The sequence below is a fragment of the Aegilops tauschii genome, chromosome 2 (assembly GCF_002575655.3).
Source record: "Aegilops tauschii subsp. strangulata cultivar AL8/78 chromosome 2, Aet v6.0, whole genome shotgun sequence".
Lineage (NCBI taxonomy): Eukaryota > Viridiplantae > Streptophyta > Magnoliopsida > Poales > Poaceae > Aegilops > Aegilops tauschii.
In genome coordinates, this window is record NC_053036.3 from 87,313,617 (window position 1) to 87,385,705 (window position 72,089).

The 72,089-nt window shown below is 46.4% G+C and overlaps 2 protein-coding genes and 1 long non-coding RNA gene across 5 annotated transcripts; 2 read left to right on the top strand and 1 right to left on the bottom strand.

Moving 5' to 3' along the window:
* Positions 1 to 4,839: 4,839 nt before the first annotated feature.
* Positions 4,840 to 6,366, bottom strand: LOC141040774 (uncharacterized). Its single transcript, XM_073506892.1, has one exon. It carries the CDS (start codon positions 6,364 to 6,366, stop codon positions 4,840 to 4,842), a length of 1,527 nt encoding a protein of 508 aa, XP_073362993.1.
* Positions 6,367 to 25,388: 19,022 nt separating this feature from the next.
* LOC120974975 (uncharacterized) lies at positions 25,389 to 29,913 on the top strand. Its single transcript, XR_006669492.2, has 5 exons — positions 25,389 to 25,805; positions 26,316 to 26,390; positions 27,614 to 27,760; positions 27,875 to 27,989; positions 29,006 to 29,913. It is a non-coding gene; the product is annotated as an uncharacterized lncRNA (long non-coding RNA).
* A 1,086-nt stretch (positions 29,914 to 30,999) lies between these two features.
* On the top strand, positions 31,000 to 35,587 carry LOC109748703 (uncharacterized). 3 transcript variants are annotated; one of them, XM_040401696.2, is made up of 5 exons: positions 31,000 to 31,275; positions 31,378 to 32,162; positions 33,548 to 33,641; positions 34,944 to 34,969; positions 35,112 to 35,587. In XM_040401696.2, the coding sequence occupies exons 1-5, from the start codon at positions 31,103 to 31,105 to the stop codon at positions 35,252 to 35,254; spliced, it is 1,221 nt and encodes a 406-aa protein (XP_040257630.1). In that variant the 5' UTR covers positions 31,000 to 31,102; the 3' UTR covers positions 35,255 to 35,587. The 3 variants fall into 3 exon arrangements, with proteins under 3 accessions (XP_040257630.1, XP_020163311.1, XP_040257631.1); XM_020307722.3 differs by having other exon boundaries at positions 31,000 to 32,162; XM_040401697.2 differs by lacking the exon at positions 34,944 to 34,969 and having other exon boundaries at positions 31,000 to 32,162.
* Positions 35,588 to 72,089: the final 36,502 nt, after the last annotated feature.

The window sequence follows — 72,089 nt, forward strand, 5'->3', positions numbered from 1 at the left end:
TTACTATACGATGTTCTTCAACAGGGACTCCCGATGACAGTTGTGCCTCAGTGGATCGAGACTAAAGGTCGCATGTTAATGATTAGCTTACGGCCAAGACATCCTACATTGCACATGAGTGCATTCAGAATTTCTAAAACCGAGGAATGCTTAATAGTAAAATACTGGAGCAGAATTTTGAATGGTCGCAGAGAAGTACTAGGGGGCAGCAATCAGAATTGTGAATGATTAAATAGCTAGTGTTGGTGGTAATGACTATGATGATTATTATTAGCTAGTGTTGGTGGTGATTAGATAGCTACACTATGACTATGATGATTAAATAGTGGTAATGACTATGATGATTATTAGCTAGTGTTGTTGATATGATGCAAGAGTTTTAATATTAATATGATGATGATGATGATCATGATTATCATGATGATTTGTTATTATGATCATGATTAGTTATTATATCATTGGTGGAAGGAACACGGATTAGATTCATGTGGATGGATCAAAAGTGACCAAAAGTTGAATTAGTAGGATTGTCGTCCTAATTCAACTTTTGATTCATCCAAATGAATCTAATCCATGTTTCTTCCTCACAATGATATATTAATTCATCATGGACATAATGATATAACAACCTCTTAATTGGTACTGTATCAAAATTTGTATAATGGCGTATAAATACACTAAAAATAAAAAAGAAACAAAACACCAGTAGCGCTGGACAGCAAACACGCTATTACTAGTTATATTAGCATTAGCGCTGGAAACAACACACGCTACGGATATATGTATTAGCAGTAGCATTTTTCACACGCGCTACTGCTAAGGAATAGCTGTAGCGCCTTACTAGTAGCGAGGTGCCCCGCGCTACTAGTAAGCATTAAACCTGCACTACTATTAGGGTTTTCCCTAGTAGTGTATCACCGGCCTCCCCGTCCCATTCGCGCGTCATGGCCGGCAGCCGCGAGGTAGGAGGGGGGAGCTGCCACGACGAGCGGTTGGGCGGGAGGGGGGCACAGCGGGTCGGGCGAGGGGGCGGAGAGGGAGCTGGGCGAGGGGGGTGGCGGCGAGGAGGGAAACATGGGCGCGGGGGAGACCATGCGGGAGCCAAATACTGGGCACGGGGGTGGTGGGCCTAGGGCACGGGCGAGGCCCAGCAGCCCGAGGCCAAACCATCTCAGATGGGCTGGGCCCATCCAGCGCCACAGCGAGCCCAGCCGGGCAGCGACCCAATAGGCCACGGTCAAGGACGGGGTGGTACAGGGTGCGGGGTGGGAGCCGACTCATAGGGTTTCCCCACGACGGGCGGTCGCCGTCGCCGCTGGCGTTGGGCTGCCGGAGAGAGCAAGCCAAGGGCGCCAGAGGGATTGGAGCGCCTGGAACCGCAGGGAGGAGGACCCGAAGGCGGTGATGAACGGGCGAAATGGGGACGCATGGGCGACGGAAGCCGAGGAGACGGCCGATCAGTTAGCCGGCGGCGGGAGTGGGGATGGCACGGAGCCGGGGCCGGCCGTCGGGCGGCGCCACGATGCCTGTGCCCGTCCCAGGTCAGAGCGACCAACACCCCCCAGGTACGCTTGAGTCGCCGGCATCCGTCCCTCTACGCAAGGTGGTACCTTGCAACCCGGCGGGCCGAGACGAACTCAGCCGCGGTGGCGTCGGCGGCGGCCGCCGCGAGCTGGTGGCAAAACCCCGCGCTAGGGGGGCTGAGCCACCAGCCACGACGGGCGGCGCATCACAACGGGGGACCGGGGAGGGAAGGGAAGGGGACGAAGCGGGGGAGGGCGTGGGCTCCTCGTCGGCGAGGTCAGCCCAGCGGAGCCGAGCAGGGGCGACAGGGGCGAGCAAGGCCGGCTCCGGCGCGGACGGCGCCAGCGGCGGCAAGGCGGCGGACACTCTGGCATGGCGCAGGGGAGGGAGGGGGGGGGCGGCGGGGGCGGCGGGGGAGGCGCACGCTGCGAGCGTGCGCGCGTCGCCAGGGCCGTCGCCAGAGCACTCCTCCATCCCTCGTAACTCCCTCAGTTTAGCGAAATCTCTCCGTCTATACTGTATTAAAAGATCCTTCTTCCACTAAATAAACATCGTAAGAAAGAAAGGTTGAAATAAGTCTTATCTATGCTAATATAAAGCAATCCGAAAGGGATAGATTTAATTAATTTCAGGTAACAGAGTCAGCTTCCGAAAGTCCTCTTTTGCGAGTTCAGTTCATGTAAATAGTAAAATCGGGAAAACTAAAAAGAGGATTTAAAATTCTAAAAAAAAATCTGTTACAAAGTTTCATGATTTCATTGAATGTCATTCCATGGTCAAACGTCTGAAGCACTCAAAACACTTGTCACCGTTTGGAACAAAAATAATTCAGATTCTTTTCTTAATTTTTTTTTGGATTTTACTGTTTACACAAACTCATTTGATCTTGAGCTAAGAAACATCGCCTTCGCCGCTATATCTTGTTGTGAGGTTATTTATAAGTATATGCATCTAACATTGTCGAGAGGCATGTGAAGGTGTGTCTCCGACGGATCTCATGAAATTCAGTCGGCGTTTCTTTTCGATGGATCTAGTGGGAGCCGGTCTTCATACGTCTACGTTCATGTGTCTAATGGTTGGATCATTTCAATCTATGCTTCTATTTATCGATGTTTGCTGTTCTGATACGCTGGTCTAATGTGGTCTTAGCACAAAATGTTTACTATAATAAGGTTTGCCCGAATTCATCGAGGAGGGGTCATGATGGAGGAGGGTCTATTGATCTGAATGTATCGACAATTCATGAGTAGATTTTTTTAAAAAATGCACTATGTACTGTGTTAAAATATTAATAAATAAGTGCACTAGTTAGCTATAAACATGTTCTTTTTTGGGGGGATAAGACGCCCTTTTTGGTGTATTTTCTTAAGGAAAAAAAAAACAAATACGTAAGCTGCGACCGGGATGAGCAGGCAAAGGCGCCCCGATTCTGCCTCCGCGTCATGGGGGAGATCAGCTCGGCGCGGATCTCCAACATCCCAGCTCCGCAGGTGCTGTTTACCTTCCCCTCTTCCCCCTTCCCCCTGGGCACCGTCGGCGTTCCGGCCTCCGGCACCCGTGGTCGCCCTCGAGATATTAGGGCCATTTCATCGCCATACCTTTAGGGTTCACATAGGCAGCCGGCACCTTGTGTACTCAAATTGGCAGCGGGGATTGATCCCAGAAGCAAAAATCAGTGGTTTCTGGGGGATCGCTGCTGACTGCGGTAGTGTTTAATGGCCAATCGTGGCAGAAAATTCAGCTTTCGCGGTGTTGGAATAAACCTAGATTTCATAATGTCGCTGTGCGGATTCTGTTGTTAGTCCGTCTCATAATGTAAGACATTTTTTCACACTACACATTATGGGACGGAGGGAGTACAATCGTTTTAGGTTTACCATCCGTGACTAAGCTTAGATAATATCATCATTAGGCGGCCAATTAGCAGCACAAACTTGCAGAGTCTTCAGTATCTGCACTGAATTCGGTAGCGAGTCTCGACTGCTCAGTGGCATACTGAACAATGGAGACCATCATCCCATCAGACTTGGACATTTTTAGTCTCGTATTGCAACATTGGAACCATGGACCACAAAACAGATTGAAAAGTATTCATAAGCATTCTTTCGTGCTATGCCAGGGACTACCGGACATCGCCTCCTGGGGGCACGGTCATAGATTTGGCCTTCTTGCCTCATTTATGTCACTGTCCACATGAAGCAGACTTATTAATAGCAAGAATTGTTTCATTATCTGTGCAGTAACATCACACTATCTCCCTCTCTTCAACTGTGTTGTCCTAACCTAGATGCATAATCCTATATTTTCTTGTAAACATTGGACAACACAACCCCTCACTGCATCGGCACCAACTTTATGAAAATTTCCCTGTAACAGTATATGCCAAAACAGTGATAGGAATTAACTGGTTACAGATAGAACCATTTGATTATGCATCTCCCACTGCAAACGAAAGTATTTTTCATTGTAAAATAAAGCACATACATCCACTATTTTTTTATCTGAGGTTCAAATTACAAATATGAAATCTCTACAACTATATCAGCACCTTGTGTCTCTAAAGCCAAGATTGTTCTTTTTCTCCTCACACCTGCATTCTTGCTACGAAATCTAAATCCACGCGTCCCTTATTGTACTGTAATGTACAGTTCACTACAATTGTAAATGAATAATCTCCTACAACTCGCTTATGAAATGAGGAATCAAATGTGTTCAGAAGTTCTGCTACCATCTGCGGTTGAAGCTAGTCAGTTACAACACATAAGCTCTTTTGCTCTTACCACAAGAGCGGAGATAGGTGTGTTGTACTCCATGAAACCTGCATCACCCAAGAAGAACTTGTAGTTCTCAGCGTGTGACAGTGTTTGTTCGACGACTGAGAGGGCTTCTGTCATCCTGAATTCGTTGAAACAGTCCGCATAGCGATAATTGGACTCCATCATGTTAATGACTTGCTCAAGTATAACCCTTCTGATCCCAGGACAATTAGCGCCAGGTTCCGTATTTGCATTCAACACATTGACGAGCCTTTTCACAAATCTTCGCTTAATCTGGCCGCCTTCTAGTTCTTGGGTAAAGTCTTCAGGAATGGTTTTACAAATTAGTGAACTAAGGCCAATGATGATCTCTAGTTCTGCCCCTTCCACGTCAATTATTTTCTCCAACACCTGTGATGATATGTATCATAATTAGTGACAATTCAATTTGCAGCTATACAACATAATCAGTGATAATAAACGTGCAGAAGTACAAAATTGCAGGGATCTACCAACAACTCACGCACAAAACAAATACAAATACAAATGATAAATTTCGTTAGCCACCTCTAATACTGCACTTGTTGCTTGAATTAGCAGGGCTCACCTCTCGCAAGATATGAGATAGCTCCTTCAGGTCCGACTCTCTGAGCTCATGTCGAAAGTGCAGGCACAGATTACGTAACAGACTTGCTGCCACATATATGTACTTGCTATCATGGATCAAGATCATATGTTTCAATTTCTTAATGAACTCTGGTTCCTGCAACACAATCAAGCAATTTTGGACACTTTCTGTTGTCAACATTGCCAGTGCTTGCCCGACCTTCCGTGACAAGTGATCAGCATTGGTAATCATGGGATTTTCTTCATTGAGAAATGTCTGCTTCAGCCTGGTGATGATCAGTTGAATGCGACCAATGTCCTGCCTTGTGTTCCCATCAATGGCAATGTTCCTGAGGATTCCGGCCACCAACTTTCTCGATTCCTGGCTGCTTCTGTCGTCTTTCAAGATTTCTGCAAGGTTTCTCAATAGGAAGGGATGTTTTGATATCTTGTACCGCAGTGTTATGCCGATTTCCCCGCCAATGCCTGTGAGCCTTTGCAGTACCTTCAGTGATGACTTCAACATGACCTTTTGTTCTGCCTCGGTATCCTTAGTGCTCATGGCACGTATGAATCTCGTGAATCCTATGATTTTCGGGATGAGGTTAGCTGCTTTGCTTATTTCCACGCAGTTTTCCTGATCACCAGCAAGACTTTCAATAAGTGACATGGCCAGTGCAGGGAGAAGATCATGGTCTGTTGATGGCTGTTCCTTGGGAAGTGAACGTAATTCTTTAATCCGCTGCCAGCATCTGATTATGTAAGATTTCTTTTTGTCGGCCAAAGGTTGTTGGGTCGAGCGTACTTGTGTTTCCTCGAGCAGGTAATTGGTGTCTTGAAGTGGGTCTTGTCTTTGCGATTGGTTAACAGCTACGTCCCTTACTGTATGATGTTCTTGCTCTTGGCTATCTTCTGTCTTCAGAAATTGATCTTGCCTTTCTTCTTGTTCATCATCTGTGTCCAGAAGTGGATTTCCTCTCTTTGGGCTGCTATGAGCGTCAAGAAGTGCAGATACAATCTGCATCGTGCCGGGGAAGGCGACAACACGGAGGTCCTTCGCAAGTTCAGCGGTGACCTTTGCGGCATATAATCTGATAGTTGTATCCTTTGGACTTGTCCAATCCAACATCCTGATTATTCTGGCCACAGTATTGGTGGAAGTGGTGAGTTTTGACAGGAGTTGTGCCCTGGTTGGCTGCCATTGCAGAAAGCTGTGCATCAGACGAATACCGTGGAGCTGATTCTTGGATGAATCCGAGTTTAGAGAATCCATGGCAAAGTTGGTCAGGCTGATCTTCTTTGGAGCAAGCACACCCTCCTGCATACATTTCTCTAAGGCGTATGCATAGTACACATTGACAGATTCTACTCCACACTGACCTCTAAACCCACCACGGTGGACAAGGTATCTCCGAGGGATGAACGAAAAGAACTCGAGCATGCAAGCCACAGAATTGAAGATTCCTTGTCCAAGCACCATCCCATAGAACATTCTGAGAGGTGCTTTGAGGTTCTTATTGTCCTTTCCATACTTAGGCACATACAGAAGGCCCAAGATTGCTAGCACGATACGCAACACGGCTGCTGGAATCTGGAAGTTGCCAAATGACAACACCGCTAAGGCACACACTTGGATTAAGGCACACACTTGGATTATCATGCTCGTAGAAATGTTCACGAATACATCTCGGCGTAGCATGTACATCTGCATCCCTAGCACAGCAATCATGCACAAGTTTATAATAACCTGACGCCAAAATACTTTTTTGCTGCCAAGAGTTCTGTCCACTAGTTTGATGATTCTTGTAAACCGTAGCCTGCTTATTGTTACCAATAGCACTGGCACAAGTAGTGTTGTGAACACTACCCATCTGGTCAATGGATCTATTTGATTTTGACCCTCATCAGCACCATATATGTATTGACGACTGCGGTCTGATAGAGAGGGAGCCAATAACAAGATTGCAACTAAGGGGCTCCATAGTGATGTGGCACGGTGTAGCGGTTTGCATATGTGCAGTTTCAGCCCAGACAGGAACCGGCCAATTGCAAGTATTATTGTCATCAATAGAAGCCCCATAAGAGACATGTATCTATCTTTCTTCAAGAGGATCACGAAAACATCAAAAAAGCATACTACCGCAACCAGTCCATTCCAGACCATATAGGTCTAAAAGCTCCCCTGGTGTTAAAGAACAGTTGGTAATCCAGTCTGTTGTTGCGTGTGAACATCCTGCAGTATGTATATAAGGTGTCATTAAATGATAGAATATGCACATTATGTAGATCACAAACCTAAGATGGTGAGCATCCAGATCATACTCCAGTGTTTAAGAAAGATAGACATACGATCTCAGAAGATCGTAACAATGCTGGGTTCTTGTTAAACCGGAGCCTAACTGTGCTAAGCCTTGGTGGCATTGATGCAGTAAGGAGGTAAGTGTATATATTTTTTTGAGTCAATTATACCACTGGTGCTAGAACTTGGCATGAATGATCATTTTAGTGCTACAAGTTGTAGTGTATATTGAAGTGGTGCAAAAACTTGACTTCACGGTGCAAATACGGTGCAAAACTCGTTTGTATACGTCCACGACGGTGATGAGGCATGCCAACAAGGCTTGGGGCCCGCTGTCAATGACTGGATAGTGAGGACAGGTTGTGCGGCCTCCTTTTTTGCAAAAAAAAACCCTTCAGTTTTTATTTATTTTTGCACAAAAATAACGCTGGGAGACCCACCTGCACAAAACGCATTGAGAAAAAAATAGCACACACAGGGTTTCGAACCTACAACACCTGAAAAAAAAAACAACAGGTAACATGCGATGTGAGCGCACCTAACCACCGGCCAATGAGACATTCCGTGCCAGCGACCTGAAGATTTCTGGCATACACGATTAACTACCAGGGCCGCCAAAATTTGTTTGCTAAATAGGCTATTGTACTGAGACCACTTATATATATATTCTTTAGACAATATAATTTTTTACTTATAGGTATTGCACATGATTTTTCGTAAATCATAATTATTTTGTTTCTTAAAAGTTTATAAACACTTTTGAAAGCATGAAAACGTTTATATACTGCATGCATGTTTTATTAAAAACGTGAATATTAAAATTATACGAATTTATATATTTTAATAAATGTTTATATAATTTAGAAAACATTAATGTATGTAGTTTTAAATGGTTAAATATTTTATTAACAATGTCGCGGGTGACCTCTGGTATGATCTTCATATTTATTAGTATTTCTTGTTCCTGGGACAACTTACTGTTATTTATTTTTTTCAATATATTCAACGTTTCTAAAACTACATTAATTTTGTAAAATTTCTATGAACTTTTATAAATATTTTACATTGGTTAAATGTATTTAAATAAATATTTGTATAATTTTAAATTAACGTTTTTAATAAAATATTAATGCAATATATAGATTTTTCATGCTTTTGGAAAATGCTTATGTAATTTTAGGAAAAATATTTATGCTTCATGAAAAATCATGTGCACATTTATAAGGAAAATATTATATTTTCTAAAGAATAGAAATGTGGCTTCAATATAAAAGAACCATTAGCCTATGTATAAGAAACAATCTTTGTCCGGTGTTGGTTTGCACTATCGGGATAGGAGATTGCTGGTTTGACTGTTGGATTTTTTTTCATTCGAAGTTTAGAGTTTTAATTTATGTTGTTAGGCCAAACTGGTATAGAAAATATTTATTATCATAGAGAACTAAATGTCGTCAGGCCTGGTGGTTAATCGCCAATTTGTAAAATATGTAGGTCCTTGGTTCGAACCCCTAAGGTGCACCTTTTTCATTTGTGTTCAAAAAGAATTAATTTACACTGTCAGTACTGATCACAAATGAACAGGAAAATTGATCGGTTGATTTGGTAAGGCTTGCAGGTAGGTTTGAGGTTCGAAACCTAGTGGGTACAATTTTCTTATCAGTGCTATTTTTGACAGGTGGGCCACCCAGTGTTATTTTTATGCGGAAAAAAAACCCGAAGTTTTTTTTTTTGCAAAAAGAGCATGCCACACGCCCTGTCCCCATCGCCTGACAGCGGGCCTCATGCCAAGCTAAGACGCCTCGTCAGCGTCATGGATGTACAAAAACGATTTTTGCACTGTATTTGCACCGCAAAGCCAAGTTTTTGCACCACTTTAATGTACACCATAATTTGTAGCACTAAACTGAGCATTCATGCCAAGTTCTAGCACCAGTGATGTAATTGACTCTATTTTTTTTCTACTAACGACCTATAAACTAACTACAAGTTTCAATACATGTCATGCTAGTTTCAGGGTTGAACATGTGCTCATGTACTACTAGTCTACTGGCTTTCTCTCGGAGTCGATCTGAATATGGCCACTGCCCCTCTCCCCTCTGAGCCGTTCCCATCTCCCCTCTATGCCGGTTGCCACTCCGGCACCGGTAGCCATGTCCATCCAGCTCCACTTTTTGGAATCCGCCGACTTCGGCTCTTCCCTGCGCCCTACCTCCCCTTGCTTCCCGTCGCGTCCCACCTTCCCGCACCCGACCACCTTGGGCGCGTCGTGCACCTTCCCGTAGCTGCCTGGGCATGGCCACCGGTGCCGGAGTGGCAGCAGGCACGGATGGTTCTTCGTCGTCACGCGGTCAACCACACGTTGGGTGTGGTCGTGGGCTTCAGACACGGTAGTTGCCGTCCACCCGGCCGTCGGAGATATCACCGCCACCAGACAACAGTGGTGGAGTGCATGGTGGCCAGGCACAGGGGGGCCAAATTTGGTGTTTTGACCCTTTTGCGAAACTTTAGCCAGATTTGACCCTGGTTCGAAAAATTTCAGCTGGCCCTTTTTCCTACCGCCGTAGGCATTGGTGGTAGGGTTACACAACCTACCGCCAAGGTCAATGGTGGTAGGGACTTAACTGCGCCGTCACAGTCATTTAACATGCAAAATATCCTATCGCCAGAGTATTTGGCGGTAAACTGTGTAACCCTACGCCATGGTACTTGACGGTAGGCTGCTATTACGAGATGCATGTGAGGGCATGCGAGCACTGGTCTCTGACAAACTGCATAGTATGCAAGAACATCCACTCGCATCCATCTCTCCCTTTCTCTTTCCACCCACATGCATCAGTACGTAACTCCTAGCTTGGACATGCCACAAACTTAAATAATTGATGGGATGCATGGGTAGCTAGCTAGGTAGGCAGTAAGCAGGGTAGACACCCTGCACATTTGCAAAACGCCATCCAGCCTAGCCAGCATGCATGCACGAGCGACCTCATTTTCAAAGGAAAGGTAGTGCCAGACCCTACCATCAAAGACCCTGGAGGTGGTGGTAGGGTATTTTTTATGTTATGACAGGCTCAGATCTTGCTAAAGTTTCATAAAAGGGTCAAAACACCAAATTTGGTCACCAGGGGGCAAGATTCAAACCAGTCCGGTGGCTGCAGCCTTGCGTGTGTCAGATGATCAGGTGGATCGGTCAGAGCATCAGGTGGACCGACGACCTTCTTCGGCGGACTATGGGACTCGCCCAATCTCCGTTGGCCACATATCCTCCCCATTGGCTTGGCAGTTGCCCCCACCCGGGCAGCTTCGACTATGGGTCATGATGGTTTGGATGTTTTCACACCGCTGGCATCCTCCTGTGAATCGGTGTGCAACACAACTTTGGAGGGGGAGCTGGTCCAGCCACTGGTGGAGTATGACGCCTCTGTCACCTACCTTGGTCTGCCTCTCGATTTGGCGGCAACATGTAGCCCATTTGTTTTTGAGAAGTTCGAAGAGGATATTCTGGGATGGAGAACCAGCAGTTGGTGGCAGACGCAACTGAGGCTGTAGAGGTAGTCTAGTGGAACCCTGGTGCTGCATCAAAAGTGGGCTACATACATCCATGCTAAAAAAACACGTTTTTCTTTTTTTCCTCATGCGAGAGACACAGATTTGCTTCCGTGAGAGGCACGGCCGTGCCTCTCGAAAACGTCTTTCGGAAAGGGAAAAAAAATGTGCTCCCAGTTCGTTTTTCGTCTGTTTTTTTTGTGATTTTTTTTCGTTAAAACCTATCAACATGGGATCTACTTTTGAAGATTCGACACGAAGAATTCAGCAGCGCAAATGGTTCGAGATTTAGACGCACTGTTTAGGAGATAAAATGTTTTGAATAAACGGATGTACGAAAAAAAAGGAAAACTCTCAGTGTGCAACAAGTGCCGCACATCCAGTGCGCCACTTGTCGCAACCTGGGGAGGTGGGAGTGATCTTTGGAAAAAGTACTCCTCAATTAATGGTTTCACGGTAGTTGGCCCTGAATCATGGTTAACTAGTGTGTACGGCCTGCAACTAAATCACGAGAAAAATGAGTTCTTCGGGGATAAGGGATGTTAATTAGGGCTTCAACCCAATTACAATTATCACATGGCCTCTCACACGGGAGTGAAGCTGATTTTATAGCCATTATTACAAGCTAGAGTAGGTGCAAAGTACTCCTTCCGTAAACTAATATAAGAGCGTTTAGATCACTATTTTAGTATTCTAAACGCCCTTATATTAGTTTACAGGGGAGTAGAAAAGAAGACGGTAAAGAGAGCTGGAAAGCAACATCGATGCGGGAATCATAAATGAGTGTCGGATGCTGGATCTGCGGCCGACAATAATCTCCAGTTGGCAAACTGTTATCCTCGCGGGTAAGCCGCTGCATGGCAGATGGACGGCTAACACTCAATTAGGCACACAGAGACAGCAGATAAGTTGTTGTAATCTTCAAAGAACGCAGGTTAGAGCCTGGCATCCCTTTCACCCAAGTTGCCTTGACTTCCTTCCTCAATCCTTCTAGTGCCCATGAATTCCCGCAGCTTGGTCTCGGCGTAGATGTACCGCTGCCCCACCTCCCTGTTCATGAGCACACTAAAAGTGCTCGCACGTAATCACCCTGCATCTCCACCATCGGCAACAACCATCCCACCCGAGGTGTGACCAACCGTGCGACCCATCGCTGACGCACCCTGCCGCTCTATCATGACCCGTGCTGAACAGTGAAGTCCTACGGCATGGGCCAGAGCCTCCGCGTGTTGGTCGAGGGAGGGGCCGAGGATGACGTGTCGAGGGAGGGAGCCGCCGCCCACACCCCACAGCGGCCGCGAACTAACACGCTTGAAGAAGAACCCGGAGGAGGCCGATTTCCGTGTTTTGACACTTTGCACAAAGTTTAGCCGGATTTGACCCGTGTTTGAAATTATTTCATGATCTGACCCTTTTTCCTACCGCCAAGGAGGCTGGCAGTAGGATAGAACACGCTAACGGCAGAGGCCTCGGCGGTAGCCCACTCATCCACGCCAGCTTCTGGAAACAGCAATCATCTCCTGCCGTCCACCCTACCGCCAGAGGCCTCGGCGGTAGGCTATGCAACCCTACCGTCGAACCCCGGCGGTAGGTGCTCAACAGATATAAACCCGCTGGGGCCAGGGCGCGGGGCCCACCCGTGAACCCCAGCCCCCATCTTCTCCCCCGCGTCGCGCCGTGCCACAACAGCAGAGAGGAACTCCTCTCTCGTCCCCTCCACTTCCCCTCCGATCCTTTTCATTTCTCCACCATTTTTTTGGATCGAGATGGCTCCGAAATGAGAAAAATAAGCTCTCTCAATCCCTCCAATTCGTTTGAGTTAAAAAGATTTCGATTTGATGCATTATTTGGCACAAGATGAACCCTATTTCATATGTGTGTGTGTGTGTGTGTGTGTGTGTTTAGGTTTGTTTAGTTAGGATTAATATGATGTTTGATGTGGTTGAATATGATAGAACCCTATTTCATCTAGTAGATGAACCCTAGTTCGTGTTTCTATATACTATCAACATGAACCCTAGTTCATGTTGATATTTTTTTTTGAATTGTTCATTGATGTTTGATGTGGTTGAATATGATTGAATTTGATTGAACCCTATTTCATCTAGTAGATGAATCCTAGTTCATGTTCATAATATTTTTTAATTGTTCATTGATGTTTGATGTGGTTGAATATGATTGAATTTGATTGATGCGGTGATGTGGTTGAATATGATTGGTTTACGTGATATGATGGATAAAAACTATTGATTAGAGATATGATGGATATATATGATTGTTGATTCAATACGATATTTTAGTTTGATTAAATATGATTCATTCGCATTGACGTAGTAACTAGGTTTTTAGTTTGATTACACGATTCATTTGCATATTCAATTATTGATTATATATTTTATGATATATTTATTGATTGATGTAAGTTGAATATGCTAGAATTGGTTAATATGATATGATGCATGTTAGTTGAAAATGACATGATTCATTTGCAAGAAAAATAAGGAGGCCTCCCCTTTCGCCCACCATCGGCATTAGGTACACCATGCTTGACCATGCGTTCGACAACGGTCATCGCCAACGGTCGTCGCGCTCGTTTTATGGAGAATGGAGTGGTCATAATTATGATCAAGTTTTTGCATCAAAAAGTGGTTATTATGATAAATGAAGTTACTAAGTATTTTCGTTTACACTTTGACAGATACTACCGCCATTGCGGCTGAGGGGCCACACCAAGGTCATTCAGATGCAGTATGACGAACGCTACACATCGTACTTCAGGAGAGCACAACAGCTGGGTTTCGTGCTTCAGTTCAAGCGAAAGCCGCCGACGCTTGTCCAATCAACTCTCATAGCATTGGTCGACCGGTGGCGCCCCAAGACGCATAGTTTCCATCTCCCATGTGGTGAGATGATAGTGACACTCGAAGAGTTCGCCATGATCACGGCCCTACCGATCCAGGGCCATGCTCTCACTGGGCAAGTGGACAAGAACAACTGGCGGGAGAGGGTTATCAGCCTCATAGGCGACTGCCCCACCACCCGAGATAACCGAACATCCGGTGTACCACTCATGTGGATCCAAAAAAACCTGGCCATATGCCGGGAAGATGCCGATGCGCGTCACCCTGGGCATTTGGGTACCCGAACGCGAACCGAACCTTATTAACCGAATTGCTGGTTAATTCGGTTATCGGGTTAGGGTTGGGTTTTTATTTTCCACCAGTTCAGTCTTCGGGTTAGGGTTTGGTTTTCACTCCTAAAAACCTGAAATAACCAAATTGACCAATATTTACGAAACTCGCTGACATTTGGATGTGCTATACTCACCGATAAATCAGGCCCAACAAAAAAGAAGGCCCAAGTCGCATGCATGACAGGAGACAAAGGCTCACAGGCTCGCATAGCACAGCCGCACCCCAATCCCCATTCCTCAATTCGTCTCGCCCTAACCCTAGAGGCGGCCGGCGGCGGCAGCCAGTGCTGCTTGCACAACTGCATCTGCTTGTTCGCTCGCACGTCGTGACGCCGGATGCAGCGGAGGATGACGCCGTTGACGCGTGACCATCCGGGCAGCAACGCGGGATGCCACAGAGAAACGAGGAGCGTACCACCAAGAGGGGGAGGAACAAGTGATATGGTCATGTTGAACTCGCTTAGTTAAACTAGTTGTGTTGAGCTGTGAATGAAAATTGGCCCCTGGAGGAGGACGGGGGAGCGCGTGGTGGTGGTCGTCAGTTAGCTACCACATCGCTGGTACTCGACGCATCATTGAACATATAAACCCTCAAGAAGTGCTAGGAAGGAGAAAGCCATCCACGTCGCCCCCTAAATCGCTATGAACAGTGCAGCGAGCGAACAGTGCACAGCGAACGCACCGCGCGAGGGAAAAAGAAAAATAGAGCAGCGAGCAGCCTAAGGGAAAATATCTCCTCTCCCGTGCTCTCCACTCCCCCGATCCCCTCCTTCACTCCCGTCGCGCCGCCGGCTCCACGCGGCGGCCGAAGCGGCCTTCTCTCCCGTGCTCTCCCCTCCCTCGATCCCCTCCTTCCCTCCCGTTGCGCCGCCGCTATCCCCTGCCCCAACCCCCTCCTTCCCCTCCTGTCGCGCCGCCGGCTCCACGCGGCAGCTGACTCGGCCTTCTCTCCCCGGCGCTCGAGGTGCAGCAGCGGGTGCGGCAGTTCTCGGCCCAGCCGGGTCGAGCGCAGGTCGCCGGCATCACGCGCCGCCGTGATTCTGGATCCGGCGCAGATCTTTGCGCTGCCACCTCTCCTCCTCCTCCTCCTCGTCCTCTTCTCTCTCTCTCTCTCCCATGCCGCCATCGTTGCAAGAAGGAGGGGAGATAGGTGCCAAGGACAAGAAGCAACAGGTTGGTCGCGGTGGGCTTGAGCTGCTAGGGAGATGGAGGAGGCCATCGTGGTTCGTCGTGGAAGCGGCGCCGCCAGCAAGCTGGTTGAGGTACGTGTCAGATCCGTTGGTTGAGGTACGCGTTAATGTTTGGTTCTGCTGTTGAGCCAAAGAGAAGTGATGATGTTCTGTGCTGTTGGTTCTCCCATGCCGCTACTGAACTAATGTATAACCCGTAGGTACATTACTGAAGAGAAGGCTATGAGGCAAAGAGAAGTGATGATGAATATGCCATACGTTTAGTTGCTACATAATCTCTGTATGGTGTAAGTACCTGTTGTTCATTGCATTGGAGGGAAAGGACACCAAGAGTAAGAGAGACAGACCAATACATGACTAGGTGAGCTTCATTTTTGGTTTTCATTTATTAAGTGATGAAGGTTACTTCATATATATATATATATGATTAATAAAAAGTTGACAGTTACCTTTATGTTATTTACTCAAATTATTGTACTTAGAATTACCTTCAGACTTTGGTATTTTCCATCTCCGATTGGATTAATGGTTTGCAGCCCAAGAACAATGTTTTATGGTGTTCTTATTCCCGATTTAGTTGTATCTATTATTGCAAGAGTTGATGATATATGGTGAGCTGCCTCACACCATCGTTCAGTATTTGTAGCATTTGAGTCAAATAGTTGCTGTAATCACATAATGTACCTAATTCTTGACAAGTCATCTGTATATGTACTGGTAACTAATGGATTTGACAACACTTTTTATCAGCACTCCATTCTCATGTTTTGAGGGTAGCTCAGCTTTGAGAATGCACTAAATATTTATTTGGGGAATAGTTTTTGCTCCATTTTTGTAATCATTTTGAATTGATGGTCTGATGGATATCATGCCTGTGTCTGTTTCGATTCTTCAGGCCTTCAGTTACATTTTCCAAATGCTTATTCTCTTTTTAGGTTTGTGACCTTTAATTTTTTGTAGAGATAGTAGAATCAGATATAGTAAGAGAAGCCGATGGTATTGCCATGAGCTCTCGTAATGTGAGTCTATTACCTGAGGAAAGGGAGAAGGTTCGTCTTCTAAACAAATTAACAAACTGTTTTCACACACTTGTATTCTGACTTTTGAAGGGTGCAGATTTACCTCATGCTTGGCCTTTTTAGTTGGTGATGTGATCAAATCAACTTCTTTCCTTTCTCTTTCCACAGCCGTACGTGCCCTCCGCTCCCAGCTGCACCTCTGCTTTTCCCCTCCTTCCTCGCTTGGCAGTTGGCATTAAGAGGTGACACATCAGGTCAAGTAAGAGCACACCAACTCTTGCTCCCTGTAGAATTTTTATGGCATAGTTGTGTTTGGGATCGTAGCAGAATTTTAAAAATTTCCAACGCATCACCAAGATCCATCTATGGAGCATACTAGCAACGAGGGGAAAGGAGTGCATCTACATACCCTTGTAGATCGCGAGCGGAAGCGTTCTAATGAACGGGGTTGATGGAGTCGTACTCGCCGTGATCCAAATCACCGATGACCGAGTGCCAAACGGACGGCACCTCCGCGTCCAACACACGTACGGAGCAGCGACGTCTCCTCCTTCTTGATCCAGCAAGGGGGAAGGAGAGGTTGATGGAGATCCAGCAGCACGACGGCGTGGTGGTGGATGTAGCGGGATCTCGGCAGGGCTTCACCAAGCTTCTGCGAGAGGGAGAGGTGTTGCAGGGGGAGAGGGAGGCGCCAGGGGCTGTGGTGCTGCTGCCCTCCCTCCCCCCCCACTATATATAGGCCCCCTGGAGGGGGGGGGGGCGCCGGCCCTGGAACCCATCTACAAGGGGGGGCGGCGGCCAGGGGGGGAAACTCCCCCCCCCCCCCAAGTCAAGTGGGGCGCCCCCCACCCCCAGGGTTTCCAACCCTAGGCGCAGGGGGAGGCCCATGGGGGGCGCCCCAGCCCACTAAGGGCTGGTTCCCTTCCCACTTCAGCCCATGGGGCCCTCCGGGATAGGTGGCCCCACCCGGTGGACCCCCGGGACCCTTCCGGTGGTCCCGGTACAATACCGATAACCCCCGAAACTTTCCCGGTGGCCGAAACTGGACTTCCTATATATAATTCTTCACCTCCGGACCATTCCGGAACTCCTCGTGACATCCGGGATCTCATCCGGGACTCCGAACAACTTTCGGGTTTCCGCATACTAATATATCTACAACCCTAGCGTCACCGAACCTTAAGTGTGTAGACCCTATGGGTTCGGGAGACATGCAGACATGACCGAGACGCCTCTCCGGTCAATAACCAACAGCGGGATCTGGATACCCATGTTGGCTCCCACATGTTCCACGATGATCTCATCGGATGAACCACGATGTCGAGGATTCAATCAATCCCGTATACAATTCCCTTTGTCAATTGGTACGTTACTTGCCCGAGATTCGATCGTCGGTATCCCAATACCTTGTTCAATCTCGTTACCGGCAAGTCACTTTACTCGTACCGTAATGCATGATCCCGTGGCTAACTCCTTAGTCACATTGAGCTCATTATGATGATGCATTATCGAGTGGGCCCAGAGATACCTCTCCGTCATACGGAGTGACAAATTCCAGTCTCGATCCGTGTCAACCCAACAGACACTTTCAGAGATACCCGTAGTGTACCTTTATAGTCACCCAGTTACGTTGTGACGTTTGGCACACCCAAAGCACTCCTACGGTATCCGGGAGTTACACGATCTCATGGTCTAAGGAAAAGATACTTGACATTGGAAAAGCTCAGCAAACAAACTACACGATCTTTTATGCTATGCTTGGGATTGGGTCTTGTCCATCACATCATTCTCCTAATGATGTGATCCCGTTATCAATGACATCCAATGTCCATAGTCAGGAAACCATGACTATCTGTTGATCAACGAGCTAGTCAACTAGAGGCTTACTAGGGACACGTTGTGGTCTATATATTCACACATGTATTACGATTTCCGGATAACACAATTATAGCATGAACAATAGACAATTATCATGAACAAAGAAATATAATAATAACCATTTATTATTGCCTCTAGGGCATATTTCCAACAGTCTCCCACTTGCACTAGAGTCAATAATCTAGTTACATTGTGATGAATCGAACACCCATAGCGTTCTGGTGTTGATCATGTTTTGCTCTAGGGAGAGGTTTAGTCAACGGATCTGCTACATTCAGGTCCGTATGTACTTTACAAATATCTATGTCTCCATTTTGAACACTTTCACGAATGGAGTTGAAGAGACGCTTGATATGCCTGGTCTTCCTGTGAAACCTGGGCTCCTTGGCAAGGGCAATAGCTCCAGTGTTGTCACAGAAGAGAGTCATCAGGCCCGACGCATTGGGAATCACCCCTAGGTCGGTAATGAACTCCTTTATCCAGACTGCTTCCTGTGCTGCCTTTGAGGCCGCCATGTACTCCGCTTCACATGTAGATCCCGCCACGACGCTTTGCTTGCAACTGCACCAGCTTACTGCTCCTCCATTCAAAATATACACGTATCCGGTTTGTGACTTCGAGTCATCCAGATATGTGTCGAAGCTAGCGTTGATGTAACCCTTTACGACGAGCTCTTAGTCACCTCCATAAACGAGAAACATATCCTTAGTCCTCTTCAGGTACTTCAGGATATTCTTGACCGCTGTCCAGTGTTCCATGCCGGGATTACTTTGGTACCTTCCTACCAAACTTACAGCAAGGTTTACATCAGGTCTGGTAGACAGCATGGCATACATAATAGACCCTATGGTCGAGGCATAGTGGATGACACTCATCTTTTCTCTATCTTCTGCCGTGGTCGGGCATTGAGCCGTGCTCAATTGCACACCTTGCAATACAGGCAAGAACCCCTTCTTGGACTGATCCATATTGAACTTCTTCAATATCTTGTCAAGGTACGTACTCTGTGAAAGACCAATGAGGCGTCTTGATCTATCTCTATAGATCTTGATGCCTAATATATAAGCAGCTTCTCCAAGGTCCTTCATTGAAAAACACTTATTCAAATAGGCCTTTATACTTTCCAAGAATTCTATATCATTTCCCATCAATAGTATGTCATCCACATATAATAAGAGAAATGCTATAGAGCTCCCACTCACTTTCTTGTAAACACAGACTTCTCCATAAGTCTGTGTAAACCCAAACGCTTTGATCATCTCATCAAAACGAATGTTCCAACTCCGAGATGCTTGCACCAGTCCATAGATGGAGCGCTGGAGCTTCCATACCTTGTTAGCATTCTTAGGATCGACAAAACCTTCCGGCTGCATCATATACAATTCTTCCTTAAGGAAGCCGTTAAGGAATGCCGTTTTGACGTCCATCTGCCATATCTCATAATCATAGTATGCGGCAATTGCTAACATGATTCAGACGGACTTCAGCTTCGCTACGGGTGAGAAAGTCTCATCGTAGTCAACCCCTTGAACTTGCCGATAACCCTTAGCGACAAGTCGAGCCTTATAGATGGTCACGTTACCATCCGCGTCTGACTTTTTCTTAAAGATCCATTTGTTTTCTATGGCTCGCCGATCATCGGGCAAGTCAGTCAAAGTCCATACTTCGTTTGCATACATGGATCCTATCTCGGATTTCATGGCTTCTAGCCATTTGTCGGAATCCGGGCCCGCCATCGCTTCTTCATAGTTCGAAGGTTCACCGTTGTCTAACAACATGATTTCCAGGACAGGGTTGCCGTACCACTCTGGTGCGGAACGTGTCCTTGTGGACCTACGAAGTTCAGCAGTAACTTGATCTGAAGCTTCATGATCATCATCATTAACTTCCTCCCCAGTCGGTGTAGGCACCACAGGAACATCTTCCCGCGCCGCGCTACTTTCCGGTTCGGAAGGAGTGACTATCACCTCATCAAGTTCCACTTTTCTCCCACTCAATTCTTTCGAGAGAAACTCTTTCTCCAGAAAGGACCCGTTCTTGGCAACAAAGATCTTGCCCTCGGATCTGAGATAGAAGGTATACCCAATGGTTTCCTTAGGGTATCCTATGAAGATGCATTTTTCCGACTTGGGTTCGAGCTTTTCAGGTTGAAGTTTCTTGACATAAGCATCGCATCCCCAAACTTTTAGAAACGACAGCTTAGGTTTCTTCCCAAACCATAATTCATACGGTGTCGTCTCAACGGATTTCGACGGAGCCCTATTTAAAGTGAATGCGGCAGTCTCTAAAGCATAGCCCCAAAATGAGAGCGGTAGATCGGTAAGAGACATCATAGATCGCACCATATCCAATAGAGTGCGATTACGACGTTCGGACACACCGTTTCGCTGAGGTGTTCCAGGCGGCGTGAGTTGTGAAACGATTCCACATTTCCTTAAGTGCGTACCAAATTCGTGACTTAAATATTCTCCACCACGATCTGATCGTAAGAACTTTATTTTCCTGCCACGTTGATTCTCAACCTCACTCCGAAATTCCTTGAACTTTTCAAAGGTTTCAGACTTGTGTTTCATTAGGTAGACATACCCATATCTACTTAAGTCATCAGTGAGAGTGAGAACATAACGATATCCTCCGCGAGCCTCAACACTCATTGGACTGCACACATCGGTATGTATGATTTCCAATAAGTTGGTTGCTCGCTCCATTGTTCCGGAGAACGGAGACTTGGTCATCTTACCCATGAGGCATGGTTCGCACGTGTCAAATGATTCGTAATCAAGAGACTTCAAAAGTCCATCTGCATGGAGCTTCTTCATGCACTTGACACCAATGTGACCAAGGCGGCAGTGCCATAAGTATGTGGGACTATCGTTATCAACTTTACATCTTTTGGTATTCACACTATGAATATGTGTAACATCACGTTCGAGATTCATCAAGAATAAACCATTGACCAGCGGGGTATGACCATAAAACATATCTCTCATATAAATAGAACAACCATTATTCTCGGATTTAAATGAGTAGCCATCTCGAATTAAACGAGATCCAGATACAATGTTCATGCTCAAAGCTGGCACTAAATAACAATTATTGAGGTTTAAAACTAATCCCGTAGGTAAATGTAGAGGCAGCGTGCCGACGGCGATCACATCGACCTTGGAACCATTCCCGATGCGCATCGTCACCTCGTTCTTTGCCAGTCTCCGCTTATTCCGCAGTTCCTGTTTTGAGTTATAAATATGAGCAACCGCACCGGTATCAAATACCCAGGAGCTACTACGAGTACTGGTAAGGTACACATCAATTACATGTATATCACATATACCTTTGGTGTTGCCAGCCTTCTTGTCCGCTAAGTATTTGGGGCAGTTCCGCTTCCAGTGACCACTTCCCTTGCAATAAAAGCACTCAGTCTCAGGCTTGGGTCCATTCTTCGACTTCTTCCCGGCAACTAGCTTACCGGGCGCGGCAACTCCCTTGCTGTCCTTCTTGAAGTTCTTCTTACCCTTGCCTTTCTTGAACTTAGTGATTTTATTCACCATCAACACTTGATGTTCTTTTCTGATCTCCACCTCCGCTGATTTCAGCATTGAATATACCTCAGGAATGGTCTTTTCCATCCCCTGCATATTGAAGTTCATCACAAAGCTCTTGTAGCTCGGTGGAAGCGACTGAAGGATTCTGTCAATGACCGCGTCATCCGGGAGATTGACTCCCAGCTGAGACAAGCGGTTATGTAACCCAGACATTCTGAGTATGTGCTCACTAACAGAAGTATTTTCCTCCATTTTACAGCTGAAGAACTTGTCGGAGACTTCATATCTCTCGACCCGGGCATGAGCTTGGAAAACCATTTTCAGCTCTTCGAACATCTCATATGCTCCATGCTTCTCAAAACGCTTTTGGAGCCCCGGTTCTAAGCTGTAAAGCATGCCGCACTGAACGAGGGAGTAATCATCAGCACGTGATTGCCAAGCGTTCATAACGTCTTGGTTCTCTGGGATTGGTGCTTCACCTAGCGGTGCTTCTAGGACATAATCTTTCTTGGCAGCTACGAGGATGATCCTCAGGTTCCGGACCCAGTCCGTATAGTTGCTGCCATCATCTTTCAGCTTGGTTTTCTCTAGGAACGCGTTGAAGTTGAGGACAACGTGGGCCATTTGATCTACAAGACATATTGTAAAGATTTTAGACTAAGTTCATGATAATTAAGTTCATCTAATCAAATTACTCAATGAACTCCCACTCAGATAGACATCCCTCTAGTCATCTAAGTGAAACATGATCCGAGTTAACTAGGCCGTGTCCGATCATCACGTGAGACGGACTAGTCAAGATCGGTGAACATCTCCATGTTGATCGTATCTTCTATACGACTCATGCTTGACCTTTCGGTCCTCCGTGTTCCGAGGCCATGTCTGTACATGCTAGGCTCGTCAAGTCAACCTAAGTGTATTGCGTGTGTTCCGAGGCCATGTCTGTACATGCTAGGCTCGTCAACACCCGTTGTATGCGAATGTTAGAATCTATCACACCCGATCATCACGTGGTGCTTCGAAACAACGAACCTTCGCAACGGTGCACAGTTAGGGGGAACACTTTCTTGAAATTATTATAAGGGATCATCTTACTTACTACCGTCGTTCTAAGCAAATAAGATGCAAAACATGATAAACATCACATGCAATCAAATAGTGACATGATATGGCCAATATCATTTTGCTCCTTTGATCTCCATCTTCGGGGCTCCATGGTCATCTTCGTCACCGGCATGACACCATGATCTCCATCATTGTGTCTTCATGAAGTTGTCACGCCAACGATTACTTCTACTTCTATGGCTAACGCGTTTAGCAATAAAGTAAAGTAATTTACATGGCGTTATTCAATGACACGCAGGTCATACAAAAATAAAGACAACTCCTATGGCTCCTGCCGGTTGTCATACTCATCGACATGCAAGTCGTGATTCCTATTACAAGAATATGATCAATCTCATACATCACATATATCATTCATCACATCTTCTGGCCATATCACATCACATAGCACATGCTGCAAAAACAAGTTAGACGTCCTCTAATTGTTGTTGCAAGTTTTTACGTGGCTTGTATAGGTTTCTAGCAAGAACGTTTCTTACCTACGTAAAACCACAACGTGATATGCCAATTTCTATTTACCCTTCATAAGGACCCTTTTCATCGAATCCGTTCCGACTAAAGTGGGAGAGACAGACACCCGCTAGCCACCTTATGCAACTAGTGCATGTCAGTCGGTGGAACCTTTCTCACGTAAGCGTACGTGTAAGGTCGGTCCGGGCCGCTTCATCCCACAATACCGCCGATACAAGATAAGACTAGTAGTGGCAAGAAAAATTGACAACATCTACGCCCACAACTGCTTTGTGTTCTACTCGTGCATAGTAACTACGCATAGGCCTGGCTCATGATGCCAGTGTTTGGGATCGTAGCAGAATTTTAAAAATTTCCTACGCATCACCAAGATCCATCTATGGAGCATACTAGCAACGAGGGGAAAGGAGTGCATCTACATACCCTTGTAGATCGCGAGCGGAAGTGTTCTAATGAACGGGGTTGATGGAGTCGTACTCGCCGTGAACCAAATCACCGATGACCGAGTGCCGAACGGACGACACCTCCGCGTTCAACACACGTACGGAGCAGCGACGTCTCCTCCTTCTTGATCCAGCAAGGGGGAAGGAGAGGTTGATGGAGATCCAGCAGCACGACGGCGTGGTGGTGGATGTAGCGGGATCTCGGCAGGGCTTCGCCAAGCTTCTGCGAGAGGGAGAGGTGTTGCAGGGGGAGAGGGAGGCGCCAGGGGCTGTGGTGCTGCTGCCCTCCCTCCCCCCACTATATATAGGCCCCCTGGAGGGGGGGGGGACGCCGGCCCTGGAACCCATCTACAAGGGGGGGCGGCGGCCAGGGGGGGAAACTCCCCCCCCCAAGTCAAGTGGGGCGCCCCCCACCCCCAGGGTTTCCAACCCTAGGCGCAGGGGGAGGCCCATGGGGGGCGCCCCAGCCCACTAAGGGCTGGTTCCCTTCCCACTTCAGCCCATGGGGCCCTCCGGGATAGGTGGCCCCACCCGGTGGACCCCCGGGACCCTTCCGGTGGTCCCGGTACAATACCGATAACCCCCGAAACTTTCCCGGTGGCCGAAACTGGACTTCCTATATATAATTCTTCACCTCCGGACCATTCCGGAACTCCTCGTGACATCCGGGATCTCATCCGGGACTCCGAACAACTTTTGGGTTTCCGCATACTAATATCTCTACAACCCTAGCGTCACCGAACCTTAAGTGTGTAGACCCTACGGGTTCGGGAGACATGCAGACATGACCGAGACGCCTCTCCGGTCAATAACCAACAGCGGGATCTGGATACCCATGTTGGCTCCCACATGTTCCACGATGATCTCATCGGATGAACCACGATGTCGAGGATTCAATCAATCCCGTATACAATTCCCTTTGTCAATCGGTACGTTACTTGCCCGAGATTCGATCGTCGGTATCCCAATACCTTGTTCAATCTCGTTACCGGCAAGTCACTTTACTCGTACCGTAATGCATGATCCCGTGGCTAACTCCTTAGTCACATTGAGCTCATTATGATGATGCATTACCGAGTGGGCCCAGAGATACCTCTCCGTCATACGGAGTGACAAATTCCAGTCTCGATCCGTGTCAACCCAACAGACACTTTCAGAGATACCCGTAGTGTACCTTTATAGTGACCCAGTTACGTTGTGACGTTTGGCACACCCAAAGCACTCCTACGGTATCCGGGAGTTACACGATCTCATGGTCTAAGGAAAAGATACTTGACATTGGAAAAGCTCTAGCAAACGAACTACACGATCTTTTATGCTATGCTTAGGATTGGGTCTTGTCCATCACATCATTCTCCTAATGATGTGATCCCGTTATCAATGACATCCAATGTCCATAGTCAGGAAACCATGACTATCTGTTGATCAACGAGCTAGTCAACTAGAGGCTTACTAGGGACACGTTGTGGTCTATATATTCACACATGTATTACGATTTCCGGATAACACAATTATAGCATGAACAATAGACAATTATCATGAATAAAGAAATATAATAATAACCATTTATTATTGCCTCTAGAGCATATTTCCAACAAGTTGTTCATCTATATGGCTCTAGGGGAATCATTTGATAGATACTCCAATTATAAGAATTTTTTTGTTCCTCTAACTGAATCTCATGGAACAGTCCTGCATGAGAAGGTACAATAGCATTAGACATTATCTGAAGCTGCATATCTTAGTATCTGTGAAATGTTTAATATCTTATATCTTGCTTGTGCAGTCGAGGGTTATTTGGAGGGCACCAGAAGAGAGATCATATCATATTTTCTATCAGTTGTGCTCTGGATCTTCTCCTTTTCAGATAAGCAACCACACATTTCTATCAAGGAATTCATATATCCTACATTTCATTGCATATCCTTTGTCATTTTTTAATCTGTTATAGGCATGTGCTGTTGCAGAAAATTTGTTTCTGAGACACACCGGTTACTATAATTACGTGGTATGGCGGGATGTGGAGTATGGGGATGGCGTGGGTTAGAGGATGGCAGCGGGATAAGCCGGAAAGGCTGGGCCGAGGAGAAGGAGCACTCAGCTATGGTGTCTGGTGTAGGGATGGGAGTAGGATCTGCGTGAGGAGGAGGAGGCGCACATCATGGCTTCGAAGGTCACGCCTTGACGTCGTCTACCCCCGTCATCCACCCGCACTGGTATGCCATGCTCCTTTCCCTACACCGCCACGTACGTTATCCCACTACCATTGTCTCGCCAAGTTGCGCAGATTTGGGTTGAGGATGATTTGTGCCAACAAAGCTATGCTAGATATACTCCCTCTGTTCCTAAATATAAGCCTTTGTAGAGATTTCATTATGGACCACATACAGCATGTGACAATTGACTGACCTTGGTATGTTTGAGAATTAGGCAATTGATTGTGCCATTTCTCCGCGTATTGGTACTTATTTCTAGAACTGGTAGATTTTAAGATATATTTCTGATGCATTACAGAATGCCACCAAAACAGAATAACTCTCCTGCCTATTTCCATTTATTCTTAACATTGCTTGTTTTTCCTTAAGATGCTACACTAGACTGCAGTTTTTGTTGTCACTACAATGATGTATTTTTCGATTCCATTTGCTGTCGACGCAATGCAAAGAGGGTTCAACGACTGAATATTGTTATGCTAACACATGTTTTGTTGGTGTGTGCTTTGTCAGATAAAATGCATGTTTCTCAGGAGACACAAACTGTAGTTAATTCCGAAGGAGAATAGCAACTTTTGCTTCTGCTAGGTACGTACTTAAATTTATTGATATTCAACTATTTTTGCTGTTTCGATTTAGTTCCATCCAAGGCCACCAGTTAATTATAAGTACTTCCAAATAGTGATCACTCAATCTTCTGTAGCATGTATATACTGATGGTAGTTTCTTGTACTGAATATGTGAACCTGGAAAAGACTCTGCCCGCATGCATTTGAATGTTGCCTTGGCGACGATCCTTAAGTTTGTCAAAAGTTGTGGATCGATAGGCATTGACAAAAAAAGATCTAAGCTCTATGTTCTGAAATACAGGTAGAGCAGCAGTTATAGCACCCCTAGAGAGATTGCGTTGATTGATTCTCATCGTATATATAACTCAACTGTTTAAAGTATTCTATATACACTGAAATCATGCTCATAATTTTTTAAAGTATTCTATATGCACTGAAATCGAGCTCATAATTTTTTTATCATGTACCTTTTCTGCTAAAGATCATTACACTTCTCTTCAGTACATCAATGTTACTTCCAAAGCAGAGTCCCTCCTAGAGGACAGTTTCTTTTATCAGAAGGGTGAGTGTGTTGTATATTTTACTGTCCACTAAATCAACTACTTCTGGTTACATATTGTGACAAAATTAAGTAGGCATAGGCTTCTTCATTGATTCTTATACCGAAACTGAATTTGTATTGTGTTAATACATTATAGTCATCCTTGAAGGACTTGTGTTTTATTGCCATGCATGCTTAATAATTGCTTGCTGAAGCATTGGTCCTAATTTACCATGGGTTTCGCTGGCGTTGCGTTTTCTTTTTGTGTATGGTTGCTGCAGTGGCCATTGAATAGTGATTCTATCCATTAGTAGTAGCTTGTCATTATGAAAGTTTCTGTATTTTTTGTACATATGAATGTTTGTGTATTTTGTTCTCAGCGGCGTTGCTGCATATAAATTTGAGGCAAATGATGATACGGTTCAGACTCACACTTTTCTGATTTTTATCTTGTCATTATGAAGGTTTGTGTATTTGTTTTTGTGCTGCATATAAATTTGAGGAGAATGATTTTATGGTTCAAAGAGACAGTTTTATCATATTTGAGCTGCCAGCTTGCTTCAGCCATGTGATACCGGAGCCCGAGGTTGACAGTGGCCAAATGACTGAACTTGTTTTCGCAACATTAATAGTAGTACTCTTGATCAACATAGCATTCCTGACCTTTTTGTACCGTTCGCCTGTTTGCATGTTTATAACAGGGGAATTAGTCCAAGTGTTACTGGTTCACTTGCTACAGGTGCAATATATCTTTGGTGTTATTGAATCTTTAACCAAGATATGGCTGGAGGCTGGAGCAGACTAATCCTAATCGATTTGGTCATCTCACTTCATAGGTGGAGTAATTAGTGAGATTTTTTCTGTCTCTTGTATTTTACTTTCCAGAAAATCTGCATGATGGTACTCAAAATTTATGAATGGTTTTATTGGCATGTCACGTTGTGGACCGAGATGATGTTCAGTAGACTCCCTCGTCACCTTGCCAGTGCTATGGATCACTCACAGCTTGAATCTGAATGTGCTTCTTCCAGTCTATGCTCCCTCTCTTTGGTTCATTGGCCTCCCAAAACTACTTTGGTATGAAAGTAAAGCCTTCACTTACTGCAAGTGTAAATTTGGCTATTTATTTTTTTCATTTCATTAAACATATACGTTTCTGGAGTGATCTTCATAACATACACAGTCAAATTTGTTTTTCTCACAAGCTGGATCATCGCATAACTTATTGGTGGTTGCACTAGCTGAACTTTGTTATAAGTTCTGGTGCGCATTGTATATCATAGATAAAGTGTATGTAATCTTCTTGGTGAGTAGGTTTTAAAATGCTATAAATTTTAAATAATTGAAGCTAGCATTATAATGCTTCAGGTTTTTTCTTTCAATCAATCAACTTTTAACTGCTCACTAATTGGTGCCCATGCATGTTCTGTTACAATTAAAGGTAATGTACAAGAAAAGGTAGATGTTGTTTTAGTTTTAAGAAATATATCAAAATAAAATCTGTGGTCAGTCTAGGTTGTACTGGTATATATGTTTTTAAGAGACTGCTCTGTATTTATTTCCTAGCAGGAATTCCATACCATTTCATGGCCTTTGAAACTTGCCTATTAACCACGAGAAACCACTTTAGCTCTCAGTGTACGTTGATCATTGTAGTGCAATGTTTGATAAGTTACCAATGGCCTTTCCCTTGGCTCTTCCTCTCTATTTAGTTATTCCTCGAATCAAGTGCATAGTTATTTTGCCTATTGCAGGTTTTGTTATCGTTATAATTGTGTACTCACTTTGTTCTAGGATATAAAGGCATATTAATTATTCCTTTATCATGCCTAAATGTTCTAAACTTTGAAATCATATGGGATAAAGATCATGTCTCTTTTTATTTTGACATGGCCACCTTTATCGTTATACAGTATTTTTTATGAGAAACATTGCAGATATTATTTACAGATGCAAATTTGCAAGTTAAATTTATCAGGACTTGAAAAATTGTAGTTACTGCATGTTCTCTTATATACTCTGTCATGGTGTACTTCATTTTAAGCTTCAGAACTAGGAGATTGGTTTAGAGGTTATGTGCCTTTGTTTTGTAGTAAATTGTGGATGTCAATGTCAGTTCTTCTGCTGCAAAGTTGGGGAAAGAATTGCAGCGACAATCAAGTTTTGTCCGAGCACACAACATCAGCAACGTGATGATGAAGCAATGGCATTGTCTGGCTATTCATACAATTCTATAGAAGATGCAATGGATGTTGCAGCTGCTTGAGTAATGAAATATATGGAGACCGTGCGTGCCAAGGTATTGAAAGACTATAGTTACAACAAGCTGCAACAAAGGAAAGAGAACTGCATCTGATTGGTTTGTTAGGACAAAGAAAAAGAAATCAAAGAACAGGCTCTGAAGATTAGAGAACTTAGCAAGGACTTTGCAGACTACTTATATCAGATTAAAAGCACTTCTGAGATTCACCGCCCAGCTAAAGGAAGTGTATGCTCAGCCAATTCCATAAGTGGTCGCGAGCTCGAGAAAGCGGCTATAGATATTCACAATGCAATTGCTCATCTTGGCCAGTTGAGTGAAAACAAAATGCAGGTAATCCAAAACACATCGGTATATCCACTTAGGAGAGGATCTATTTCCACGGCCTATGTGCCTCCAGAAGATGCCGATACTACCAGCTACAACAGCCTTCTCTGAATATCAAGTGATTACCTTTGTCTTGAGAAGATCACTGCCATAGTTCATCTGCCAGTCTTTCCAGAGCTTCTTCTATCACGTTGATGGACTTTGAACTTAAGCTATCCCCGGCTATGTATGTTAGTTGCTATGGCAATTGCATGTATAGATTAAACCATCAGCTACGTTCTATGTTGCGTGGCAATGCCAGTAGTCTCTCAATGTAATATGCAGCAGCTTATTATGTATTTCCTACGAACATATGTTCATTATTAATAAACCTACCATGCATTGTAATATATAACGCTATGTATGAACATCATATCTAAGTATCATTTTCCTTATGCTTCAAAAATTTATGATTGGTCTGTTGATATTCTTATTTGCTTGGTTCGAATGCTTGCTTTCCTCTCGCCCTACAATCCACATTGCATTATATTTCCAGTTACATCTCCTACTTACTCACTACTAACATTCTTTCTAATTCGCTTCTTGCGCCATTGACGCAACCGGGTCATCTAGTTATTCTTATAGTTAGTGTAACAGGGTTCACCCAAAAGAATCCCAATGATTAAATGTTCTGCACCTGCATTTCCAATTAACATATTTCTTCTTTCTATTCTCAAGGGTCTCATTAATACTGTCACCTTCAAGGGAAGTTGCACTGCAAGATTCAACTCAAAGGAATACTTCCATGCGAAAAATGTTTCCTTAACAATAGAGCTATCTTTTTTTCTCTTGCTGGTCTAGTGATAGTTTCTTTGCAAGACCTTCGGCTGTAAACAATGTCTGAAAACAGCTGAAACAGTTCTGTAAATGAGCAACCGATTTCCTTGGGAAACATATTTCCCTTTTTTATTCTCAAGGCTCCCAATGCAAGAAATTTTTTCAACTCAAAGGAATAGTTCCATGAGGAAACTAATCTGCTGTTTGTTTAACATGGTTCCCCAGTTATATTTTCTTGCATCACGTTCAATTGTAAAGAAGGTTTAAATCTGCAAAATAAGTTTGTAAAGAAGCTCAAATATTTATATTCTTATTTCTAAATAGTTTTTTTGTATGTTTATTTTTCTGCTCCTATACTGATTCTTTCTTGGACTTTTGGAACTCTTCTTTTACTACTGTTTGTCAAGTTTCATAATTATTGTTGACCCCCTCCTCTCTGGGAGAGGGGGGCAAGACACCATACTGTTCATGGGAGGGGGTCAACAATAATTGTGAAACTTGAACAGTACCCAGTCTACAGTACATCCACAGTACAATATCTACAGTGTTTCGTCTACAGGACCACATCCACAGTGTTTTGTTGCTACACTGATCAATCTTGGCTGTCCATTCCAGATCCAAGGGCCATGTTACGGCGTGACATGCTATGGGCATGTCACTGGATCCCTGTCCATCGACCACATCCCCGCACACATCTCAGGGAACCCTAATCGATCCAATTCCTCCCATCCCACATCTCAGGGAACCCTAATCGATCCAATTCCTCCCACCCCATCCCCACCCAGCAATGGCCCCGGCGGCGCAGGAGCAGTGGTACATCATGTACGCTGTTCCGGATGTGTCGGAAGATGTGATGAAGCCCCAGAAATTCCCCAACGCGACGTTCTTCTTCAACAAGGTTCCGCTACCTTCCCGCCTATTCGTCGAGAGTAGCGTCGCCAGCCCCGCCGGAATAGTCGAGTACCCCTACATCGCGGCTGCCGACCGCAGCGGCCACCTTCTGCTATGCGGTTACACCTCGTTCGGGCTCACCTTCTACATCTGCGATCCGTTTTTCCGCAGGACGATGGGCATCTTCCCCCACGACGGCGGCTTCAACTGCCGCCACTGCGTTGGCCTCATCCGCAATCACAACCGCAGGCTTCTCATGGTGGCCGATCTCACCCCGTGCTTTTTCGAAGAAGATGTCTTCTTCACGCTCTTCTGCACGGTCGACTTGTACTCGTGGGTCGAGAAGGAGCCCGACTGCTCGAAAATCTTGGATAAACAACAGTGGCGCGGTGATGGCGTTCTCACTCATGAAGGTTTGCTCTGGTGGTTCGACTTCTCCTACTGTATACTTGCCTGCGACCCCTTCGACGATAAACCGGTGCTTTACCAAATCAAGTTCCCGCATGTACAACACGAGCTGCCCTTTGCACCGTCCACAATCAACGGTGACATACACCGCTGCTTAAAGGTGAGCGAAGGCAGCCTGCGGTACGTGCAGATCCATGGCCCCAGACACGAACCGGTGGTCAGCATGTGGACGCTGTCCTCCAACAATCCGTCAGAGGCGCAATGGAAGCCGACGCACGAAGTGAGGTTGGCTGGGATCTGGAACCATGAGACCTACAAAAGGACGCCGCTGCACCGGGATGTGATCCCCACTGTGGCGCTTGTCAACCCGATGAAGGCACACGAGGTCTACTTCTTCCTGGACAAGCACATCTTCTCTGTCAACCTGCAGAACAGTAGTGTGGTGCAGTATGAGAACTTTGAAGATTTGGGGATGCCGGACCTCTCCTCCCGCCTGGTCCATGCTTGGCAGTTTCCACCGGAGCTCACCGAATATCATCACGTGCCTGGTACCCATCTTGTTCTCACTCTCTCTTAAGTGATTTGCAGATTTGCGTGTATATAACATTAGCATGATTAATTCTGTGCAAGTGTTAATAATTTTATTGAGCACATAGCGCATCGTCTCACACCCTTTAATTTAATGCAGGGTTATATAACTTTGTTTTTTTTATTTCAATATTTAAGGTTGCAGTTCATGTTTCCTTACTGTTGTGGTGCTCTTTGTTTGTCCATAAGCCTGTGCTGACACGGATGGCCATTATTCTAGATAGATAGATACATAGATAGATGGTTCAGAGTAAGGTTCTTCTCCAACACAGAATGCACCATACTTGGTGGTGGCCTGTCTTGTATATGTTGTTTTTAGGCTGTTCTGACACAGTTTGAAATCATTTCTTGTTTACATCAGTCCATTATGCTTGAAATTCACTATATGATGCTGGTACAGCTTGGCTTGTGTAACAATCCAATTTACTTAATGAGACGTTTTAAAGTAACCGTCCACCACTTTTCTCGCACATCCCTCATCCACACGCCTCTGTTCTCTTACCCGAAGCAGTCATTGTTCTTCATGTAAGCTTGGACTGAAATTCTTGGTGGCCTGTCAGCTGTGGCGAGCTGCTGGAGTGAAAACTTTTTTTCCTCTGTTACCTCTATATTCCTGGCCTTCCGCTGCGACCCCTCATCTTTTTTGCCCCTCTGATCCCCTTCCCTTAATTCTCCAAACAGGGAGACTCAGACAACAAAACTTGGACTTATATAGTGCAATCCAAAGGCATAGCTTCATTCATCAGAGTTCCATGCAAACATGTGCAGCAAGCTTCTCGTGCCAGCATTTTGCAAGCGACAGTTTGTTAAGCCACACACGCACTGTCCCAGATCCCACATGTATTTTCTTTACATTCAACCATCAAAATCTATTAATAAATCTTCTATATCCTGCTACCACAAAACTATTTTAATCCTTTACATTTATCCTCATTCATGAAACCGAAAGGAGTGTCTCGCTGTCTATTCAACTAATACATGCAGAGTGAATCAATAAAGACAGCACAATGTGGAAAAGTCAGTTCAATCTGGAACACAGTTTGGAACTTCATGTACAGACATCATCTTATTTCTAAGATTGTTGTCCAGCTTCATATGACATCTTATTTATGAGATCGTTGTCCAGCTTGATTAGATCTTTGTCTTTTTATGTTGATATGTCTTGTAGATGATGTTATTATGTGGTCCTTTGGAAAAAAAACCTAGCACATATCAGGATTCTGTGATGCCCAACTTGCTTGCTGAAAATATGATACTTCAACTGCATTTCATTAGTTAATTTATCATTATGTTGCTGGGATTTTAAATTTCACCAACACTAATTATATCTTTGATTAATCTGAAGGAACTGATGTGTTGGGTGCCACGGGGGTTTATTTCCTGAATCAATATGACTCAGTGGAGGATTTCCATGAAGAAGTGATTGCTGCCACAGACAGGTGAACTTGTTCTTCACTCATGTGTATAGATTGTTGTTGCAGTATATGTTGCTTTACTCTAGAAACATCCGCTTGTTGCATTATAGAAGTCTTTTTTGTTTCAGAACCTAATGAGTCAATTGCAAGAAACCACCACATTTGCGGCTAGGTTTGCAGGAAACCACCAACTCGCTAATCCGTTGCAAAAAACACCGGAAAATCTGTTAACTCGTTGCAAAAAGCACTGATCGGATGATTTGGCCCATTTAATCACTTTTTACCAGGTAGGGCCAATTTGTAAGGAGCTGAGTTGGCAAAATAATTACATACACACCCCTGGATCCAAAAATAGAAAGCAATCAAGCCCTCCTGCTCTCGATCCCCTTCTCTGGATCCGATTGGGAGGAGGCTACAACCGACCGCGCCGCCCCCGCCGGCTCCTGTCGCCGCGGCCGGAAGCCCACCGCCAGCCACGCCTTTTCTCCTCCTCCACGCCATGCGTCGTCCACGATGCCGGCCAGGACCTCCGGCAGAGCTCGCGCCCCTGACCTCCGGTGAGGTGCCGTCCCTCTGCCAGCGAGCTTTTTACCGCAGCAGTTCCTCCTCATGCGCGATGAACCGGATGCCCTGAGCCGCCGTGCCCTTCTCCTACCCTACGATTGCGTGCGCCACCAGGATCCGAGTGGCCTCGACTGCCCCGACCTCTGCGGCCAGTCCATGGCGCGGACGTCGTCGCTCCTGGGCAAGGACGAGAAGCAACACGCCCCGTGAGCTTGTCGTTGACCTGCAGCGAGGGGCGCCATGGGAGGCTGCAGGCCGGGTCACCGGCGCAGGCGACCATGGTGGTTAGCAAACCGGGCTGTGGTCGTGTAGGACGGCGGCCGTCTTGAGGCAAGTGGCAGAGGTGGTCGTCCGATGGGGCTGCAAGGGAGGCAGGGGCGGAGGCGCTGCAGGTCGGGCGGGAGGCGACGAACTGCGGCGAGCAGCAACAAGAAGGGGATGAAGAGAGGGTGCGCGGCATGGAGGAGCTCCCTGGTAGTTGTCCATAGGGGGGTGTTGATTGCTTTTTGTTTTGGATTCCAGGGGTGTTTGTGTCAACTGTTTGCCAAGTCAGCTTCTTACTATCCTGTCCTACTTGTCAGAAAGTGATCAAATGGGCTAAATCACCCGATCAGTGCTTTTTGCAACGACTTAACAAATTTTCCGATGTTTTTTGCGACGGATTAACGAGTTGGTGGTTTCCTGTAAACCTAGCCGCAAATGTGGTGGTTTCTTGCAATTGACTCGAACCTAATGGATGCTATCTTGTTTCAATTTATTCAGGTGGTGTCCCGAATTGCATGAGATGGGTATGTAGGAGATCTACTAAACTGGTTTATTCCAATGCGTTCAGTGGGGAATGTTTTCTCATTTATTGGGTCTGCTGGCTAAAGGAATTTCATAACACAAATGTTTGCTATCCCAATCATGGATCATCGTTTCTTCGTGCAGGTCTGGAGGAACTTGAAGATGGAGATGATGATGCCTCTGAGATGAGTGAGGATCTTGAAGGGGATGGAGATGACTCTGAGACGAGTGGGGATGACTCCGAGATCAGTGAGGACGATGTCGAAGAGGACGGAGATGAAGACTGAGATGACGTAGACGATGGAGGTGATTTAGAAGTGTGCTAATCTGTTACACATGGCTGATTTGAGTCACCCGCATCCACCCCGCGTTTCTTCACTTTACTGTGTTGCTCCTTGTCTAGTCTAGTGGTTCGGCGTTCTGGTAGCACCATGGTATGTTACGTGGTTGTAGTTTTCTGTACAATGCGACCGTACTATATCTGTTTCGGCGTCTCTGCTGGGTGGGGGCAGCTCCCGGTTGGCCGCCTTCCCAGCTCCCCAGCTCTTTCCGTTTACGGAAACCTATGTGATCTTGGAATCAACTCGTCGTTTTTTGATGATACTCTTATCCCTCCTTTATGGCCTTCTCATGTCAAGTTTGGTCTATATTGGCCTTTTTTGAGGTTATCAACACGCTTTAGCCGTTGATGTCGGATAGACTTCTCTTCAATTAGGGCTACACCAACTCTATTACGTCTAACTCTACACATGTCGTCTTTTAGTCAACCAACTTTACTCATGTCGTCTTTTAGCTAACCAACACTCAATAATGAGGGTTGAATCTTCACCCTATAGAACACGACTTCTACCTTTTGCGGCACTCTCTTGTTCGAGAAGCTTGGCATCACTTTGTCCATCTGGGTTTTGATTCGATGGCTCACATTTTCATCCATATCATCATCCTTCTGTAGCATTGATCTTAAATATCGAAATGTGTCATTCTGAGGTACCACCTGCTCGTCAAGGCTAACCTCCTCATCATGCCTAGATGTACTAAATTCACACCTCATGTATTCAATCTTAGTTCTACTAAGCTTAGAATCGTTTGATTTCAAAGTTTATCTCCATGGCTCTAACTTTTTATTAACCTTTCATCCGACTATCATCGACTAGCACCACATCATTCATAAAGAGCATTCGCCAATGGATATCTCCTTTTACATCCTTTATGACATAATTCCATCACCAAAGAAAAAAAGCTGAGGGCTCAAAGCTGACCCTTGACACAGTCCAATCGGGGGAGGTCGTCGGTGTCGTCATCACTTATTCAAACACTTGTCACAACATTATCGTACATGTCCTTATGAGGCTAATATACTTCCCATTTCTCTAAGGCCCAACACATGACATACTGCGGTATCGTATCGTAAGCCTTCTCCAAGTCAAAGAACATCATATGCAGGTTCTTTTGCTCCATGTAACTCTCCGTAAGTTGTCGTACAAGAAAATGGCTTTCATGCTCGACCTGCGAGGCATGAAACTATACTGTATTTTGGTCACACTTATCATTCTTCTTAAACGATGCCGACAGTGGAATACACAAGGGGTGGCTACTCCACGAGGAGCCTGGCAGTAGGCCTGCCACGGGGCCTAGGAGGCCCATCAAGGAGCTAGCAACAGGACGGAGCCTGGAGCATCAGATAGATATCTAGGGACCATCTTGGCCCCAAGTCAAGATGGCGGCAACCAAGATTGGATCTACCTCCTATAGACCTTAGTCGTTGTTGTGCATATAAGGAGGGGGCTACGAGGCTCTCACTCCCACATACTTCTGTAGACCTTTACTCTCGGTAGCAACACTTATCCCCCATTGTAATCCCTCGCACGAGGTACACCCACCATGAATACAAACTCAAAGCAGGACGTAGGGTATTACTCCTCATCGGAGGCCTGAACCTGGTTAAATCACCACTGTGACCTCTAATCTGGAACTTCCCGGTCACGTTCACTACCCTATTGAGGGTATTGACTGTATTATGCACCGTTAATTGGGCGCTAGGCAATGAGGAGCCCGGGCGCGCGGGCTGGAGGAGTACGGCGATGCCGTCCGCGAGCTTCTTGAGGACGGTGAACTTGTTGGTGGTGGCAACGATCATCTGGTCCAACTGAGAGTCGTAGTTGGCGTCGACGGCGGCCATCCACCAGCCGGTCTCCAACACCGTCTGGAGACGATCCTCAGCGCCATGCCGCAGGCCGACGTCGTGGACCATCTGGCACAGCCGCTGGCCGCTCGCGCGCATCACCGCCATGGGTCTAGAGTGAGCTCTTTTGCGCTTAGTGTAGGTGCTTAGGCAAATGCTTAGGTGCGTACGATCTGGTAGATGCATTGGAATGGAGGGGCGCCTTTATATGAGGGCAAACTGCGTTGCATTCACATCGTGCAGCCTCTTTTCCCGGTCCTCCTCCCATTACTTCCCTCATGCATTAATTGAAGGAGGATGCATTGGCCGTTCAACATTTCGGGAACCGCTACTCCCTCCCTCGTCTGCATTAAAGCTGTATCGGGAACTGCGTCGCCCGCTGTCAAATCGAATAGTACCGCGATGCCCGTTGCACACCCGGCTGAACACGCCTCCTCGCCTCCATCAAACCCCTCCGTTAAACCCGCATGCAAACCGAGAAACCTACTCCGGCCACACGTCCGTTCATGAGCGGGCCGGAATTAAACGCAACACCGGCCGAGCTCCTCCCGTCCGCCCTCAGTTTAAATGAGGCCAGACGCCGGCCAAGATCCTACCGTCCGCCCTTTATTTACATGAGGCCAGACAGACAGCGGGCAAGAATCGCACCCCTCCGCCGCTCCCCCATCTCCTCCTTCACCATTTTCTCCACTCTTCTGATGGCTTCCGAGGAGCCGTTCTCCGGCATATTACCCGGCTGGGTGGCCCGCCGAGCCCTCCAGATACGGGCGAGGCCGCTCGGTGCTTCACCAACCTCGCTTGGCCCGACGGAGCCAGTTGCCGCCCCAAGCAGGCGCGTGGTTCAGCAACTCGCCGCTCCAGTTCAGCTCGATGAGGAGTGGCGAGTTGCTCCACGCCGGCACGGCGGTGAGCACACCGGTACAGGCGTCGTCGCTGCCGCATCGTACCGCGCCACCAGTGTTTGCGGTGCCGCGCCTCCCGTGCCTGCGGCATTGCCATGCAGGCAGAGACAGAAGCCGGGTGCGTGGAGAGCGACGAGTCGGTGGCCAGCTTCTCCGTGTCCGCCGCCATCATCGAGGAGAAGTAGAACACGGGAGGCCGCCGCCACTTGGGTCCCATGAAGGCCACCGCCGAGGCGACGACTGCGCATTCATGTGGTTTCTTTGCTTCTTCGTCTCTTTCGAGGACCTTCGTCGACCCTGCAAAGTGTCTGCCAGACATGAGGAAGACAAAGGGATCCGCGGGCGGCCATTTAGATTATGTACTCCCTCTCCAGCTGGCGGGAAATTTTTGTTCTAAGAATGGATAAATTGTATGTATCTATAACTAAAATAAGTCTAGATACATCCATTTCTAGGACAAGTATTTCCGGACGGAGGGAGTATTAATTATACCAAGAGAGCCGGATTGGCACCGCTTAGTTCATGTAAATGTGATGAAATCCATCATGTTTATATGAAGATCCGGCTTTTTTATACGAAATCCTTCATGCTTATATGAAATCAGTCCGTGTTTGCACGATTTTCATCTGGTTGGTTAGAGTTGTGAAAATGTATGCCGCTGATGTTTGATGTCGTCCTCCGCGGAAGGAAGCGGGAGGAAATTTGCCGGTTGCTGTTGGAGATGCTCTTATGCTGGAAATAATAGAGTGACATCCAATCCATTTTAGTTAATTGCGTGTATGATTGTCCCTCTATAAAAAGTTAATTGCATGTACAGTGTACACGTGACTTGCAGGGTGGCTATAGCTTCGTACAGAAAGTTAAAAAGAAACAAGTCCATCCTTAATCTTGTATTCTAAGTACTATGTGGGTTCCACTGTCAGTAACAGTAGCGAAAGAAGTATATATTAAATAAGTAATATATAATATAAACATCTAAAGTTAAAAACAGAATTCGAACTCATGTCATCGCGTTGCGAGCATCCGGCGCTAACCAGTCCAGCACATTTTTGTTGTAGACCATGCCGGAGATATATCTCCATGTCTACTCTTATACTCCATCCGTTCCTAAATATTTGTCTTTTTCAGATTTCAAATGGACTACCACATACGGATGTGTATGTAGACATATTTTAGAGTGCAAATTCACTCATTTTGCTCCATATGTAGTCACTTGTTGAGATCTCTAAAAAGACAAATATTTAGGAACGGAGGGAGTAGAAAACAGAGTTGGTGATGATGGTGTGCGTGCCATCCTGCAATATAGGCCGTCGGATTTATATCTAACGGATAGGAAGAAAACTATGGCAATTTTGCAAAAATATACCCACCCCCCTCTCCACGTTCGCAAATATGGCCTTCCCTCGTTCATCCTTTTCTCTCACAAGATAAACTACTCATACAAATGCATCTTGATGTTTCGTGCAACGCACGGTCATCTAGCTAGCTTCTTTTAAAATAGTTACTGCGATAATTGGGTTAAAGTGATATATTTTATGTCTGCCCTGAACGATTACAGATTCACTAGTTGTCCCACAAAGGCCGCGGCTCCGGCCTATGCGACTATGAGCAGGGCGTTGGCGAGCGCCCTGGAGGAACGCGACCAACCGGGTGGGCGGGTCTCCGAGGCACGACATGTACGAGAGCCTGGCTACAGGGAAGAGCACCACGATGCCATGGAGTCATGCCATGATACAGCGGCGGCCCATGCGAGGGTGCGCGCAGCACATGGAGTGCAGTGGCGATGTATCTATCGGGAGAGGGATTTTTTTATTGAGACTGACATTTGGGCCTCAACATCATAACGTCCATCTTGACGATTAACCTAATGGACTTGACTTTTATGTCACATCAGCCCTAATGGGTCGGCCATCGTGATCATAAGTGCGTTTAATTTCGGCCAAACAGGCCAGTAACAGGTGGTAGGAGTAGTTTTTTGAACTGTACTACCCTGAGGTTGTAGTGTTTTGTGAAACACAATATAGTAGTTTCTGTGAACCCTAACCTTAATTGTGGGAGTTTTATGCTATTTACTCTGATATTTTTATTGTATTAACTTGGACTTGGAGAATTTATTTAGAAATGCACGTATGTACAAATCTGCGGAGCGTTTTTTTTTGACATGGTAATACGTGTCTCATTCATATCATAAAGATCAAAGTATAAATTACGTAAAGGCCGACATGACAAACTGAAAAGACAGCAGAACGTTTTTGAGCTTGACACCAATGCCCAACCTTCGGCACCACCACAACAGCCACCGAAGGAAAAAAAAAGGATGGATCACCTCCCACCCAAGCTCGACGCGGCTCCATCGATGATATGCAGCTTTGCGGACCTCGAAGGTGTCTCACCAAAAGTGAAGCCATTGCTGTTGAACGAATAAGACCAGGGAACACCCCGAACACGCCGTCAAACTCTAGATCTGGCACCCCACCACAACTAAGACGCCAAGGAGAAAACCATATCTGCCATCCATCAACCACGAACCCAGCATACGTTTCGTCTTTCAGATGTCGTCGATGCAGGCGACAATCTGCATCCGCTCCTAACCAGCTCCCAATCTCCCCGACGACGTTGGAGCAGACGCCGTCGCAACGACAGAGCCTGGGGACACAAGTCCACCACAAAGATGTCGCCGCCACGACTTCCCTACTTGAACAAGCTGGTTCCCAGATCCATCACCGATCATAGAGACGATCACCTCATCGGAGAAGAATCCGGAGCTTCTTTATTCAGCATCGCGGCCGCCGAAGCCAAGACGTCGAATGACCCAAAAACCTAAGCTACTAGGGGCCTAGAACCTCCGAGGGAATTAGAGATAGGGAATGGGAGTTGAGGGTGAGGAGATTAAAAGTCCACTGTTTGATTAGAGGGAATGGGAGTTTAAGTGGGAAGGGGAATGAGAGTTGAGGAAGCCAATTCCCATCCATTTCTTTCGAGGGGTATCCAATTAATTTGTGAGCAGAGTTTTATCCCATGCTAATTTTTATCATATAACAAACAAAGAAATGGGAGTACAACTTTACTTTCCATGCCTAATCCTTCCACAAACATCCTTGTGGAAACTTCCGCCTGCCAGGGTGGTTATCAAACAGGTTGCTAAAGGTAAAACGATCCGCATATGCGGAATCCGACGACCCCTTCACCAACAACGACAAAGAGGAATACTATCACAAGTTACAAAATTGCTTTGTCATACCTTGTAGCTTCGAGGAATACTATCATTGTCGCATACCAAAAATCAACATAGGATCCGAGGTCCTTGGAGTAGCCTCCGAGCAGGACGACGGTGGCCCACGTGAAGGCCAGCGTGCCCAAGGCGTTGCCAACCCTCTCGATTAGCGTGACAGAGCGAACGAAGCGATTCAGCCACATCTCCGGCGCAGCGGCGGCCTTGCCTGCTTGGCCGACGCCGTGAGCTGGTATCCAGACGTGGTGCTCTCCGCTGCCACCGCCGGTGCTGTTGGCCATTGCTTATTATGCAACGTACGGTGAAACCGAGACACAGTTCTACGCGGCCGGGCAGCATCCACTGATATAGTGCAATCGCGCGAGTTACCAAAACGGTAGCACCATACGCGCCGATTGACCTTTGACGAAAGATCACCTAGTTTTATTTTCTTCTAGACTAGAGAGTAGTAATAAGGAAAGTGCTAAGGAACTCTCTCTTGGATCTAGTGGTGAAGATTTTTCTGTTAGCGACATGTGTATCGCTCGTACTTGTCCCAAATGGGAAATCACTGTCAGGTATTTCAACTCGGCATGGAGTCGCGAAGGAATCAGCCGTGACAGGCACGGCAGATTTCAATGTAATTACTCTCTTCGTCGAATAATCATGAGTAGACATGCCACCACCACCACGCGCGGTCGGTATCCACACCGCATGCTGCCCGCATGATTCGTGCAACTTTAATACCTTCCGGCTGTATAATGACTTCCCCACCTCGTATGCAACCGGTATAGCCGCGTATTTGCAGCTAACACATGCAGCGCATGGCCCGCAAGGCAGCGCTGGATCAGAATGCATTGAGTGTTTATCAGTTAGAACGCATTAAGTGTGTGTCTGTCTCAACGGCTACTTGCAGCACGCTCCTTCAGTTCTTTAAAATGTTTTGCTTGCTTGTCTCGGCTGCCCAACTCATCTTCCCTAGCCCTCATAGGCTCATCGTAGTTTTTTTAAAAGAAAGAAGACCCCCGGCCTCTGCATCTGAATGATGCATACAACCATTTTATTAATTATTAATACAAGACCTTACGAAGTCATATAATAGTAAGACTAAAGCCACCGTCTAAGCAACATCTGTCGCTACTCCTATCCAGTTGATGAAGGGGCGCTGATAGTCTGGGCCTAATACCAAACAGACCTCGCAGCCAAACCTAACATCTAAGACCTGAGGTCCCAACCAGGACGCTTGCCGGGTATAGGTACCCATCAGTCCGGCGTGCTCCTCAACCAGGACGTCTGCCGGGTATGAGGCCGCCGCAGCCACCTGCCACCAATCCTTCTTCAGAGCTGTACTGCTGCATCTACCTTGCCCGTTCTAGCTGCCGCGGACGCCACCACGACGCCAGACAGCGTCACCCTCCCGTGCGAGTCCATCTCCGCGCATCGGGTGCTGAGTCTCCACTGCGCCACGCTGCCGAGATCTACCGTCATCAATGGGCAAGATAAATCACCGCTCCTCCTCTTGTCCCCTCCAACCAGCACTTGCTCCAAAACGATGCCCCCAGGAGGGAGAACGACACCGAAGGCGCCGTCATCATCCGATCCGATAGACCCAGATCTAGGTTTCCCCCGGAACTTCCCGATCAGGTTGACGTGACCTGCAACGATGATGCCTCAAGAAGATAATGATGTATGAGACGCCGCCATCGTTCGCCAAGACCGCAGTCAGGCGCGATTTTTACCGGAAGCCACGTCGTCCCGATCTCGCGGCTGGCTAGTACCGAGCAGAACCTCGCCATGAAGACGTATGGTGCCGTCGGAAAGCCGGTTGAGGACCTCCGGCCGCCCCACCCCGGCCCCATCACGTGCCGCCTGCCGGCCATAGCCGAACCACGACGGATCTGGCCGGGACGCCAGATCCACGGCCACCGCCGCCGCCCATCGCATAGCGGAGAATCCCACCGGAGGACCTCGCCAGCCCTGGGTTCGCCGGCTGCCGCCGCACAGCCAGGACGTCGCGGTGGCTGCCGCGCGAAGACCCCGCACGAGGCGCCCCAGCCGCCTGATGGGAGATCCGTCGCTTCCCTCCTGCCCTAGCCCTTTAGGCGTCGGGCGCCGCCACCACCGTGGCCAGTGCCGGTGGCAGCGGCGGTAGCGATCTGCCTTGCGGGAAGGCTGGCGGCGCGAGGAATTAGATCCCCCTGGCGTCGCCCTGGGTGGCAGCGTGAGGGGGTCACCTTGTTGGAATAGTGGAAAGAAAAAGGCAAGGCGGTCTATGATGGCAGCGTGTTTCATAGGCTCACCGTAGTTGAGAAGCATGTGTTCATCTTCATCCATGTCTACACTCTACAACACCTACCTCTTACGTCATCGCCAACTAGGTGGCTCCTCTTCGCAGGCTACGTCGTCTGGTTTGTTTCTGCCACCTTTCAAAGCTTGGGTGGCATTTTTACAAGTGCGAACTCTGGTAGTTCATCATCCACCTTTTCTCCATCCATCTATATCGTTCTTTGGCCGACTAAAGATTTGTTTTGCAACATGGAGAATGCAGGTTCTTGCTGTGGGAATGAACAGGGAGCAGACCCTTCTCGTGGCTTACAAACTTTTTCATCCTGTGCATCGTGGCCATTGCCCACTTTGTCCACAGCAACTGAAGCTCAACCCCACTGCAAAAAGATGGTCGCCATCGTCATTATTTAGCACTGAACCCATTAGATAGTCTGATATCTAGTACTCCCTTCGTAAAGATTGTAAGAATACGTAGCATGTATTAGGGATATATTCTTCATGTAATCTTTTTCCTTCCTATCTGAACCTCCCCATCTATCCTTTCCTTTTCAACTTGGATTAGATCTTGGAGGACAAGCATAGGCTGGTTTTGTAGCTCTACATATACGTGCCTTTTGGGCTCTAATACATGCGATCAATATTCTCCTGAACCTACTAGTCTACATGGTATCAGTTTTTCTCTAGGTCTCGTGCCTTGCTTCCGCTGCTTCCCTGCCCTAGACACCGCTGAACCCTGCCCATAGCCGCATCCCTCCCAGCTGCCACCATGGACTTCAGCGAGTTCGGGGACTTCGTCTCCACCCCCAACACCTCCGAGTCCAATCCCTCCAACCCCTTTGCCGCTAGCTCTGTCAACCCCGCTGCTCCAAGTGCCACCGCAGTCCAGCTTATCAACATCCGAAACCATGTCACCGTTATCCTTGACTTCGAGGAGTCCAATTTTTGCATATGGCAGACCTTCTTCAACCTTACTTTTCGCAAGCTTGGTCTCCTTGATCACATCGATGGCTCCGTCGACCCTCTCATGGCTCTCGGCGACGTCGAGTGGACTCAAATCGACCAATGCATAGTCTCCTGGTTGTACACCACCGTCTCCAAGGACATTCTCGAGATCATCATCCAGCCCTCCGACACCGCCGCCAACGCTTGGACCGTCATCACCGAGCTCTTCCGCGATAATCGTCTTCAACGCTCCATCTTCGCCAAGCGTGACTTCCTCAACCTCGTCCAGGGCGATCTCTCCGTCACCGCCTTCGCGAGCCACCTCAAGTGTCTGTCCGACACGCTTCGCGACGTCGGCACTCCGGTCAATGACCAGGACATGCTGACCACCTTCATCAACGGGCTGAACGGCGAGTTCGGCCACTGCATCGCCGCCCTCACCATCAACCCTGCTGGTCTAACCTTCGCCCGTGCACGCGGCGCTATTTTGCAAGAAGAACGCCGGCTTGCCCTCCATGCTCAGCAAATCCGGGCGACGGCCCTCGTCACCAACCGGTTCTCCGCGCCGCCGGCTTCACCGGCCTCGCGGCCCCCGTGCCTTCTCCAACGTCTGCTGCTCCTGCATCGGGCGGGCGCGGCCGCGGCAAAGGCCGCAAGAAGCAGCAGCAGCCTCAGCAGGGGCTCGGCGCTGCTACTGGCGCTGCTCCTGGACGGGATCCGGCTGCACCCTTCTGGCCCGTCGGCAGCTACCCGCTGTCCGGCATGTTCCAGGCCTGGCCGCCGAACTGGCGTGCGCCCGGCGCCGGTCTCCTTGGCCCGCGCCCTGGTGTCTCCACCCCGCAGGCGTACACTGCTGGACGTGGATTTTTAGAACAGCTGCACCCCGGCCCTGGTATCCTGGCTGTCCAATATTGCTTTAAGATCTGTGCAACACAACTAACTTTCCATATGAAAATTTCTCTTTTTTGTTTCTCTCACATAAAAGATGTCTTGAAGTTCAAACCTTTGCAGCGTGGCAAAGCTTTCCATCTAGAATCTAGGATAAATCTTTCAGAATTTTTTGTCAAATATAAATATAAAAAAAATGATTTTTTAATCAAACATAAATATACAAAAAATGATTGTTTAGATTAAAAAATCATTTTTTGTATATTTGTATTTGACAAAAAAATCTAAAAGATTTATCCTAGATTCTAGATAGAAAACTTTGCTACGCTGCAAAGGTTTGAACTTCAAAATATGTTTTATGTGAGAGAAACAAAAAAGAGAAATGTGTTTGCACGAATCGCGATGCGCAGAATGGATGGCTAGATAGAGAGGGCCGGGGTGCAGCTGTTCTATTTTATATTTTCGGTACACTGCTCATCTCGGGCAGCAAGGCTACGGTACTCCTTCGGTCTACAAGGTTTCCCCCCACCGTCCCTGCCGCTCCAGCCCCCTGCATGGGATCAGACGCAGCTTCATGCCGCCCTCAACAACCTCTCTGTGCAGCAGGGCGGTGCCGGCGGAAGCGGCTCCAACTGGTTTTTTGACACAGGCGCGACTGCCCATATGACTAGCGATCCCGGTATCCTCTCTTCTTCCTTCCCCTCCTCTAACTTTTCCTCTGTCGTCTTCGGCAACGGAGATTCCCTCCCCATCACTCACATTGGCACCACCTCTCTCCCCACCTCCTCTTTTCCACTTTCATTACGTGATGTCGTAGTTACTCCTAATCTTATTAAAAACCTCATCTCTGTTCGTCTTTTAACTCGTACCAATCCAGTTAACGTTGAATTTGATGATCTTGGTTTTTCTGTCAAGGATCGTCGTACCCGCGCAGTGATTCTCCGATGTGATAGCAACGACGACCTCTATCCTCACGTCGCCGGACCTCAAGCTCTCCTTGCCAGCACCACCGACCTTTGGCACCAACGCCTTGGCCATCCAGGACATGATGCTCTCTCTAGGACTATATCTTCTTTTGATTTTACTTGTAATAAATCACCCCCTTCAACGTGTCATGCTTGTAGATTGGGGAAGCACGTTCGACTACCTTTCAAACAATCAGATAGTCAAGCTAGTTTTCCTTTTGCTCTTGTTCATTGCGACGTTTGAACGTCTCCTATAACAAGTGTTTTGGGTTTTCAATATTATCTTGTTTTGCTTGATGATTATTCTCACTACGTTTGGACTTCTCCTTTGCGCCGCAAATTGGACGTGTTTTCTACTATCTCTCATTTTCATGCTTTTGTTGCCACCCAATTTCAACGCTATATCATAGCTTGTCAAACCGACAATGGTCGTGAGTTCGATAATCATGCTTCACGCAACTTTTTTGCACAACACGGCATCCATCTCCGCCTCACATGTCCTTACACCTCACAACAAAACGGCCGTGCTGAACGCATACTTCGCACCTTGAACGATAGTGTCCGCACTCTATTATTTCATGCTCACATGCCTCCTAGGTTTTGGGCTGAAGCACTCAACACCGTCACCTATCTTCTTAATTTTCGACCTTGTCGGCCACGAAACAATCTTCATCCTCACCAACTTCTGTTTGGTTCACCACCTGGCTACTCTCATCTTCGAGTCTTTGGCTGTCTATGTTACCCAAACACCACTTCCACTACTCCCCATAAACTCTCACCTCGATCTCTCGCTTGTGTTTTCTTTGGTTACCCTCCTGATCACCGTGGATACCACTGCTATGCTCCGGTCAGTCGCCGTGTGCTAACATCACGCCATGTTGTTTTCGACGAGAGCGTTTTTCCTTTCAGGACCATGCTGCAGGAGTTGCCGTCATCACCAGCTTCGATCTCTCAACCCGATGCTGTGGTGTTCCGCACACCACCGGCCCCTCGCCGGCGTGACCCGCCGCCCGCTCCACGGGTCGCTGGGAGTCCAGTTGTGGCCGCCCCTGCATCCCCATCGGCGGCCACTATGCCTGCTGCCTCGCCTGCTGGGACGTCCAGCTCCTCTACCGTGGGTACCAGTTCGGCTGCCATGGCGGCGAATTCTGGTGCCACGGCAGCCACTTCTTCGGGTGCAGCTCCAGCCTCGCCCAGTTCGGCTGCCACGACAGTCCCTTCGGCTGCCACGGCAGCCAGCCCGATGTCGCGCCTGCTGTCTTCCACGACTCTCCGGCAGCCGTGCCCAACTCGTCGTCGTCCTCCGCGGCTTCCTCCGGCCCTGCCGTCGAGCTCGCCGCTTCTTCACCACCGGCCGCCGTGTCCAAACCGTAATACATGTGTGAATACATAGACCACAACATGTCCCTAGTAAGCCTCTAGTTGACTAGCTCGTTGATCAATAGATGGTTATGGTTTCCTGACCATGGACATTGGATGTCATTGATAACGGGATCACATCATTAGGAGAATGATGTGATGGACAAGACCCAATCCTAAGCATAGCACAAGATCGTGTAGTTCGTTTGCTAAGAGCTTTTCTAATGTCAAGTATCGTTTCCTTAGACCATGAGATTGTGCAACTCCCGGATACCGTAGGAATGCTTTGGGTGTACCAAACATCACAACGTAACTGGGTGGCTATAAAGGTGCACTACAGGTATCTCCGAAAGTGTCTGTTGGGTTGGCACGAATCGAGACTGGGATTTGTCACTCCGTATGACAGAGAGGTATCTCTGGGCCCACTCGGTAATGCATCATCATAATGAGCTCAATGTGACTAAGGAGTTAGCCACGGGATCATGCGTTACAGAACGAGTAAAGAGACTTGCCGGTAACAAGATTGAACGAGGTATTGGGATACCGACGATCGAATCTCGGGCAAGCAACATGCCGATAGACAAAGGGAATTGTATACGGGATTGATTGAATCCCCGACATCGTGGTTCATCCGATGAGATCATCGTGGAACATGTGGGAGCCAATATGGGTATCCAGATCCCGCTATTGGTTATTGGCCGGAGAGGTGTCTCGGTCATGTCTGCATGGTTCCCTAACCTGTAGGGTCTACACACTTAAGGTTCGGTGACGCTAGAGTTATTATGGGAAATAGTATGTGGTTACCGAAGGTTGTTCGGAGTCCCGAATGAGATCCCGGACATCACGAGGAGTTCCGGAATGGTCCGGCGATGAAGATCGATATATTGGACGAAGGGTATTGGAGTCCGGAAGTGTTCCGGGGGTACCAGGCTATGGCCAGCATGACCGAAAGGTGTTTCGGGAGCCCCGGCAAGTGTTGGAGGGCCTCATGGGCCAAAGGGGAAGGGGCAAACCAGGCCACTAAGGGGTGGTGCGCCTCCCACACCCTTTCCCACGTTACTTGGGGAGGTGGGGCGCCTCCACCTGCTTGGCTTGGGGGGCAAGTCTCCCTAGGATTTTCCCTAGGGAGATCCAATCTGCTTGGCCGCCGCCCCCTAGGGAAACCCTAGGGCGCCTCCCCCTCTCCCCTTGCCCCTATATATAGTGGAGGGGTGGGAGGGAAGCCGCACCTCTTCCCTGGCGCAGCCCTCCCTCCTCATACACCTCCTCCTCCTCCGTAGTGCTTAGCGAAGCTCTGCCGGAGAACCACGAGCTCCATTGCCACCACGCCGTCGTGCTGCTGGAGTTCTCCCTCAACTTCTCCTCTCTCCTTGCTGGATCAAGAAGAAGGAGACGTCCCCGGGCTGTACGTGTGTTTAACGCGGAGGCGCCATCCGTTCGGCGCTAGATCGGATCTTCCGCGATTTGAATCGCCGCGAGTACGACTTCATCAACCGCGTTCTTGTAACGCTTCCGCTTAGAGATCTTCAAGGGTATGAAGATGCACTCCCTCTCTCTCGTTGCTAGCATCTCCTAGATTGATCTTGGTGACACGTAGGAAAATTTTGAATTATTGCTACGTTCCTCAAAAGTGGTATCAGAGCTAGGTCTATGCGTATATTCTATGCATGAGTAGAACACAAAGTAGTTGTGGGCGATGATTTGTTCAATTTTCTTACCGTTACTAGTCTTATCTGGGATGAAGCGGCCCGGACCGACCTTACACGTACACTTACGTGAGACAGGTTCCACCGACTGACATGCACTTGATGCATAAGGTGGCTAGCGGGTGTCTGTCTCTCCCACTTTAGTCGGATCGGATTCGATGAAGAGGGTCCTTATGAAGGGTAAATAGCAATTGGCATATCACCGTTGTGGCTTTTGTGTAGGTAAGAAACGTTCTTGCTAGAAACCCATAGCAGCCACGTAAAACATGCAACAACAATTAGAGGATGTCTAACTTGTTTTTGCAGGGTATGCTATGTGATGTGATATGGCCAAAAGGATGTGATGAATTATATATGTGATGTATGAGATTGATCATGTTCTTGTAATAGGAATCACGACTTGCATGTCGATGAGTATGACAACCGGCAGGAGCCATAGGAGTTGTCTTAATTTATTGTATGACCTGCGTGTCAATGAAAACGCCATGTAATTACTTTACTTTATTGCTAACCGTTAGCCATAGTAGTAGAAGTAATAGTTGGCGAGACAACTTCATGAAGACACGATGATGGAGATCATGATGATGGAGATCATGGTGTCATGCCGGTGACGAAGGTGATCATGCCGCGCCTCGAAGATGGAGATCAAAGGCGCAAGATGATATTGGCCATATCATGTCACTTTATGATTTGCATGTGATGTTTGTTATGTTTACATCTTATTTGCTTAGAACGACGGTAGCATAAATAAGATGATCCCTCACTAAAATTTCAAGAGACGTGTTCCCCCTAACTGTGCACCGTTGCGAAGGTTCGTTGTTTCGAAGCACCACGTGATGATCGGGTGTGATAGATTCTAACGTTCGCATACAACGGGTGTAAGCCAGATTTACACATGCGAAACACTTAGGTTGACTTGACGAGCCTAGCATGTACAGACATGGCCTCGGAACACAAGAGACCGAAAGGTCGAACATGAGTCGTATAGTAGATACGATCAACATGGAGATGTTCACCGATGATGACTAGTCCATCTCACGTGATGATCGGACACGGCCTAGTTGACTCGGATCATGTATCACTTAGATGACTAGAGGGATGTCTATCTGAGTGGGAGTTCATTAAATAATTAGATGAACTTAATTATCATGAACATAGTCAAAAGGTCTTTGCAAATTATGTCGTAGCTTACGCTTTAGTTCTACTGTTTAAGATATGTTCCTAGAGAAAATTTAGTTGAAAGTTGATAGTAGCAATTATGCGGACTGGGTCCGTAAACTGAGGATTGTCCTCATTGCTGCACAGAAGTCTTATGTCCTTAATGCACCGCTTGGTGTGCTGAACCTCAAGCGTCGTTTGTGGATGTTGCGAACATCTGACATACACGTTTTGATGACTACGTGATAGTTCAGTGCGTAATGTTGAATGGTTTAGAATTGAGGCACCGAAGACATTTTGAAGCGTCGCGGAACATATGAGATGTTCCAAGAGCTGAAATTGGGATTTTAGGCTCGTGCCCACGTCAAGAGGTATGAGACCCCTGACAAGTTTCTTAAGCCTGCAAACTAAGGGAGAAAAGCTCAACCGTTGATCATGTGCTCAGATTGTCTGAGTACTACAATCGCTTGAATCGAGTGGGAGTTAATCTTCCAGATGAGATAGTGATGGTTCTCCAAAGTCACTGCCACCAAGCTACTAGAGCTTCGTGATGAACTATAACAAATCAGGGATAGATATGATGATCCTTGAGCTATTCGTGATGTTTGACACCACGAAAGTAGAAATCAAGTAGGAGCATCAATTGTTGATGGTTAGTAAAACCACTAGTTTCAAGAAGGGCAAGGGAAAGAAGGGATACTTCATGAAACGGCAAATCAGTTGCTGCTCTAGTGAAGAAACCCAAGGTTGAACCCAAACCCGAGACTAAGTGCTTCTGTAATGAGGGGAACGGTCACTGAAACAGAACTACCCTAGATACTTGGTAGATGAGAAGGTAGGCAAGGTCGACAGAAGTATATTGGATATACATTATATTAATGTGTACTTTACTAGTACTCCTAGTAGCACCAGGGTATTAGATACCGGTTCGGTTGCTAAGTGTTGGTAACTCGAAATAAAAGGCTACGGAATAAACGGAGACTAGCTAAAGGTGAGATGACGATATGTGTTGGAAGTGTTTCCAAGGTTGATGTGATCAAGCATCGCATGCTCCCTCTACCATCGAGATTGGTGTTAAACCTAAATAATTGTTATTTGGTGTTTGCGTTGAGCATAGACATGATTGGATTATGTTTATCGCAATACGGTTATTCATTTAAGGAGAATAATGGTTACTCTGTCTATTTGAATAATACCTCAATGGTCTTGCACCTAAAATGAATGGTTTATTGAATCTCGATCGTAGTGATACACATGTTCATGCCAAAAGATATAAGATAGTAATGATAGTACCACATACTTGTGGCACTGCCACTTGAGTCATATTGCTATAAAACGCATGAAGAAGCTCCATGTTGATGGATCTTTGGACTCACTCGTTTTTGAAAAGATTGAGACATGCGAACCATGTCTATTAGTATATATGCATGAAGAAAGTCCATACAGATGGATCGTTTGGACTCACTTGATTTTGAATCACTTGAGACATGCAAATCATACCACATGGGCAAGATGACTGAAAGGCCTCGTTTTCAGTAAGATGGAACAAGAAAGCAACTTATTGGAAGTAATACATTTTGATGTGTGCAGTCCAATGAGTGCTGAGGCATGCAGTGGATATCGTTATGTTCTTGCTTCACAGATGATTTGAGTAGATGCTGAGTATATTTACTTGATGAAACACAAGTCTGAATTATTGAAAGGTTCAAGTAATTTCAGAGTGAAGTTGAAGATCGTCGTGACAAGGGGATAAATGTCTATGATGTGATCATAGAGATGAATATCTGAGTTAGGCGTTTGGCACACAATTAAGACATTGTGGAAATTGTTTCACGACTAATATCGCCTGGAACACCATAGTGTGATGGTGTATCCGAACATCATAACTGCACCCTATTGGATATGGTGCATACCATGATGTCTCTTATCGAATTACCACTATCGTTTATGGGTTAGGCATTAGAGACAACCGCATTCACTTTAAATAGGGCACCGCGCAATTCCGTTGAGACGACACCGTATGAACTATGGTTTAGAGAAACCTAAGCTGTCATTTCTTAAAAGTTTGGGGCTGCTTATGTGGAAAAGTTTCAGACTGATAAGCTCGAACCCAAAGCGGATAAATGCATCTTCATAGAATACCCAAAACAGTTGGGTACACCTCCTATTTCAGATCTGGAAGCAAAAGTGATTGTTTCTAGAAACGGGTCCTTTCTCGAGGAAAAGTTTCTCTCGAAAGAATTGAGTGGGAGGATGGTGGAGACTTGATGAGGTTATTGAACCATGACTTCAACTAGTGTGTAGCAGGGCATAGGAAGTTGTTCCTGTGGCACCTACACCAATTGAAGTGGAAGCTTATGATAGTGATCATGAAACTTCGGATCAAGTCACTACCAAACCTCGTAGGACGACAAGGATGCATGCTACTTCAGAGTGGTACGTAATCCTGTCTTGGAAGTCATGTTGCTAGACAACAATGAACCTACGAGCTATGGAGAAGCGAAGATGGGCCCGGATTCCGACGAATGGCTCGAGGCCATAAAATCTGAGAGAGGATCCATGTATAAAAACAAATTGTAGACTTTGGAAGAACTACTTGATGGTCGTAAGGCTGTTGGGTGCAGATGGATTTTAGAAGGAAGACAGACAATGATGGTAAGTGTCACCATTAAGAAAGCTCGACTTGTCGTTAAGATGTTTTCCGGCAAGTTCAAGGAGTTGACTACGATGAGATTTTCTCACTCGTAGCGATGCTAAGAGTCTGTTGGAATTATATTAGCAGTTACTGCATTATTTATGAAATCTTGCAGATAGGATGTAAAAAAACATTGTTTCCTCGACGATTTTCTTGAGGAAAGGTTGTATGTGATACAACCAGAAGGTTTTGTCAATCCTGAAAGATGCTAACAAGTATGCAAAGCTCCAGGAATCCTTCTAAGGACTGGAGTAAGCATCTCGGAGTTGGAATGTACGCTTTGATGAGATGATCAAAGATTTTGGGTTTTTACAAAGTTTATGAGAAATTTGTATTTCCAAAGAAGTGAGTGGGAGCACTATAGAATTTTTGATGAGTATATGTTGTTAACATATTGTTGATCAGAAATGATGTAGAATTTCTGGAAAGCATACAGGTTTATTTGAAAAGTGTTTTTCAATGGAAAACCTGGATTAAGCTGCTTGAACATTGAGCATCAAGATCTATAAGGATAGATAAAAAACGCTTAATAGTACTTTCAAATGAATACATACCGTGACAAGATTTTGAAGGAGTTCAAAATAGATCAACAAAGAAGGAGTTCTTGGCTGTGTTACTAGGTGTGAGTATTGAGTAAGACTCAAGACCTGACCACGGCAGAAGAGAGAGAAAGGACGAAGGTCGTCGCCTACGCTTTAGACGTAGGCTCTACAGTATGCTATGCTGTGTACCGCACCTGAAGTGTGCCTTGCCATGAGTTAGTCAAGGGGTACAATAGTGATCCAGGAATGGATCACATGACAGCGGTTGAACTTATCCTTAGTATCTAGTGGACTAAGGAATTTTCTCGATTATGGAGGTGGAAAAGGAGTTTGTCGTAAAGGGTTACGTCGATGCAAACTTTGACACTAATCCGGATAACTCTGAGTAGTAAACCGGATTCGTATAGTAGAGCAGTTATTTGGAATAGCTCCAAGTAGCGCGTGGTAGCTGCATCTACAAGATGACATAGAGATTTGTAAAGCACACACGGATCTGAATGTTGCAGACCTGTTGACTAAAACCTCTCTCGTAAGCATAATATGATCAAACCCTAGAACTCATTGAGTGTTAATCACATGGTGATGTGAACTAGATTATTGACTCTAGTAAACTCTTGGGTATTAGTCACATGGCGATGTGAACTTTGAGTGTTAATCACATGGTGATGTGAACTAGATTATTGACTCTAGTGCAAGTGGGAGACTGTTGGAAATATGCCCTAGAGGCAACAATAAAATGGTTATTATTGTATTTCCTTGTTCATGATAATTGTCTATTGTTCATGCTATAATTGTATTAACTAGAAACCGTAATACATGTGTGAATACATAGACCACAACATGTCCTTAGTAAGCCTCTAGTTGACTAGCTCGTTGATCAATAGATGGTTATGGTTTCCTGACCATGGACATTGGATGTCATTGATAACGGGATCACATCATTAGGAGAATGATGTGATGGACAAGACCCAATCCTAAGCATAGCACAAGATCGTGTAGTTCGTTTGCTAAGAGCTTTTCTAATGTCAAGTATCGTTTCCTTAGACCATGAGATTGTGCAACTCCCGGATACCGTAGGAATGCTTTGGGTGTACCAAACGTCACAACGTAACTGGGTGGCTATAAAGGTGCACTACAGGTATCTCCGAAAGTGTCTGTTGGGTTGGCACGAATCGAGACTGGGATTTGTCACTCCGTATGACGGAGAGGTATCTCTGGGCCCACTCGGTAATGCATCATCATAATGAGCTCAATGTGACTAAGGAGTTAGCCACGGGATCATGCGTTACAGAACGAGTAAAGAGACTTGCCGGTAACAAGATTGAACGAGGTATTGGGATACCGACGATCGAATCTCGGGCAAGCAACATGCCGATAGACAAAGGGAATTGTATACGGGATTGATTGAATCCCCGACATCGTGGTTCATCCGATGAGATCATCGTGGAACATGTGGGAGCCAATATGGGTATCCAGATCCCGCTATTGGTTATTGGCCGGAGAGGTGTCTCGGTCATGTCTGCATGGTTCCCTAACCTGTAGGGTCTACACACTTAAGGTTCGGTGACGCTAGAGTTATTATGGGAAATAGTATGTGGTTACCGAAGGTTGTTCGGAGTCCCGAATGAGATCCCGGACATCACGAGGAGTTCCGGAATGGTCCGGCGATGAAGATCGATATATTGGACGAAGGGTATTGGAGTCCGGAAGTGTTCCGGGGGTACCAGGCTATGGCCAGCATGACCGAAAGGTGTTTTGGGAGCCCCAGCAAGTGTTGGAGGGCCTCATGGGCCAAAGGGGAAGGGGCAAACCAGCCCACTAAGGGGTGGTGCGCCCCCCACACCCTTTGCCAAGTTACTTGGGGAGGTGGGGCGCCTCCACCTGGCTTGGGAGGCAAGCCTCCACCTGCTTGGCTTGGGGGGCAAGTCTCCCTAGGATTTTCCCTAGGGAGATCCAATCTGCTTGGCCGCCGCCCCCTAGGGGAATCCCTAGGGCGCCTCCCCCTCTCCCCTTGCCCCTATATATAGTGGAGGGGTGGGAGGGCAGCCGCACCTCTTTCCTAGCGCAGCCCTCCCTCCTCATACACCTCCTCCTCCTCCTCCTCCTACGTAGTGCTTAGCGAAGCTCTGTCGGAGAACCACGAGCTCCATTGCCACCACGCCGTCATGCTGCTGGAGTTCTCCCTCAACTTCTCCTCTCTCCTTGCTGGATCAAGAAGGAGGAGACGTCCCCGGGCTGTACGTGTGTTGAACGCGGAGGCGCCGTCCGTTCGGCGCTAGATCGGATCTTCCGTGATTTGAATCGCCGTGAGTACGACTCCATCAACCGCGTTCTTGTAACGCTTCCGCTTAGCGATCTTCAAGGGTATGAAGATGCACTCCCTCTCTCTCGTTGCTAGCATCTCCTAAATTGATCTTGGTGACACGTAGGAAAATTTTGAATTATTGCTACGTTCCTCAACAATGGCTCCCTGGATCGCTATAAAGCACGTTGGGTTGTTCGAGGATTCACACAGCGTGCTGGCATAGACTTCGGTGAGACTTTTAGTCCCGTTGTTAAACCTGCCACGATTCATACGGTCTTGCATCTTGTCGCCTCTCGCCACTAGCCGGTACATCAGTTGGACGTATCCAATGCTTTTCTTCATGGAGTTTTACATGAGCGTGTCTATTATGCTCAACCTACAGGGTTCATTGATGCCGCCAACCCTGAGCATGTTTGTCTACTGTCGAAATCACTTTATGGGCTCAAACAAGCTCCTCGCGCTTGGTACACGCGCATCGGTGATTTTCTTCGGCGCCTTGGGTTCACTTCGGCTCTTTCACACCTCACTATTTGTGCTTCATCGTGGTTCGGACATGGCATATTTCCTACTTTATGTTGATGACATTGTCCTCACCGCTTCCTCGGCCGATTTTCTTCGGATGATCATTACTTCTCTCAGCACGGAATTCAAGATGAAGGATCTTGGCCATCTTCATTTTTTCCTTGGTGTTGCCGTTCGTCGCACGGCCTCTGGTTTCTTTCTCTCTCAAGAAAGATATGCTGAGGAGATTCTTGATCGCGCTGCTATGTCCAATTGCAAGCCTACCTCTACGCCTGTTGATACTAAGCCCAAGGTTTCGACTGCCTCCGGTGAACTTGTGACGGACGCCACTTTCTACCGAAGCATTGCCGCTGCTCTTCAATACCTCACCTTGACACGACCAGACATTGCCTATGCCGTTCAACAGATTTGTTTGCATATGCATGCTCCGCGTGATGCTCATTGGGGATTGATCAAGCGTTTGCTTCGTTATCTTCGCGGCACTACTTCACACGAGCTTCGGATCACATGCAGCCCCTCCATCGCCCTTGCTGCGTACTCTGACGCTGACTGGGCCGGCTGCCCTGACACTCGTCGCTCTACATCGGGGTATTGCATCTACCTCGGGGACTCTTTGGTGTCTTGGTCTTCCAAACGCCAACCTACCATCTCCCGTTCGAGTGCTGAGGCCGAATACCGTGCAGTGGCCAATGCCGTGGCTGAATGTTGTTGGCTTCGACAACTGCTTGGCGAGCTTCATTGTGTTGTTGACAAGGCCTCCGTGGTGTTTTGTGACAACATCTCTGCGGTTTATCTCTCAGCCAACCCCGTTCATCATCGCCGCACGAAGCATATTGAATTGGATATTCATTTTGTACGTGAGAAGGTGGCCTTGGGACACTTTTGTGTTGTCCATGTTCCGACGACTCATCAACTTGCGGACATCATGACCAAAGGGCTTCCAACAAATTCATTCGAAGCATTTCGATCGAGTCTTGGAATCACCTCGAATGCCGCTTCGACTGCGGGGGGCGGGGGGGGGGGGGGGGGGGGGAGGGGGGGTAAGAATACGTAGCATGTATTAGGGATATATTCTTCATGTAATCTTTTCCCTTCCTATCTGACCTCCCCATCCATCCTTTCCTTTTCAACTTGGATTAGATCTTGGAGGACAAGCATAGGCTGGTTTTGTAGCTCTACATATACGTGCCTTTTGGGCTCTAATACATGCGATCAATATTCTCCTGAACCTACTAGTCTACAAAGATATCTATTTCCTCGCCATGTCCCTCCACAGGCCGGCTTAAAGACGAGCTACAGTGCATATATAGCACGAGCGAGGCCGGTGCTATTGGACGGCAGCCCCACACCCAGAGCAGTTATTGACCGGCCCAACCTGTGTGCTCAGTCGCTATCGGACAAGCGAGTATTCATACGATGATAAATGACACCTGACCCACTATTGCGAGGTATACCACGACGTATTTCAGTTGAACAGCAAATAACGCGTCCGGTATTGCGCAGCTCCCTATATTAAGTAGTAATCGTGATGTGCATGTGGACGGCCCGAGATACCGGCATCGCGTGCCATCATGTCCCAAAAATTCATGTCCTTCGTAATATAAGACACAAGCTATGTTAGCTGATAAAAACGTTTTATATTATGTGACGAAGATAGTAGTTTTCAAAGACCAACTTGAGCCTTTGATGAGGACACAGTCGTCTTTGAAGTCGTCAAGGAAGAGGCCACGAACTAGTGCTCACCCTCTCTACATATCCCTTATACTATATAATAATAATAACTAAAAAGAACGTAAGGTTTCTTCATTTACCTCTCTTTCGTCAAACCTTTCATGTACACGTCCTCCTCTTTTCTTCTCCTCTTTGATTTCTTCCTCTCTTCTCTGATTTTTCTCTCATTGATTTTTCCTAAAATGAAATCAATTGTATCATTTTTTTATATATGTTAATATTTTTTTACCAAATAAATGCTTAACAATAAGATAGTAAGTAAATTATGCTGATTGCATACAAAAACTTGCTAAGATTTTAGCGCATCAATGTAATAACAGACGTGTAGTCACGGGTTAATCTACTAGGATGTTATTCTCCCATTACAACGTAAGGCAATTATCTAATCTAATAATAATGAACCGTGTATTTCTCTAATTTTTTGGTCCATCCTAAAGTTGAAGTAAATTACCCACCTTTTCACCATATATAAGTCATGTACCCCCTCGCTTTAGTGGTTATTTTGCTCGTTATTTTCCTCGTGCGCTGCGTTTGTATGCATCTCTCCGGGTTTGAATAGGATTATGTGTATCCTAAAAGAAGACTACGTGTATACATAACATCCGGCCGCAAAAACTATCAAATACGATCACAGCCTTTGACCTGGGACGCTGCATAAGATCTCTACATATGTACATGCCCTTGTTCTATAAAAAGTATGTACATGCCCGGCTGTACAAAATATGAATTTCAATGTCTGGACGTCGCATTGATGAGCAGCGCTTATTGTTATAATATAACGGATTTGCTATTTTACAGTCGAGTGAATTACAATTCGCTGTCATTGAAATCGCTGGCCGTTCGATCTTGCGCGCGATTCGTGCTGAGAGCTGGGTTTTGTTGGGCGGTTTCTACTTGTCGGGCGCGGTTTTCATTTTGGGTCGGCCCGTTACCGCCCGGACGCTGTCTTTTCCCTTTTATTCTTCTGACGATGAATTGGCATTTTGCTTTCTCATTTCCTTAGGCGTCACTGTTTGAAATGGGCAAGGCAGAGAGAGAGTGAGCGCTACAGCAGCGGAGAGGAAGAGGCGATGTAGGTGTTAGATCCTACTTGCTCTGAATTTTTCTGTTTCAGTTTTGTACTGAGTTACTTTAAGGTTCCAATGTATGTGATTCGTGGTACTTTAGTTGCTTACAGTGTATTGGTTTTGTATTTTCAGTTTGGTGCTATGTAACTAGTGTTGTTCACTGTATTTGCAGTATGACTTCATTTCTGCATCAATATTTGCTAGCTATCTTGTGCAGGGTAGGTAGGTAGTATTTTCACTACATTTGTAGTATCTTTTTTCTTCAGTGCATTTGCAATATATGTCGGGTACAGTTCTGTTTTGTGCAGTTCCATCCTCGTAGAAATGATGGTCAAGCCTTTTTGACCATTACCTTAGTACCATGTTTATTTCTGTCATTCTCCTGGTGGCGAGTTCAGAAATTTGCAGTATTTTTTAAAATTGTATTACCCCAATGAGTTCCATAATTTTTCATCAGTGCAATTTCCATAATCAAGCAGGTTAAGTTCCATAGTATTCAGTTGTTTGTCTTATTTCTTTTTATGCATAATTTTGCTTTTCCTTTTGTTTTCTAGCTCATCCAGTAAGTGTTGTTGACCTTTGTGTATCATGTTTATGTAATCTGTCTGAAACCTCAGATTCTTTGGATTAATGTTTTTGTGCCCAATGACTCCGCGGAAGATGATTCGTATCATATGTCGCCGGTAGTTATTTTTGTCTAGCTTTTCTTTTCTTTTTCAGTTCTCTCTTTCAGTTTATTTAAAATTACACTAGGATCTTTAGTGCAATTACGGTGCACATTGCAGAGTAATCCTAGTGTTGTTACAGTGTAATTTTCATGGTAATTACAGTTCAATATTCAGTGTAATTAAAGACAGATTCTGAGTGTACATTACAATGAAATTATAGTGTATTTTCAGTGTAACTGAAGTTTCTTTTCCACACTGTAGCTCTTAGTGGTTTTTTTCTAGTTCGTCTATGTTAACCTTTTGTTAGGGGTTTGTCTATGGTTGGCCTGCAAGCATTGCAGAACCTTTTCTTTGGGGTTTGTCTTCTTTGTTGGGGTTGGTCTTTGTTGCGTATTATTTCATCCATTTTTAGCACCATTTTAGAACTTTATCTTATTTTTAGTGTGTTGGCAATAAAAATACTGAAATTTCAGTGGTTGTTAATGTTTGACGTTTTGTGGAAGAAATCTGACCGTGACAGGTTTTTGTACTTGGTCAGTGTCATTAGTCAGTGCACTAGTTTTTTTAGTGCAATTACAGTTTAGTAAGTCAGTGCAATCTTCATTGTAGTTTACTAAGCAGTGTAATTACAGAAAATGCATCTGTGGTTACACTGAATTTCAGTGTTCTTTTGGATAGTAGTTACACTGAATTTACTGTGCATTTGTACTGTAATTACGCTGAATTTTATAGTGTTGTTACAGCGTAATTTACATGCTAGTTTACGCTGGATTTTACAGTATAATTTCAGTGTGATTCACTGTAATTACACTGAATTTTTTAGTGTTGTTACAGTGTAATTTACATGGTAATTACAGTAGAATTTCAGTGCAAAATTTAATTGGTGTTTTTAGCTGCTGTAATTTTTTCACTGAAACAATGGAAACTGAATTTCACAAGATCGCACTGTAAACTGAATATTCTAGTGTAATTTGTAATTTTAGCTATTGTAATTTCAATATTGTAGGTGCAGGTGTTTTTTGGTCCAAGAACCGGTTCCAGTGAAACCAATGCGTTATGGGTTTTGGTTTATTCTCTGTCAAGGTTTTAGACTTCACATCAGTTGTAGATTTGATTTAAAGATGTGTGTAAATTTAATCTCCTTTGCAATATATGTTCTCTTATTCTAACATTCTCTTATAATACTCATGTTTGTTTCCTTTGCAGGCGGACGATACTAACTGAAGAAGACATGTTTCCAGGAGTAGCTCATCTGCGTTGCCGTGATCCGAGTAGTTGTTTCCTGTCTATGTTTAACAGTGATGTGTTCTTCAATTAGTGGGTGTTTATGTTGTTAGGAAGATGGAGGTGCATGTCAGTTGAAATTTCTAGTGACATTTACAGTAGAATTACATGTGAAATTAAACTGTAAATCAATGTAATTCAACTGCAATACTACGGTATTTACACCGTAAAAATGTTACTGGAACTCAACTGTAGTATTTATGGTGTAATTGTACTGTAAATCTACTGCAATCATACCGTAAAAATCTGTATTTACATTGAAGTTCTACTGTAAAATACACTTTGATTATAGTAGAATTACACTGAAAACTCTGTATTTTGCACTGAAGTTCTATCGTAAAATACAATTGTATTTAGACTGTAGTTCCACTGACATTTACAGTAGAATTACTTGTAAATTACACTGTAATTCAACTGCAACACTACTGTATTTACACTGTAAATCTACTGTAAAATCTCACTGGAACATGTAGTATTTACAGTGTAATTCTACTATACATTACAATGTAAATCTACTGCAATTACACTGTAAAGCTCACTGTCATTTGCACTGTTATTCTACTGTATTTTTACAAGAAATAGCCTAAAAATAGATGGTTCTACTGTTATTTGATCATTGTTGAATTACTGTTGTTTGTAAGCAATGCCTGAACTTTGTATTTTAAAACTACTGTTGCTGCTGTCAAACTACTGGTGTTTGACATTATACTGAAATTTCCTCTGATCTAGTGCTGAATTCCTGAATTTCTGTTTTATGTTCTGTCTACTTTCTTTCAGACGATTTCACACACTGTTGATGTTCGTGCGTACTGTGTTTTCCAGACTCAGCCCATATTAGAACAAGTTCATATGAGAAGAATACTGGAACGGTAATGCACCGCAGTTTTTTTTTTGATGAACGCAAAAGAGGTCGTGAGGAGGAATTTTCGAACATATGTCCCCTGAGGTTCATCCAGCAGTTTTTCTTCCATGTGAGTGTCTCTGAACTTGGTGATCTTGACCTCCTGCTTGCTTCTTCCTTGGTGATTAGATCGATTGACACGAGATCCCTCCTTCCCGCATGTTTCTGTTTTATTTAACTTATTATAATTCCCTCGCAAGTTCAGGTGCTACGAGATCCCTCCAGTGTAATCGGGCCGGCTTTGGTGGATGGACAAACCCGTTAGGCTGGTAGCAAATTTTTACATGGACATACAGGTGACAGGGACAGACAACCGGACAGACAACCGTTAGGTTCCTATTGGCCTAAAAATCTGACTAAAAACGAATTGATTTTCAGTATAACTAATATAATTGTGTTTAAGATAAAGGTAGGAGTTAGAGATATAATAGGTTTAACATGTACGACTTGCCCTCTAAAGTCTCTCTCCCTCACAATGTATTTTATATATACCCCATATGAGGGTCGGATCAATACAACAGAAACAACAACAATATTGCCATCCTATAATTTTCACATGGTATTAGAGCGGTTAGTCTCACGACGCCGATCCTAGGACCTTCCACCACTTCCGCAGCACCCCGCCCCCAGGAAGATTAATCTCCTCTCCCCGGAGGCGCGGCACCCAATCGATTAAAAGATCACATCGGTTCCATAGATTAGATCGGTTTCATAAAATCCGTGCGGTGGCGGCGCCGCCATCCTACCTCAACAGACGACACATCTCCGAGCCCTACATCGAGCCGTCCAAGAACTACATCGAGCGCCCGAGTCTTCCTCGAGCCGATCCCGCGAGCTTGATCCAGAATCGCGCGGCTTCTGGACGACTCAACGTCGTACTGCTCCGCGTGCATGATCGAGCCAGAGCCACAGATCACCGGAGGCCCGGCTTCAATCAGCGACGCCGCGGGGCGGCGCGGACTCCATCCAGCTCAGGCGCAGGCAACGTAGATCGCATCAGCACGAGTCAAACGACACCAGGCGCTAAGCAAAGAAGAGGCGACCCGGCCAAAGCGGCTAAGATCACGCCCCTCCCGTCACGGGAGGGCGGACTCTCGCACGGGGCTCTCCTGGCCGACACCTGCGGAACGCGGCTCTACATGTCTGCAGCTCTATCGACCGGACGACCCGCTCGACCTCCAGTGGCGGCCTCGCACGCACACGCCCGTGAAGCAGCAACCACTCCTGCGGCAATTTACTCCAACGCAGGATAGGTGTAGCTCATGCGGTCGCATCGGAACAGGAGCTGGCCAGGAATCTACTCCATCAACATACACGGCCTTCGGCCAATGCATGCAAAGCTTCACCGAGCCGCTGTGTCTCGGATTCGAATCACGGGAGAGCACTTCGCCGGCATCAGCCACCAACGCACCAAGCGACCTACATCGAGCTGCTGCAGCGCTCGAGCTACATCCACTCTCCATTGCCAGCCGAGCCATCGCCCAGAAAATTAGATCATCACAGGTACGAGCCGGCGACCGGACGCACATGGACACCCTGTCACCCTCGCCCGCACCAAGCGATCTACACCAAGCTGTACGACTACATCACAAAAGAAAATCTTCGTCGAGCACATACATATGAAGTGACCACGACAAGCATCGTCCACACGCCATGCAGATGTGGAACGAGGTGCAATCGCCATCGTCTTCTTCAGCAAGTCACGGCATCGACATTTCGTCACCGCGAGGGACGCCTCCAAGCGACACATCATATTCGACACGCCACTGCGACGCCATCACCGACACTTCATCGCCAAGGTCTTCATCAACGTGGTCTTCACCAACATGTTCGTCAACACACCGCCACTGCCTTGTCCACAAGATGGACACCTAGCGTCCTCTGACAGACTTTTCTGCAAGACGCGACCACGACGACGGCAATGACCGCGTCACGATGACGGCATCGACCGCGTCATCCACGACAGCACGACTGCATCGACACGCCGTCACTACAGTGACGACCCTACACAGCCACACGGTTCTGGCAAAACCGATGTGTGCTCGATGGGCTTTCTCCGGTCTTGGCAAAACCAGTGGACTCATCGCCGACGGCACCCTCTGACATCCGCAAGGTGCATCGTCCACGTCTGCAGCTCCGTCATAGCGCAATTTTTTTGCGCCTTCGGCTTTGTGCGGCTTCATCATCCACGACGACTACACATCGACCATGATACCTCGACCACGGCTATATCACAATGATCGCCTACCTCGACATCGACATTAATGGCTACGTCTACAACAACTCATCGGCGACAACTCCAGTCAACAGCGTCCGCGTCGTCACTAGCGTCCACGCCACTCCTGCTGTGACTGCGGGAGGGAAGAGAGGAGAGACAAGGAAGGCACCAGAAGGGGACACAGTCACCGCCTTAGGTGTCGACCCATCAGAGATGCAGTTGATGATGGCGCAGTGGAGAAGACGACGAAAGCGCAAGACTACAAATTCAGTCGCAATCGTCCGCTTCACTCCCGCTACGACTGAGGGGGAATGTTAGAATATAATTGTGTTTAAGATAGAGGTAGGAGTTAGAGATAGAATAGGTTTAACATGTACGACTTGCCCTCTACTCCAAGTCTCTCTCCCTCACAATGTATTCTATATATACCCCATATGAGGGTCGGATCAATACAACAGAAACAACAACAATATTGCCATCCTATAATTTCCACACTTATTTCTTCATAACATAAACTACATCTATCGTATGCACACACATAGCTTTTATACCTATACAACTCGTCTAATTTGACTTGGCCATCAAGTTGATTGTCGGCGTTCTGGGAACCAGAGTATCCAGACTTGCCTGCCTACGGCCTGAGGTGTGGCTCAACCAGCGGCTTGGTAAGGCTCATCTACAGCACCCTCAAGACAAGACCCTCGCGAGGCGGGCGACATCAAGACATCCGGAGGGAGCGGCCTCCCTAGGCTGCCTCCCGAGGAGCAGAGATTTCTATGTAGGTGCTCAACTCATGAGGTTGCGGTGACGTAAGCCATGACGACCAGGACTAGGCGGGCGCCAGCGGGCGCAGAGCAGCGGGTTTCCTCTTTGGTGCTAAGGAGGCAAGCGCAGGCGCGGGGTCCCGAGAAATCACCCAAAGGTTTCCATTCCCGTGCAATGAGACCAAGACCGCTAGGGCGGCAGGAAGGATGTCCTTGCCGAGCCCACCACGGCGTCACGACCAGAAGCTTTGCAGGCGAAGACCACCTTTCGTCAGGATAAAATGTACTACTTGTCCCCTTTCAAATTAGCCACTGTGGAATCCCTTCCTGCCTATATTTTGGAGGAAGAGGACCGAGGTCTCTATATATAGGTCAGCCACCTCCACGGAGGGAGAGAGAGAGAACGGGGAGAACCCTAGAGATCCCTTTAGCTCACACCCGCACCAGAACCGACCTCCTGAGGTTGTTCTTCCTTTGTACCAGTTCATCCTCAGCCCCTCGCGAGGCAAATCCACCCAAAGCAGGAGTAGGGTATTACACCGCAAGGTGGCCCGAACCTGGGTAAACTACTGCATCCATCTTCTTGTTTGTCCATCGAGCTAGGCCTTGGGTGTGACGAGCCGGTTGGCTGGGGAGGTCGAGTTCTTCGCAGACGCCCTAGAGTTCGAACCTTTCTTGGGTCTGCGGAGCCCTGAATCCGACATTTGGCGCGCCAGGTAGAGGGCGTGTCGAGGCCCTCCTCCAGCCCTTGCCCGTTCCCGCCCCCGCCGCCTTCATGGAGGGAAGTCCCCGGGCTTACGACGAATATTGGGCTGCCGGAGCCACTCAGGCGGCGCCTGCCGGCCACGGACCTTGGCGCCCTCCGCTCCCCGCAACCGTCGCGACCATCGGCGCCACCGGCCGTCGGCGGCACGAGCTACTTCCACTCTCCCTTGTGCGGCGCCGCACTCGTGTCACCGCGCGATCTTCTCGTTACGCCGTGGCATCGTCCCTGCGCACTCGCCGAGAGCAGGCGAACATGCGCGCTGCGCTCCTCATGGCGCGCGAGTTACTGCAATGCAGGTTGGTGGAAAAGCGGACGATGCTTTGCTCGGCCAAGTTGCCGAGCTGCTCGACGCCGCCTGCGAGGGCATGGCCCTTTCTACGTCCCGCCCGCGTCGCGGGCGCAATCAAGGGCTCGCGCCTGCCCCCACGTCGTTCGCTCTCCCTTCTGAGGGGAGCCCGAAGGACTTCGCAGCAGGGGGCAGGTGCGAGACGCCGCTGGCCCGACCAAAGATGCGTTTCCCTGGGGCGCGGCGAGGGTAGGCGACCCCTCCTGGAGCCGCACCAAAGGGCCGCCCCCTGGCCGACGCGACCAGGCACTAAGGATGATGGTGTTGGAAAACGTAGCATGCAATTTCAAAAAAATTCCTACGCTCACGCAAGATCTATCTAGGAGATGCATAGCAACGAGGGGTAGAGTGTGTCTACGTACCCTCGTAGACCGAAAGCGTAAGCGTTTTCACAACGCGGTTGATGTAGTCGAACTTCTTCTAGATCCGACCAAATCAAGCACCGAACGTATGACACCTCCGAGTTCTGCACACGTTCAGCTCGATGACGTCCCTCGTCCTCTTGATCCAGCAAGGTGTCGAGGAAGTAGATGAGTTCCGTCAGCATGACGGCGTGGTGACGGTGATGGTGAAGTGATCCTTGCAGGGCTTCGCCTAAGCACCGCGAGAATATGACCGGGGTGTAAACTGTGGAGGGGGGCTCCGCACACGGCTAACAATTGATGTTGTTTGTTCTAGGCGCCCCCTTCCCACATATATATAGGTGGGAGGGGGAGGAGAGGCAGCCAGGGGCGCCCTAGGGTTGGCCGCCGCCCCCTAGGGGCCCTGCCTTGCCCTGCGCCCCCCTTTCCATGTATGCATGAAGGGAAAGGAAAGAGGGGGGGGGGGGGGGTGAGGGAAGGAAGTGGGAATCCTAATCCACACTTTCCTTTCCCTTCCCCACTTTCCTTCTCCTCCTCCTATAGCCTTATAGGGCGCACGAGCCCCTTGTGCGATGGTGTGTTCCTTCACAAGGCCCATATGGCCCATAGGATTGCCGGGGGTACCCGAAACACCTTCCGGTGACCCGATAAGTACCCGATACCCTCCGGAACACTTCCGTTGTCCGAATACCATCGTCCTATATATCAATCTTTACCTCTCGACCATTTAGAGACTCCTTATCATGTTCGTGATCTCATGTGGGACTCCGAACAACATCCGGTCACCAAATCACAAAACTCATATAATACTAAATCGCCATCGAACGTTAAGCGTGCAGACCCTACGGGTTCGAGAAGTATGTAGACATGACCGAGATACCTTTTCGGACAAAAACCATTAGCGGAACCTGGATGCTCATGTTGGATCCTACATATTCTACGAAGATCTTTATCGGTCGAACCGTTATGACAACATACGTTATTCCCTTTGTCATCGGTATGCTACTTGCCCGAGATTCGATCGTCGGTATCTTCATACCTAGTTCAATCTCGTTATTTGCAAGACTCTTTACTCGTTCCGTAATACATCACCCCGCAACTAACTCATTAGTCACTTTGCTTGCAAGGCTTCTTATGATGTGTATTACCGAGAGGGCCCAGAGATACCTCTCCGATACTCGGAGTGACAAATCCTAATCTCGATCTATGCCAACCCAACAAACACCTTCGGAGATACCTGTAGAGCATCTTTATAATCATCCAGTTACGTTGTGACGTTTGATAGCACACAAGGTATTGCTCCGGTATCCGGGAGTTGCATAATCTCATAGTCGAAGGAATATGTATTTGACATGAAGAAAGCAATAGAAATAAAACTGAACGATCAATATGCTAAGCTAACGGATGGGTCTTGTCCATCACATCATTCTCCTAATGATGTGATCCCGTTATCAAATGACAACTCATGTCCATGGTTAGGAAACCTTAACCATCTCTGATCAACGAGCTAGTCTAGTAGAGGCTCACTAGGGACACGGTGTTTGTTTATGTATTCACACATGTATCAAGGTTTCCGATTAATACAATTCTAGCATGAATAATAAACCTTTATCATGAATAAGGAAATATAAAATAACAACTTTATTATTGCCTCTAGGGCATATTTCCTTCAGTCTCCCACTTGCACTAGAGTCAATAATCTAGTTCACATCGTCATGTGATTAACACCCATAGTTGACATCGTCATGTGACCAATACCCAAAGAGTTTACTAGAGTCAATAATCTAGTTCACATCGCTATGTGATTAACACTCAAAGAGTACTAAGGTGTGATCATGTTTTGCTTGTGAGAGAGGTTTAGTCAACGGGTCTGCCACATTCAGATCCGTACGTATTTCGCAAATTTGTATGTCTACAATGCTCTGCATGGAGCTACTCTAGCTAATTGCTCCCACTTTCAATACGTATCCAGATTGAGACTCAGAGTCATCTGGATCGGTTTAAAAGCTTGCATCGACGTAACTCTTTATGATGAACTCTTTATCACCTCCATAACCGAGAAATATTTCCTTAGTCCTCTAAGAATAATTTTGACCGCTGTCTAGTGATCTACTCCTGGATCAGAATTGTACTCCCTTGCCAAACTCAGGGCAGGGTATACAATAGGTCTGATATACAACATGGCATATTTTATAGAACCTATGACTGAAGCATAGGAAATGACTTTTCATTCTCTTTCTATATTTTGCCGTGGTCGGGTTTTGAGTCTTTACTCAATTTCACACCTTGTAACTCTTCGGTACTCCAAAAAATACCCGAATCACTCGGAACCTTTCCGATGTCCGAATATAGCCTTCCAATATATCGATCTTTACGTCTCCACCATTTTGAGACTCCTCGTCATGTCCATGATGTCATCTGGGACTCCGAACTATCTTCGGTCACCAAATCACATAACTCTTTAATACAAATCATCATCAAACGTTAAGCGTGCGGACCCTACGGGTTCAAGAACTATGTAGACATGACCCGAGACACATATCGAGTCAATAACCAATAGCGGAACCTGGATGCTCATATTGGCTCCCACATATTCTACGAAGATCTTTATCGGTCAAACCGCATAACAACATACGTTGTTCCCTTTGTCATCGGTATGTTACTTGCCCGAGATTCGATCGTCGGTATCTCAATACCTAGTTCAATCTCGTTACCGGCAAGTCTCTTTACTCGTTCCGTAATACATCATCCCGCAACTAACTCATTAGTCACATTGCTTGTAAGGCTTATAGTGATGTGCATTACCGAGAGGGCCCAGAGATACCTCTTGGACAATCGGAGTGACAAATCCTAATCTCGATCTATGCCAACTCAACAAGTACCATCGAAGACACCTGTAGAGCACCTTTATGATCACCCAGTTATGTTGTGACGTTTGGTAGCACACAAAGTGTTCCTCCGGTATTCGGGAGTTGCATAATCTCATAGTCATAGGAACATGTATAAGTTATGAAGAAAGCAATAGCAACAAACTAAACGATCATAGTGCTAAGCTAACGGATGGGTCATGTCAATCACATCGTTCTCTAATGATGTGATCCCGTTCATCAAATGACAACTCATGTCAATGGCTAGGAAACTTAACCATCTTTGATCAACGAGCTAGTCAAGTAGAGGCATACTAGTGACACTCTGTTTGTCTATGTATTCACACATGTAATAAGTTTCCGGTTAATACAATTCTAGCATGAATAATAAACATTTATCATGAAATAAGGAAATAAATAATAACTTTATTATTGCCTCTAGGGCATATTTCCTTCAGTCTCCCACTTGCACTAGAGTCAATAATCTAGTTCACATCGCCATGTGATTTAACACCAATAGTTCACATCACCATGTGATTAACACCCATAGTTCACATCGTCATGTGACCAATACCCAAAGGGTTTACTAGAGTCAATAATCTAGTTCACATCGCTATGTGATTAACACCCATAGAGTAAGGTGTGATCATGTTTTGCTTGTGAGAGAAGTTTAGTCAACGGGTCTGCCACATTCAGAGCCGTATGTATTTTGCAAATATTCTATGTCTACAATGCTCTGCACGAAGCTATTCTAGCTAAATGCTCCCACTTTCAATATGTATCCAGATCGAGACTCAGAGTCATCCAGATCGGTGTCAAAGCTTGCATCGACGTAACTCTTTACGACGAACTCTTTATCACCTCCATAACCGAGAAATATTTCCTTAGTCCTCTAAGGATAATTTTGACCGCTTTCTAGTGATCTACTCCTGGATCACTATTGTACCCCCTTTCCAAACTCATGGCAAGGCACACAACAAGTCTGGTACACAGCATAGCATACTTTATAGAACCTATGGCTGAGGCATAGGGAATGACTTTCATTCTCTCTCTATCTTCTGCCGTGGTCGGGTTTTGAGTCTTACTCAACTTCACACCTTGTAACACAGGCAAGAACCCTTTCTTTGATTAATCCATTTTGAACTTCTTCAAAACTTTATCAAGGTATGTGCTTTGTGAAAGTCCTATTAAGCGTCTCGATCTATCCCGTATAGATCTTGATGCTCAATATGTAAGCAGCTTCACCGAGGTTTTTCATTGAAAAATTCTTATTCAAATATCCTTTATGCTATCCAGAAATTCTATATCATTTCCAATCAACAATATGTCATCCACATATAATATTAGAAATGCTATAGAGCCCCCACTCACTTTCTTGTAAATACAGGCTTCACCGTAAGTCAGTATAAAAACATATGCTTTGATCACCTCATCAAAGCGTATATTCCAACTCTGAGATGCTTGCACCAGACCATAGATGGATCGCTGGAGTTTGCACACTTTGTTAGCACCATTAGGATCGACAAAACCTTTTTGGTTGCATCATATACAACTCTTCTTTAAGAAATCCATTATGGAATGCAGTTTTGACATCCATTTGCCAGATTTCATAAAATGCGTCAATTACTAACATGATTCAGACAGACTTAAGCATTGCTACGAGTGAGAAAATCTCATTGTAGTCAACACCTTGAACTTGTCGAAAACCTTTTGTGACAAGTCGAGCTTTGTAGATAGTAACACTACCATCAGTGTCCGTCTTCCTCTTGAAGATCCATTTATTCTCAATGGCTTGCTGATCATTGGACAAGTCCACCAAAGTCCACACTTTTGTTCTCATACATGGATCCTATCTCAGATTTCATGGCCTCGAGGCATCTGTCAGAATCTGGGCTCATCATATCTTCTTCATAGTTCGTAGATACGCCATGGTCTAATAACAAGACTTCCAGGACATGATTTCCGTACCACTCTTGTGTGGAACATGATCTGTTCGACCTACGAGGTCCAGTAGTAACTTGATCCGAAGTTTCATGATCATCTTCATTAGCTTCCTCTCTAGTTGGTGTAGGCATCATGGGAACGGATTTCACTGATGTGCTACTTTCCAATTTGAGAGACGGTACAATTACCTCATCAAGTTCTACCTTGCTCCCACTCACTTCTTTCGAGAGAAACTCCTTCTCTAGAAAGGACCCATTCTCAGCAACAAAGATATTGCCTTCGGATCTGTGGTAGAAGGGGTACCCAATTGTTTCCTTAGGGTATCCTATGAAGACGCACTTCTCCGATTTAGGTTCGAGCTTATTAGGCTGAAGCCTTTTGACATAAGCGTCGCATCCCCAAACTTTAAGAAACGACAGCTTAGGTTTCTAGCCAAATCACTGTTCATACGGTGTCGTCTCAATAGATTTAGACGGTGCCCTATTTAACGTGAATGCAGCTGTCTCTAATGCATAACCCCAAAACGATAGTGGTAAATCGG

What these genes read in the sequence shown, in the direction of transcription:
- LOC141040774 (XM_073506892.1), bottom strand. Translation starts at nt 6,366, where the DNA reads ATGGTGCTTGGACAAGGAATCTTCAATTCTGTGGCTTGCATGCTCGAG.
- LOC109748703 (XM_020307722.3), top strand. Translation starts at nt 31,103, where the DNA reads ATGGCCCCGGCGGCGCAGGAGCAGTGGTACATCATGTACGCTGTTCCG. An exon ending in CGAATATCATCACGTGCCTG is followed by an intron (nt 32,163 to 33,547) that starts GTACCCATCTTG and finishes ATTAATCTGAAG; the next exon opens with GAACTGATGTGTTGGGTGCC. An exon ending in TCCCGAATTGCATGAGATGG is followed by an intron (nt 34,970 to 35,111) that starts GTATGTAGGAGA and finishes TTCTTCGTGCAG; the next exon opens with GTCTGGAGGAACTTGAAGAT.